The sequence below is a fragment of the Anopheles coustani genome, chromosome 2, assembly GCF_943734705.1.
Source record: "Anopheles coustani chromosome 2, idAnoCousDA_361_x.2, whole genome shotgun sequence".
Taxonomy (NCBI): domain Eukaryota; kingdom Metazoa; phylum Arthropoda; class Insecta; order Diptera; family Culicidae; genus Anopheles; species Anopheles coustani.
Window position 1 is genome coordinate 82014715 of NC_071289.1, and position 70113 is coordinate 82084827.

Here is a 70113-nt window from a genome sequence, read left to right on the forward strand (position 1 = left end):
AACGCTCGATGACACGCACAAAAGAGAGAAAGTGAACGAACGAAGGATAGTGCAAAGAAACGAAAGCGAAATATGATTGTCATTTAATATCGGCAACCAATTTAAACAAATTCAACCCAAACCCCCACTTATTTACAATTATTTTTCTTCGACAAAGTGAATCGGAAATTCAAATCGATGGATATCGGGTAAGCTAGGATAAGCAATGGTGCGTCAGAACGTGAAGGTTTGTTGCATGTTCAATGGAAGACTGCGCAATGCTAATATAGAATATTAATGAACGTGTGAATATTTATGGTACAAACACCGAACTGGGAGTTTCGCAATGCAATTCGTTTATAAATACCGACGGCTTTCGGGATGTTTCTACGTAGAATGATATCGTTTTAAATACAGGCAAAAGGAATTTTTTTACTATTACTTTTTGGAGTGAAAAATTGACAAGCCGATGAAAGTTGATTTTCCAGTGCAAGTACTCTTGTACTTGTAATAATAATAATAAATAATAAAACATTATTTGTCATAGCGCAGTTGAGAATAATCTTGAAATTATATATTCTTTTCTACCTAAAAGCAATTCATAAATAAAAACAAAAATAAAAATAATATGTTACAAACATTGAAAATAAACACACGTTGTTGTGTTTCATCTTTCCGAAAGATATTGATCTTCTATAATAGGAATAAAGTCTACGCCTAGGTAGGTTTATTTATATTATCATGAGAAAAGCTTCTGGAAATTTGCGTCTCACAACCAACGCATAATTTCAATCATCATCTATACTTTGCTCGAGCGCAAGACAGTCTATCAACTTTAATTATCTGCTTGAGACAACACGAAATGAACTGGTCCATAATCAATAAACAACTTTATTTTCTATTTGTATACATACAGCAAAGAAATAGCAAAAAAACACCTTCTCGTCGAACCGGTTTGATCCGTTTTTGCACGCCACAAGCACCACGGAGGCAGCTTTTTCTTGAGGTTTTTCCTCGGTCCGCTCACCCACAACCCGAGTATAGACCGAAAGGCGAACCGAAAGAAAACATCAAGCTGTCTGAGACTGGCACTAAGTAGGTTAATAGCGAGCAAGGAAAAAGCGAGCCGAGGAAAATGCCAAAGAGCGTGCCCGCATTTGGGCCCGCTTCGGAATGTGGCATCTGGGAATAAAAGCTCCATTAATCAACAGCAACCATGCGGTATCGTAACGAGTCCAGCCACCGGCATACCGCTGCCCTTCCTGCTTTGCCATTTTCCCGGAAGCTGCCCGTGAGCTCTCTCTTTATCTTTCGCCCTTTCGCTCCCGATCAAGCGCCTTCTTATTTTTTAATATGCACTGTCCGACGTTCACGCTGGTGAGGTGTTCGTCCCCTTTTTTTCCTGCATTTTCACTGCTGTTTTCCATCGATGGGGCAAGTTTCCAGCAGCCCGGTCGGTGGCCGCTTGTGAAAAACCATCGACATCGTGCGCCGTGCGGCCAATCGGTGGGGCAGGTTCATACACTCCCGGATTCCGGCGTTACTTCCGTTGCATTTTTTATAAGCAAGCACATAAAAGATATTACCCGATATAACTCTTTCTTTGCTTTGAGAGCAAGCGCCTTAAGTTTGCCTCGCTGCAACCACGGTCCCGGGCCTCCCTTTGCTTGTGGAATCTCCACAGAATGTAGACACGAGTGCCGTCCGCAATCCGATGTTCGTCTTGGTTGTTGGCCAGCTGAGCCAGCTAGCCAACCGTTTGGCCACAGTTAGCAGCATGTTTCCGCCAACGGCCGTTTAGCGGAGCTGGGTAAGATGCCGACCATAATTCACTTTTTGCCACTCCTCGCAGTGTGGCCGTGCGAGCTGAATTTATATTCAGTAGTAGTTTCCTTTTATTGCCTTCTTTAGTTTTTCTCGGAAGAAAACCTGGGAGGCTATGGGCAATGTTGCAGCACGATCACGACCATAACGGTAAAGGTAAATCGGCCAACGGAAGCATGTTTTCGGTGCTGGTTTTGTACGGCCATTTTAAACATCGACTCCAGGCCGAGCCCCCACCTCGGACTCCTTGGAGGCATCCACGCTTTCCCTGATTAACCTGTGCGAAAAGGATTCCACGCCCAGCTCGCTCGCTGCGGTAATGTTTTGTTTGTTTGCCGGTGTGTTGTGTGCTTTAGGCCCGAAGTTCGATGCCGAAGATGGAGCGAAGCACATTGAAAAAATGAGCGAAAAAGGGTTGCAGCTGCTCTGATGAATCGGTCCAGGTTCCTGGTTCGATGGATCACACATTTCACCCATCAATCAACCCTTAATACGGTTCGACCGTGGCTGCACATCCGAAAAGCTCGGCATCGAGTCCCGAAAAGCTGCCTCGGGGCCCAACGCGGGCCACTTATGCGGTACCATCTATCATATTTTACGATGCCGTAAAAGGCCGATATTCGGACGGGACAGGTTTACTTTTCTTAAAAAACGCGCATGAAAAGATCGATCAAAACTCACGTGTTTTGTTTAAAGAGGATTGTACCACATGTGCCCGCCGTTAGTTGAGTTGAAAATTAGCTTTTCGAAATGGCATGAGGCAAGCCCGATCGATCACTGTATCCCTAAAAAAAAAACTAGTTTCAAATGCCTATTTGCATGAAGGATCGGGTTTTGTGGTTGACAGGAGAGTTGAATCTGTCTTCGTTAGTGTAAGGGATTGTTTGTTTTGTATTGCTCAAGTCCATGTTGTAGAAAATAACAACAGAAATGTTATTCATCATCAAATGAATTTCTTGAAACGCTACATCGAATTGATGGATTATGCAAACATCGAATTTGTCAGTACTCGGCAGATGAAATTGGTAAAATAATACTCCAAATGGTATCTGATCGATTATCAAACCTATTGCATTTGTGATATGGTCTTATTTGAAAATTTACTCCATGTTTTCGAGGACGACGATCGTGCAATCATAAACTAATTTGACGAGTATACTCGAAAGTAAATTTTTGACACGATTAGATATTGCGATTATTGAAAACATTCAACATTCACATCTTATTTAAACTCATTTAAACACGACTCGCTACTTTCTCAAACAAAACAACACTATACTGTGGAGTAATTTATTGAAATTCAACTCCAATGCAATAAAATAATACCTTCAGTTCAACTCGAATGCAGTAAAACATAACCAAATATGATCAACGACAGGAAACTGCTGACAGGATTACAACGATAACTTTTACGAAAGATCTAAACAGGGTTGCTATACAAATTAGAGCAAACAAGCGCTGAGTTGAGGATCTTAGAGCATTTGACAGTTACTGTGATTTAAAATAGACTGTACACTCTGTTGGAATAAAATGTTTATTTTCTCATCCCTTAGTTGTCACCATAATTGTTTCTTTTTATTTGTTTCATTTTAATTTCTAAGCGAATAGTTCCCAAACAATAAGAAAACGTAACTTGCCAAACAGACTAAATCCGAGTACAAGTAAGTTGGATTAGTATTGCAGCTACGCAAACTGATGAAAACTTATTTTACCTGTACGCCCTCATAAGACCACCGGCCATCCTACTTTCCTTGCCTGGAATGGCTACTAATGCTGGGCGTTTGTTAACCTTTCGATTCCACCATCCAACCATGCAGCTGGGGGCGATCAACTGCAGCATAATGTTACAGCATCCTTTCCGGTGTGCAGTGAAAACGCAGCCCCCGAGCCCAACCCGATTGCGATGCAAATCGATGCATTTTGTTACAGCAATCGTGCTTGCATAATTGCATGATGCATAATCGATAGTGCAGTCGGCAGACGGGAAAATTTATTCACACCATCCGACACCACCAGCGGCGGCTCGAACACACGAAAACGCACTGGAATACTTGAACATGGACTACTTGGACATGCCGGGTCCGGGTGTGATTGGAAGTGTTTGCGTTTCTAATTGATTAAATGTGCCACTCTTGGTCAGTGTGGTGCGTGTGTGTGTGTGTTTTACATCGCCAACCTGTAATTGTGGTCATGGGGGATGGCAACAAACTACTTGGGCAACCCTCAATCGATTGAGCTCTCGAAAACGTGTTTCGAAAAGATAATGTGCTCGAATGTGCTTCATTTGCTTCGCAATATTGCAGGTCATATTGCGGTCAATGAAGGTCGGCCTGAAAGGATATAGTGTATTAATTTAACATCCATTGCTATTTGCTAATTATGACATTCCTGCGATACCGTGGCGCATTAATGGTTGTTGTTGTTTGATCTCTCTCGTTTATCAACTGATTCTGCTATGTTTACTGGATTTAAATAAAATAATATTTATTTCATTTTATAATTCTTAAAAACTCTGTGAGCATCCAATATATTTACACATTACTATGTGATATTTACACATGTTTGCATGTTTAGAACTCTGAAATAATGCTTTGTATTTCAAAGTTAAAAAACACTCTGGGATTTGTTACATTTTACAATACTAAAACTATATTTGGATTGAGCATTTTTTATTTTTTATTAAATAGAAGAAGTTAATGAGTTTATTCAAAATGACAAAGTGCCTTAAAGTGTTAATTAAACGGTGCAATTTATTAATGGAATGCTCTGGAACACAGAATTCGATCCAACCGTTATCGAGCTGATTTAGCACTCACGCTTAATGTTGGCACCGTGATTACTTTGATATTCCAATTTAAACGCACTTTATCAAACGCCGATGCCATTTGCAGTAAATTGAATCTGTTGCGATAGCGCCCTTCCACTGCCCACCCGCCCGACCCCTGCCATAAAGCGTGAAGACAGAAGAAAACTTTGCAGCAGCACCACTCACAACAAATGATTGTTTCTTGTTGTTTGTTGGCCTCGTTTGCTCAGGGCGTTCGCGGCACCAGCAGCAGCAGCATCATCGATTAACATAAATGAACACCGAAAGTAGCAAGTCGTGTAGCCGTCGCAAAGCGGAGTAATCATTTGCACACTGCTTCGGAAAAGCGTTCCCGCCCCCTTTGCTGAGAAGCGACTCGCATTTTAAACTCGGGTGGTTTTTGTTGTTTCGGTGCTGGATTTTCCTCGGCGCTGCACTAGCAACAAAAAAGCAATAAGTAGAAGCCAGTCCGCCAGTGTTGCCAGTGTGTCCAAGCACGACGCGGCCACTTCACTTTTCGCGCAAAGTCGGAATTGAAAAACAAAAAAAAACACTGGCTGGAAAAGCTCGATTTGCTGTGCCGCACCATAAATAAACTGCGCTTGTCGGGCTGGGCACCGAAATGAAAAATAAGCTTTTACTTTTTATTTTACCCACCCGAATTCGCCCACGAAACGTGCAAGCAGCTGCGGTTTATGCCGAGTGAATGGGTAGGAAAAGTGCCACCTGGAGTTTTCTGCAAGCGAGGGAAAGCCGAAAGGGGGCAAGAAATCGAGCAGAAGGTGAAAAAAAGTAATACAACTGTGGCAAGTGCAATTTTGAAGTTTTGCTTTGCGAATCTCACGATTGCAAATGTAAAAGGAAGTGGCCACCGTTGTGCACAGAAAGGGAGTTTGTGCAAGAGTGCTCGACATTTCATTTTTGGACCCCACCATTATTAGCATCGAGCATAAATTTGCCGCTATCATTATGCAGTCACGGTGGATTGTTTAGCTCCTTCTCGGGTGGCATTTCGGGCATCGGTTACGCCGCTCCTGGAAATATTCTATTTTCTTTTCCTAGCAGACGGGGGACCGGTTAAATTTTCCGCCAACTCCGAAATCGGTGTCGGTGAAATGTTTTACATAATGAGTAGGAAAAGTGTTTTCAGCCCGGCGGGTGTTGGTTCGCTAGCTTCTTCAGTGGAACGTTCTCAGGATTCGATAACTCACTCGATCGATTCAAGCGAACGAAACTGTATTGAGCTGCACTGGAGCGAGAAGGGATTTACTCCACTTTATCCGGTCAAAAAAAGGTTGCGTACTTCCTGGGAAAGCCGGGAAGACAAAACGTGCGCCAATCGTTTGGAACACCTTTCGCGCGCGGTAAACTTCGTCTCACGTTACCGTCGGCGGAAGAGTGGAATCGCCGGCTGAGCAGGAAAGACCTGGCAGTGAATTCGCCAAGAAACCGTAGGTGACACTCCCGGGGCTGACCTGAGCCACACCGTAGTCACGGGTGGGCTTAAAGTTTTGTCTTATTTTGCATAAGTCGACAGTAAGTCCACGCTGGCCGCGCCGGGAACGTCTGTATCGTGGTTCGGGTAGATAATATTCTTAGGAAAACTTTGCGAGTATGAATAATGGGGATGCTTGCAGATATTTCTTGCATATATTTAGCAACTGCCGGTGTATGCGCGAGTGTGTGTGTGAGTGAGTGCGGGTAGTTGCGAAAACATTACCATTTGGCGGGAGCGCAACTAATGCAGAAAAAGCAATTTGTAATAAGGCGCTTATTGTGCAAACTTTGCACTATTTAGAGTGATCTGATGCTGCTGTAGTAGTTTGGGCTAGAAAATATGTGTCGGTAAAAGTCAGCAAACTCTTTAAGTACGTACATTATGAAGGATATTGAAATAAATCAAAGGAAATGAGGTGTTTTGAAATGCTGTTTTATATGCAAGCGAAAACACTGAACCAGTGTTCAAGCACCACGCAGAAATGGGATTATAAAAACATGAGCGTATAAACACACTTTCATAGAAGTGCCAAGGACATCGACGAAGACACTCTTTTCGTCTAATGAAGTTTGAGTTGACTGATATATTTGTGAACCCTTTTTAATTGACCCCATCGCCGGGCAACGCCTCTCCAATGTCTTCACAACTTAGCCAAGCGTGACAGGCATCCTTTAATATAGACACACATACACACACCCACACAGAGCGGACAATCATCGCCAAAGTCCACATAATTGGCTCGACTTCCCCAACCATTTCCGGAGCGAGCAACAAGTCGATAAGTACCACAAAAATGTTCACCGTGCCGGTTGCAGGTTCGCCACCGTTTGGCTCAAGTCCAAGAATTTCGCTCGCATGTTTCATGGTCAACGCAGGACAAGACGAGCCGGAGCCTGAGCGCAGGCGAGCCGGAGAAGGTGTACACCGCAACGTTGCAAAGAATTCCCCGCCTGTTTTACCGACCAGCACGTCCGGTCACGGGAGTCCACCAACGAGTTTAAAGCGGAATGCTGGCGGACCGAGCAAACTATAAACGGACACCGCGTGCCAGTGGACAACAAGCCAGAAATTGACGACCAGCCGGAGGGATAGATAAACTTGTTAGACTAAAAAAAAACGTATAAAGCTCTGCTAAATGGTAAATGTGTGAAAATGTGTACAAATATAGTTTATTTTATGTTATCAGACATGTTGATAATGTTGAATTTAGAAGAATTTTGGCCAAACTCATACGAAAACTTTTGTAACTCTGCGATTCATTCTGCAAATAATTACTCGACACTTTCGTCCTAAGTTTATTCCTCCTACTGAACAAGATCGGTAATCAGATAGATCGCAGCAAACCATGCAACGAGGAAAAAACCCTGGGAAACCGAGGTCATACACCACATTTCGTTTGAGAGATTGTTGCGAAGATCTCCCACATAATCTATGTATGTTTCTAGACACTTTTTCAACTAACAGTCAAAACAATGGCGTAGCAAAATAGAGACGAATGACCGAAGAGGTCAAAGTCTCTAAAATTTAAAAAAAATGGCGGAGCAAAAAATAGCTTTGCACTGACTTCTCTTTTTACCGAATTTGGTTCTGAGTTATACACACTTTTAATAATTTTGCAAATTTAAATTAAAATCGTCCTTAAGGACGAAATTGACAAAGGAAGTTTATCTCTTACGGCAATATTGGTACAGAAAAGTGGATAATCATAGCTTTATAGCCGCATAGTTATGCGCAATGAAAAATAATTGTAGAATAACTGTTTTCATTACCTTGCACTAGCACCGTCCTGGGCGCAACATTATTGTGACGCATTGTTGTAAAAACGGATGTGACAAGTGGTAAGAAATTGCGCTAAAATTAACATCAAGTGCTACCCCAAAGTCCCACTTTGCCGGTACCTTGTACCTTTACTTCAAAAACATCCTCTTTCGGTTCTGTTTTTGTGCATTACCTTCATCCCCCTACTACAGTCTACTTTTCGTTTTATTTTTCATTCGCCCGCTCGGAGCGGGAAAAATTAAGAGAAATTAATTTAACAAAAATGAAAAAGCTCAACTGTCACATCCAGTTGACACCAGGTTTTTCGCTACCATCCCGGGGGAGAAGCGACTTCAGCTGCGACACAATAAATCCCGGGGGCAATCAATTAAGCATGTTTTCTTGCGTGTAATGATGCCGTTGTTGTTGAGTACCGGAAAAAGGAGTGAGCTAAGAAGGCTTCCGAGCGCTAGCTGGTGTCGATCGGTGAACGGTTTAACAAAGTAAGCGGTGCGATTCAGCTTGGTGGTGCGAAAAAAAGGGAAAATAAAAATTAACTGAAACGCTGTCACTTGCACGGTGCGGTGCTTCTCGAGATGACTGTAGGTAACAATTAATTCTCCGTCGATGCTGTTACTTCGTGGACAAGTTGGCAACCTTCTTCAATGTAACGAAACCGTGGGCAATCGTTTGCATCCAGCCCGTCATGGTAACAGGTGGTGTAGCAGCAATATGAAAAATAACCTATTGCCGCTATGGTTCTGGTGGAACTTGATAATTCCACGGTTTAGTATGGATTAGAGTAGTGTAATTTCGATTTTGATGCATGAATCTGAGTGATTCTTTGCATCGTCTTAGAGTTTCATGAACCTAGAAAGAGAGATTCATGAATCCTAGAGAATTAGTAATGTTAAAAGACCAGATAAGTGAAGGCCAAACAATTGGTAGAGAGAATTCCCTGTTTTTTCATCTCCCATATGAACGCCAATGAAAGAATCATGAATCATTCATTAAAGATTCATAAAGATTCATCAACGTTTGAAAATTCGAATTACAAAAGATTCATGAATTAGTCTGAATGACTCTCAAATGATTCATATCTATGAATCTCGCCTAAAGATTAATAAGTCACATCAATATTATGGTTACCACTAGTTTTACTATCTTTTTCAACGAACTAACATTTTCGATAATTTAAGAAATAATGAATTAGTTTGATTGGTGAAAGTAATATTTTGAATTCACTTTAACATAATTTTTCAACAATGTATCAAAACTAAGTTTTAAAGCTCTTTCCATTATTTTTGCTTGTCGTTTCAATCTTTTCGATGCACAAAAACACTTTAATATTGCTGACAATGCAGCAGTTCCAACATTGTCCTCGACAGTTTCTTCTCAACCAATCAACGATTAATTTTGTTTATCAATTGTGTATAACATCATCATTTGATCTTCAAAGATAGCATATTTATTTCTGATTCGTAAGATACGGCACGGTTATAAGATATCAATTTAATATTTGATTTGATTCAAACCTTACATTAAGCTTAATCTTACACAACTACCCTTTAGCTGACATCAATCATTCGAGCGTTGGGTCATGAATAACATCCCGTGCGTGCATCCAAGAATTACCCATTGCCAAACACCAATGAGTCTCCGTTCTAAATATATAAAAGTACCGAAGAAAAGGCGGCATCTTGCCTTTGTGTTCCATTGGTGTGCATTTTACACAGTAAAACTATGCGCGCCATCATATCGACCAAACCAACTACTCCCAGGCCAAAAAACGCATCAGTGGAGCGGCAAAAGAAGCGGGTAAAAAAGGGTAAAAATATAAATGCCATCCAAGATGGGAAATTGTTTTCTTACCAGCCACAACCAGACGGAACGGAACGCCGGTAAGGAGATTTTGGAAAAGTGAGCTGCATTATGCATTATGCATATGACGCCGCTCTGCCGGTTTGGTATCTTCAATGCACGCACACACTCAAACACAGCCATAGACGCACATGCAGGGCGATATAACCGCCGTAGAGTGCTGCAGTAAACTGTCACTCATGCTGGGCTGCATGCTTATGTCACTGACAGGGTTTGTTTGCCACTGTCTGCACCGTGATAAGAAAATGAGAAATGGGACGGAGGATTTTCTGTGAATACACAATTGATGTAATATTTCGGAGCTGGCCCCGGGGTAGGTCGGGAGGGCGAGTATCGCCAGTACAACATCGCTTCGATCCCGGCCCGCTCGGTGGTTGTCTCAAGGGAAAACGTGAGTGGTTCAAGCATTGATCGCTTTCGTGAGGATGCTTAATGCACTATTGTGCAAGCGAGTCGGTGCCGAGAAGCGCTGGAAAGTATTTAAATTCACTGGAGTTGAGCTAGACCGAAACAGCAATCATTTATGCGCTTTAATGTTGATAACTGATACATTGTAAAGTAACATTGAACATTTTAAAAAGTCAACTCTTTTCCTTGAGATAGTGCCTAAAACATACCGCGTTGGTTAAAAGGTCTTTCTAATACATTTCTTTTTGAGCTTTAAGTTTATAACAAACAATCTTTTTTTTTCTTTCTCGCAAACCCAAAGGATTAGCAAGCCGAAGGATGGCTTAAGGAAATAATTTTCTCATTTAACAATGGCAATAAATTTAATCCAAAGCCGACCCGTGCGTTTTACGGTCAAATGCAACATTAACGCAAATTAATCGCCAATCAGCAGTCCATCAAAAGCAAATTCAATCCGTGCCCGGGTCTCTTTTCCAACGCTCCGGGAATCTCGACCGCCTAACCTAATCAAAATCTAATTTTGCGATACGTTTGAAGTCCGGCTCCCCCGTACCGGACCCCATCCGGCCGACGCCGAGGGGGCGAATCGTCCCGCTGTTCGGTAGAATTCTTTCTTCCTTTTTTCCCGGGAGGATCGGTATTTCTTTTTTATTTCTTTCATTCCCAAACGTTTTTCCGGCAACCACATTCCTCACCTCGTGCCCCGGATATTTAGGACAGCTGTCAGCGTGAGCCTGACGAGCGTCTGATTGGTAGCAGCTGTTGCTTCTGTTATCATTCAAAGCTGTCATGTACGTGGAGATGGATAAGACGGTTGCCTGCCTCCCGCAGGAAAGAGGGCGCTCGTTTGGCAAATCTGGCGCTAGTAACGCTATAATCGAATCAATGCTAGAACCCACCCCCCCCAGCATCCACAGACCGTAATGGTGGACCCGGTTCGCAAAGAAGTGATAATTCTAGTTGATAACGGACCTAGTTCTTTCATGCGGTGTAGCAGCATCCACGTCGGCGTGTGTTAGCAAGCTGACAGACAACGTTGGTTATCATCGGCGCTGCAGGTACCATGGAAAATCCACGGTGATGGAATTTATGGCCTAGAAGGGGCTGAGGGGGTTGAACAAAAAAAAAAAAACAGGAACCACTTCCATGTGTGTTCTCTGCGTACACTGGATTATGGTTTCCGAACATATGTAACCGGGTCGTTGAGCTTATGTTTGGGAAATTGATTTCGATGAATAGGTAATGTGTTGGAATATAATTACTCGTCTGGTATGGAAATATGGGTAATACAAAAAAAAATCACTAAACAAAGTGGATGCAGTAATATTCAGTTCTATATTCAAACATAATGAATATGACACAAGTTGTTTGTGGTAGAGTTTTGCCTTATGAATCTTTTGGTGAGATTCATACAGAATGATTCATGAATCTTTAAGGATTCGCATCTCCAAACATTGAAGAATATTTTATGAATATTTGATCATACTGTAATGAATGTTTATTAATGTGCGACAAAAAAGGTGGTTCTACCTACCAATTGTAGTGACTTTTTGGAGTTCATTAGTCTGTTATTAAAAGGATACTGATCCTCAGGGATTCATGAATCTCTCATTCAGAGATCTCAAAATCGAAGCAAAGAGTCATTTGGGTTAATGAATCTGAATCTCTAGTTTGTTGCTGAAATCCTTGCTGAAAATTATATAAAAAAAGCATGTTATTTAAATCAAAACAAGTAGCCGAGTAAGTCCGGCATAAAGTTTACCAGTCATGAGAACATGCTTTGCGAAACAAAGGCATCTAAACATTAAAAGTACGGCAACGACGAATAAAGTACTCGAAACTATCTGGGCACTAACAATACGGCATACTCCCTTAATCCAAAATAAAAGGATATAGGATAAATGAACACTCAGTTCAATTTAACACTATTTAGTTCTAAATTTAAACTAACAACTGCTGTTGAATAACAACAAACATTTAACTCCTAGGAGTTAAAGAGAGTAAATTGCTACCAGTATTGATATTGTTAAAATTTCGCTTCATCCAAAAGGAAGAATATGTTCCCAAACTGGGCGCCGCGTTCCGTAGCCCGTTGTTAGCAACTGCCAAACTAGCTACAAGGAAAAAGCTACAGGTTAAATAAACGACTGCATACGTGGTCGACGCCACATCCTGAGTACTGGTACCCAGGACTGGACTTCCTGATTCAATTTTCGTGTTTGCATTGGTTTGCAGCACGAAAGCGTATGTACATATACGATTTTTTCTCCTTCTTTCTTGTCGTCTTTGCCGCCTTAGTCGAGGGAGTATTTCATCTTTTTTTTTTTTTTTGATTTCGATTATGCTACCGAGAATCATCATCTGTTTGCACACATGCACACAGCCCGTTCGGGAGGTCCCAGTCACGATCGTGCCCATTTCCATAGTGGCTCCGAAATTCAAACAGAAAGTTTTCATCCAATATATTGACACAAGAAATTGGCATTTTTTCTTCAGCGGTCGGAACCGTCTGGTAATCGACTGACCCAAATTTCTACCCCGATCGGTGAGACACGAGGTTCTCAAATAAGTCTTTGAATGATTCATCACGTTCGGATTAGCAGATCGTTGAAATGACAGAATTTAAATTCTGTGTAGCAATCTACTGGCACGAAGAATATTTTTCAAATAAGGCAATTTTAACATAAAATTGTTTATCGACAGTAGAGCTTTCTTATCACGACTTAAATCTCATTTTTACATGACTTAAGATATTTATGATAAGATTATTTTTCGATTTGGTTCAATATAATCAGAAATAACATTTCCGAAACACTTCAATTTAATTGATTGAATGAGATAAACAAAATTAAATCTAGTTATCGAACCCGTTCATATTAACGTCTACGTATGTTTGCCGTCAAAATAATCGGAACATTCCAGCTTATTTCTAACGTAAGCATTTAAATTCTTTTGTTTAATTTAATGTGCAGTTATTTATTTATGTTTCATTCAATTCTAAACATTTTAAGAATCATCATACCTTTTAACATTTTTCACTTTTTTCTCTTTGTTTCCTGTTGCACGCCATGAAAATCCAGCGAAGAATGGAAGCGTGATTTAAACTTTGTGGTTTTCTATCATCCACCCTTCAAACAACCCCTTCGTTACACTTTCCGCCAAGAACGCATTAGGTGTTGAAGCACCTTCCTTCACACACATTATTGACGAGACAATCTTCTGCCGTACGTTCGACGAAAGATTCGCCACCGCTCGAGAGGTCCCAGTCCCTGGCGTCGCCCGGAAGTGAAAAGGCTTTAAAAGTGATGTTTATTTTGCTCCCAAATCACCCTTTAAGCCCACCCTCGTCCATCCATACACACACGTGCACACGTGCTCTCTACGTACGTTTCTCTTATTCCCCTATACACGCATTCCGATAAGACACTCACCTTTCGAACTCGATCCCCAACTCTTCACGAAACACCCTAACGTGAAACAATTTCCTGCTTATCTTAACCTTCCCACCGCCACTGCCACCCGTTCTAAGGCTCCGATGGGGAGTGTGCCTGACGAAAGGATACGGTGGTAGGATCCTCTTCGCAGCCGGCGACCGTCGCATGACAATATCAAGACATCTAGAGGCCCATCATCAAGTGTTTGTTCCGGGTAAGGGATAACGAAAAAGAAAGAAATGAAACGGGGGAAAAACCTCACACAACAGCCGAGCGTATTTTCACAATGAAACCCACTTTTCTAGCATCCGCAATCGTTTTCCCCTTGCCGCACCGTGGGTTTTCCGATGCAGGATAATTTTGCATATTGCCAACGGAATGTCAAGTACTTTCCGACACCCGTTTCCCGCGACGGGAGAGGGAACGGAGGGAACGAGTTTAAATCACAATCATTCACCCAACTCAAAGGTTTACATTAGCCCTTCAGCAACGGTTTGACATCGTAATCGTGTTCGTATTTATCTAGTGGTGATTACTGACACATGATGAATCTGTTGATGTTGCGACCAATTGAAAGATATATGAAAGGACGGGAAAGGTACGTTTTGAACTGGGATCTTTTTTCTCAATTGGCTTGAAATTGGAAAAGTTTCCACGGCACTTGTTTAGGCAATGTACACGACAAAAACACCTCCATGTCGTGCAATCATTTCGCATAAAAAAGGAAACAGTGAGTCAATTCAACACAAGGTTAGAATGAAAATTTTCTTTCGAAAAAAATCTAGATGTCGAGTTGCATCAGTTTATTTGTAAATTTAATCTACACACACGTATAAATAAATCGAACGGATAACACAAGTTAAATTTACAACAGAAAACATGCATCAACCACACCTGAAATCAAACTATTCCAGAGTATTAGTTATATATATATTGCATATTAAAATAAACTTTGCAAAAATTAAGACCAAATTTCAAGATGTAGCAAACTGTTGAAATGTCTACACGGAATAAAAATAATCAATAACTATTACATAAGCCAAAACAAAATCCCAATCCATAGCTAGACAACGCTTTGAGTGAAAGTTAACCCTCGCATGTAACCCGTGTTTGTCCAGCATATAACATTACAACTCCTCCACTTAGGCGAGGCATAATTTAATTCTCAAACAGCTGCGCTTGCCAAGAAATTAAGATATTCTTCCCCGGCTAGATGCAAACAAAACGGGTGAAAAACCATCAGTGATTCCGCGTCGCGACGGGTCGGGGAGGTAATGCAGATATGCAAATGCTGAGGACACAGGGTTACAACAAGGGAAAAATAAGTACCATAACGCGACCGACTGAAACGATTACGCTTGCCACGAAGGAGCGCTGAGGAAAAGTGTAAAAAAATCTAAATATTTTCCACCCGATCGGGCCACGTTGGATTAAAATTTGCTTCAGACGTGTATTGGGAGTGGTGGCAGCATCTTAATTGAATTCAAGGTGAAATGAATGCTGTTTTTGCTATCTTAGAAATATCTCGAGATAAGATTGTTCTCTCCAATCTGAACCGAACGATGTAAAAACCTACGGGAACAGGAGCGTTCAAAAATATAAACATCGGGTGACTTACAAAGCAAAATTCAAGAAACATTATTTGAACGTTTCTATATTATAACTTTATAAACAGTTTACAATTTTGTATATAAATTAACTTTTCGCAAAACATAAACCCTAGCAAACATAGTTATGAACAGAAGTGTCCAAATTTTTCAACTTTAAGTAATATACGTGAAAAACTCTCTCGCTCCCAATCCTCCCAATGAAGGGCTTCTAGTAACGCAAAAGACGCTCATTGGCACGAAAGGTTTAAAAACGAAACCAAGCATAGTAAAGAGATTTTAATTAAAAGTTGAAGTTTCGTGTGAGCCATTTTGAGCCGAAGTATGCATGTAGAGCGAAGTCATGAAGGATAATTAATTCATGACTTGACGCATTCGGCGAGCAGGCTGAAGTTGACAGAGCGTAGTAGAAAACACAATAGTGCTAAGCATAAGTATTAATGCAGGTGGAAAATCAGTTTATCATACATTTGATATTTTCATTAAATTCTGGTTTTAATTCATTAAAAACGATATAAATGTATAACGCCTTACTCCTTACTTCTTATCATCATCTTTGAAGATTTCAATGCATAGTAGTGTCCACGAAATTCGTACCAAACCATACCAGAAGCATATTCTTTCGTTTCACCGCGCAAATATCGGCCATTAAGATTGCTGTAGGGCGATTAAAGACAAATTGCAATGAGATAAGTAATCAAGCTACGCAATAAATAAATAAAGATAGATAATATTTTGCTACACCAAACCTACCTACTATGGCACGCTGTATACCACCAGGCGCCTGTGAATTGAACCGCGCAGTTCTTGTACCAGGTATCATTATCCGAATCCAGGGTGGTAAATGGAACTCCTTTTATTCCACTCATAGCATTTCCTGCCGTGCCTGAATATCCATCTATGCTTGCCACCAAATACTTTTGAGCCTCGTCTCCAATCGAAAATCGCTCGTACCTTGCATAAGTCCGGTTGCCATCGAAGTCTTCCAGCAAAACCACCAACTCATTTGGCTTCGACGCGGTCAACTGATGGATGCGATCCAAGCCCAACCAGAACTCGCCTTCCAACGAACCAAAGCCGTTTTTATACTCCTGCCAGCCGCGATAGAAATCCACAGAACCGTCGAAACGTTGTTGAATCACTGTCCATCCTCCGGACTCGTACTCTTGATCGCGTAGCACGCTCATCGGTTGCTTGAAAGGTTTCTCCGGTTGAATCTTATATATACCACTCACATTGACCGGCAGCTTGCTACAGGAAGTAAAGTTGCTTCCGCGAAGCTCAGCAATCAGCGGCTGCGTAGTTTCAACTAGCTGAGTAATGGATTTCGCCATACGGTCCACGTTATACTCCAGCACTTGCAGCTTCGTCATAATGATCTCAAACGAAAAACCACCTGGATACGCACTGGAACTGTTCTGATCAGTCCTACTCCTACTCACTTCTTCACATCGCACAACTCCAACGATAAAGAAAGCTGCGAAAGTAATCAAATGGTTCGTGCGCGAATTAGCCATGTTGACCGTATGATGAGCGAAGCTAAACTGACTGAATTCAGTCAGCTTCTTGACTATTTATAGAAGCAAAATTACAGTACCATCTCATCTTTTCATTTTCTTGTAAAATCCTCTAATTGTCGAAAAAACATGGTTAAATAGCTTGCCTTTTTGAAATAAAAAAAGGTTCCGATTCGCAACAAATCATTCGTTAATTGTTATAGTTTGATGTACAGGGTAGGACAGAGAAACTCGACGCTTTGAAATGTTGTTATCATAAAAACCATGTCATGAAGTTCTCGACAGACCGGTAGTGAACGTTCACGGTGAAGCCTACATTTACAGGGGCGCCTTTTTTCATTGAGTGTGCTCGACCAAGTGCACTCCACCGATTTCGCTTCATGCGAAGTTTTTGTAAGGTTATCTCAAAACTGCCGTCTGCAAAAGACAAATTTCGGACTTAGAAAGAGCTGAAATCCAACGTGAGCCACATCATCGATAACATTCCTGGGTACATGTTTGAAAGAGTGCAGTTAAATGTTATATAAGCCATTAGCCGAGTTTCAATTTTAAAATTATATGAAAAAGGATTTCATACACGGAAAAAATAAGAAACAACATGATTTGTTTGTACTTTGTCTTTTAATGTCTTTTCAAATGCCAAGCTTCCCTGCCTCACCATGCACATACACTAAGCTAGTGGTCAGGGAATTTTTTTTTAAATTTCAATTCACACTATATTTGACCATTGATTGACAAATATACGCATTAAAACAAAATAAGTTCAAAGATCCTTGTTCCATATATTTAAGCTTATTTAAGAGTGTCTAAAATATTGAAAACAAAAAAATGATATGGAAATTGTGTGACAATGTGGAATTAGTCACCATAGACTTAGTTATGTAATACAATCATAATTTATTGAAGTTGATTCAGTTGAATAAAGATAATGGAGGTTGATTCCGACGACCGATCGGACAAACGCTTTGATTCAGCATGAAGCAACCGTAGCAAGCACGCTACCGGATGTTTACAAGAGTCGGGTGACGCTTCAACGGTAATATCTGCTTATGGGATCTTAGCTTTGGGTTTTATCATCATCTTTGACGACTTCAACGAATAATGATGTCCACGGAACGTATACCACACCATCCCGGACGCGTACTCTTTCGTCTCTCCTCGCAAATACTTTCCGTTCAGATTGCTAAGGAGGAGTCCACAAACGGTCGAAAAAAATGGTTTAAAACCATTCTAGCAATTAACGCATAACAATATTAAATTCTTACCTCTTGTGACAAGCCCCATACCACCAGGCCCCGAAGTAGGTAACGGCACAGCTATCACCCCAGGTGTCGTTGTCCGAGTCGAGCGTGGAGAACTTCATACCATTCAGCTCGCCCATCGAGTCTCCAGCCGTACCGGAGTATTCGCCGATTTTTGTAATCGCATACCTTTGCTGCTCATTTCCAATCTCGAACAGGTCGTACTTGGCATACGTGTTATTGCCATCGTAGTCCTCCAGCAGCACAACAAGCTCATGTGGCGTTGAACCGGTTAGTTGATAGATGCGATCCAAGCCCAACCAGAACTCGCCCTCCAGATGGCCGAATCCTTCTTTGTACTCGTTCCAGTCGCGGTAGAAGTTCACCGAACCGTCGAAGCGATGCTGAATCACTGTCCATCCGCCGGATTCGTACTCCTGGTCGCACAAAACCGTCATTGGTTGCTTGAAGGGTTTTTCCGGTTGAATCTGATATATGCCGGACACGTGAAAGGGCAAGTTGCTGCAAGAGGTGTATCTGCTTTCACGGTGCGTAACGATTTGTGATAGATTGTTTGTTTTACAACCAGCTTGCATTAAGTAGTCCCCAAACTGTCGGCTTGTGAGAAGCAGCTGCTGCTGCGCTATAACATCTTTAAGATCACGCTGGATGAAACTCAGGTTTTGACCAATAAGCTTGCCATTAAAACTCATTTGGTTGACTGTTTCTCCCGTCTGCTGGACAACCCAAGATAACTGTTCCACGGTTGTTACCAATTTACCCACATTCGATGATAACACGGTGATCCGTTCGTGAACTTCTATGTCATTGTTCATGAGCTGGTGCTCGAGCAGCTGCAGCTTTGTCAAGATCATCTCGAACGAAAATCCTCCTGCCATCGCACTGGAGCTATGCGGATGAGTCACATTTGAATCACACCAAACTGCTCCTATGACAAACCCTACTGCAATAGTCATCAACAAGATCAAGCGCATCTTCGCGATGTTGATCGTACGATCTTCAAACCAGAACTGGCTCAGTTCGATCACCCCGATGATCAATTCAAAAGGCTACGTTGGTGTTCGTTTCATTTTTGCCTTTTCTGCTATATAAAAACAAGGTTCCCATGAGAGTGTGGTTCACCTTGACCTGAGAATTTGTATCAATCAGGTCGGCTATGGAAACCAGTACTGCGATCGTATATTACTCCAATGTTTTATGTCGAACTCTTTTCTAATATTTTGCTACTTTTCGATTTATTTCACCGGAAGAAACTTAATATGATAAATTGACAGTTGTTTTATTAGACATCTGTGCAAATTTGTGCAATGTACTCATAGAACAGCTATTCACTAAGCTATTGGAAAGCGCTACCATGATGTCCCACCGTCTTTCGCATGCGCCTAAAAATGTACAATGGACATTGCATGGTTGTAGTGTTTAGAAATAATTCTTAATCAATTATTATTAATTATTAAATAATATGTTCAATAGTTTCATGCGAAATATTTCTAGTTTAGAAATGCGTAACTTATGCACTAAATTGCCACCCCAGTTTTACCGTCGTAAAAATATGAGGTTTCAGCTCAAACCCAGCTCACTATTTTTTCTGGAGGCACTTAAAACGACCAGTTTTATCTGGGGCATTGTTTTGTGTTTTCTTCTTCAAAAGCAAGAACTAGTCAAAAATTATCTACAGGAAGTATTAACAGCCACCGTATTTTGATGCCGAAAACTAAAACTTTATTTCCAATTACATGGAAGAATACAATTAGTTTTTCACATTGTTATTAGTTAGTTTTTTTATTGATTTATTTTATTTCGATGTACCAAAGCGTTGTGGAGATTGCTGGTAAAATTATACTCTTTAACGATTCGATGATAACGAAACAAAGTAGGTGATCAGATTGAATGTTTTATCCGCTTGATGGATTGTTTTATGGTATCGGTCGTACCATCATTTTTGAAAATTTCAACGGTTCGGGTTGTAGCCATATCATTCCGATTACTACGTTCGAATCCAAAATAGTCCCCGATTTGGGTATGTAGGCTCCGTTCAAGTTGCTATAGTTAAAGAAAGGGAGATGATCATAATTTTATCAACGATGTCTAAAAAAATGTGACACTCATACTACAGACCTCAAATCGCAGTTTTCATGCCACCAAGCTCCAGTGTACTCAACCGCGCAATTTATGGATACAGCGTCATAATCTTTGTCCAGTGTGGTGAAGTTCTGTCCTACGAGGTTTGTCAATTGATCACCAGCAGTACCAGAGTAAGCGCCCACAGGCTTCAAGACATAGCCTTGACTCTCGTCTCCAATCTCGAAGCGTTCGTACCTTGCGTACGTGCTGACGCCTAAGAGATCTACCAACAAAATCACCAACTCAAGTGGTTTGAAGGCGGTCAACTGAAAGATACGATCCAAGCCTAGCCAGAACTCGCCCTCTAAACTACCGAAACCGTTCTTGTACTCCTGCCAACCTCGGTAGAAGTTCACCGAACCGTCGAAGCGATATTGAATCACTGTCCATCCTCCGGACCCGTACTCTTGGTCGCACAGCACGTTCATCGGTTGCTTGAAGGGGTTTTCTGGTTGAATCTGGTATATTCCTGACCTCGTGCATATTATGTCACTGCAGTAGGAATAGTTAGATTCTGGAATTCTACATCCACATTGACATTTCGTTTCACCACATTCACAACAGGTAAGAGGTTTCGCACACTGTCGACGGGTAAGAAGAGTCCTCTGTTCCGCTAGCGAATACTTTAGTTGCTCTAATCCACTAAGATCACTGGCAATTTCTATTAAATCAAGTTTTAGGCTTTCCAACTGCTCCGCAATCTTTGCATTGCAGTTTTTTTCGTTTCTTTTGCACTGCACCACGATTGGGGCCCAAAGGGCACTTAAAATGACCAGTAACATTGCGTACACCTTAGAGGACCTCATCTTTTCTGCTCAGCTTCTAGACTGACTGAATAAAGCCCCCTTGAAACCCTTATATATCGTTGAATATTCATTGTTCTACGTGAAAAATGTGATCTTTTTCCTTCATTCTTCCGAGAACAATCGACAGTAGCACAAAGTATCGTCTATAACCTAGTTTGTTTTTCCTTTGAACTTAGAGCGATATCTGAAGGCGCGTGATGCAAAGGGTGGTACTGGTCAACCACCCGCCAACAGCGACAGGTAAGGTTTGTTTGTCGTTCTGCGACTCTGCCACTATCAGCATAACCAGTGTAACAAGCCTAGCAGGGTCGCTTCTAGTGATAGGTTTCCGGGGTTATACGTGACTCTCTCCATCAACCGATCTTGCCACGCGACCGTCTGGTTGCTTACAACTTCTTGTAACCTCCGCATTATAGCCATAACAGGAACGTCCCCTACCTTCGAAGCAACATCTTTATATAATTGGAGTACACTCCCAGCCTACTAGGGGACGTTGAACCTGGTTGACCACCGTAGCGCTTCTTGATCAAAAATACAAAAATCATGGTAAACGCATCTCATCGGTTAGTGCTGCTCTTGATACCAAATTTATTTATTTCCGTTTACGATTTCGCATATTCTAAATTTACACATAAAATAAATAATAAATTTTGCTACAAAAAAACTGTGCAAACACGTGTTAGTTTACAACATTGATAAAGCTGCCATCACACCGTATAGTGTGATTGACTGACAAACACGTTTTCACGCGCTTCACCACGATCAAATGTAATATTCTGGTCTCCATTAACCATGGTTTTTTTTTCATAAATCCCGTTAATTTGACGTCAGAAACTGTTGTAAACTTAGTGTTAAAGTATTCCACGTCACCATCAACGAATTTTTGTTTTTGTATAGCTTGAATCGATAATTGTGAAATTTGATTTACGAATAAACGTATGAAGGCCGTTGCTTTATTGTTATAATTCCCAAATGTACAGATTGACTTACCATACATTGCACGTTTTTTATCTTTTGTTACGCCGTTCGTTAGTTACGAAAGGAAGTTTCAAAAGTGATTGGTTTTCGTCACAGGTGAACTATTTTATTACATTTCCTTCGGTCGTATCATCATCTTCGATGATTTCAATGAATGATATAATCCCCGGAACGACTTCCACACCATTCCGGTCGCATATTGATCCGTGTCACCACGCAAATACTGGCCATTCAAATTGCTAAGAAAACAAATGGGAATAATTATAACTTAACAAACAATTCTCTCTCAAAATACCACACCGACGACTGACCTTTCATGACAAGCTGCATACCACCAGGCTCCAGTGAACTCAACAGCGCAGTTTTTCACCCATCTGTCGTTATCAGCGTCTAATGTGGTGAACTTCATTAGGTACGGTCACACGAGACGAACCCTGCTCGAATTTGGACGTTCGGCGAACCTTTTCTTGAATGTGTTAGTGAATCGAGCAGAGTTCGCGAACCTTTTTCGAGCAGAAAAGGTTCACCGATTTTGGTGGATAGCACGAACCTTTGCCGCGAACCTTTTTGACGTTCCGTTCGATTTCCTCATTTGTTTACAATGCTTACTTTGATTTATTCTTACCAACTATCAATGAAACTACCTCAAAGATTCGTTACGTGTGAACGCTAAAAGGTTCGGCGAACCTTTTTTTGACATTCGTTTGTAATAGTGTGCGAAAGGTTCGCCATCAAAGGTTCGTCTCGTGTGACCGTACCTATTCCCTTCTGTGCACCTAAAGAATCTCCAGCCGTACCGGAAAAGACGCCAAGTGTCTTTAAGGCATACTTTTGGCCCTCATCTCCAATCTCAAAGCGATCATAATTCGCGTATGTCTTGTTGCCATTGTAATCCTCCAGCAGTATCACCAGCTCGTGTGGCTTCGAGGCCGTCAACTGATGGATGCTATCCAACCCCAACCAGAACTCGCCCTCTAAACTACCGAACCCGTTCTTGTATTCCTGCCAGCCACGGTAGAAAATCACAGAACCCTCGAAACGATGCTGAATCACTGTCCATCCTCCAGAACTGTAGTCTTGATCACACAATACAGTTATTGGTTCCTTGAAAGGTTTCTCCGGTTGAATCTGGTATATTCCGGTTTTCTTAAATGGAATGGACCGGCAGGAAGTATAGTTGGATTCGCGAATCCCACCAGGATCTGGATGTTTAGTTGTATTGCATCCATGTTCGGTGATATATCTCTCAAACTGTTAGCTGGTGAGAAGATTCTTCTGCGCAGCTAGCAATTCCCTTATTTCACTTTGAACGGCACTAAGATTTTGGTTGATTTGCATTACTCCAAAGTCAAGATTATCTACCGTTTCACCAATTGGTTGAACAAGCTGTGTCTGGTTTTTAACTATGTTCGCCAGGTTGTCAACTTTGGTGGACAAAACTGTAATTCGTTCGTCCATTTTCACATCCGTCTTCAGAATGTGATACTCGAGCACTTGCAACTTGGTGATAATCATTTCGATAGAAAATCCGCTTTTTGAGACATCCAGGGTCGTTACGCACCGCACTATCGCTGGGCCACAAGAAGACCCCAAAACAAGCACCAAACTCGCATATAGTAGAAAGATCCTCATCTTCGCTGTCCAACTTCTTCTTCACTAACAACTTCACTAACTGAGTGCAGTCTCCCAGAAAACCCTTATATATCGTACACTGTCAACTTCAAATGTTTGAAGTATTTAACGAGTGTTTATCATGCCGTCACTGTGCAAACCGTGTTATAAATAAAATATTTATTTACGTTTATTATATTTGTACTATCATTAGCTTTGATTCAAACTCAGTTTGATAGCGAATACTGTTTTCTTGATTGTCTTATGTACCTATGAAAAAAATGTTATCTCTGCTAGGGGGTTTTCATGTGAAGATTTCTCGTGTATTTCCTGTATAGGAGACAGTGAGACGTCTCACTAAAGAAAACAAATTCACACTAAAGTTGATTCACTTTCAATTGCTTTATTTGTTAATTTGAGTATATATTCATGCACATTGACAGTACTTTATCTTTGTGAAATAGATATGTCAAGATATGACCAATTGGTTTTGATTTTACCCTTTACAATGTGATCGTTTACAATCCGATCGCGCTCCACTACTAACTCACCTGTGCTAGCGAAAAGGCTTCATGTTATAGATTTTTTTTTAATACAAAACACTGCACTCTTCTCGAAAGAAATTGAGATAAGCGCTATCAAATGTTCGTACAGCAACCACGTAAAAAAGAGGGGAGCGTAATTACTGACCGGGGTCAAGATGTGTATTTTCAAGCTCCATATTAGCACAAGCAAATTAAGCAACCGAGATGAAGTATTATTTTACATGCAAAAGAATGATCTGCATAATCAACTTCTAATTTTATTTGAATTTCTTTGCGAGCCTAGGTCTTTGCTCTTATCATCATCTTTGAAGTTTTCAATGAGTGATCATAACCGCGAAACGTCTGCCAAACCATTCCAGTTGCCGATTCCTTCGTAGCTCCACGCAAATATCTTCCATTCAGACCGCTGATGAATAGATGAAAAAGAGAAAAGGTGAGCAGAACATATCCAAACATGGCATTCGCTTGCAGTTCAAACCTCTTGTGGCAAGCATTGTACCACCATGCTCCAGTGTACTCAACCGCGCAGTTCTTTCCCCATGTGTCGTTATCAGCATCGAGTGTGGAGAATTTCATTCCACTTGTGTCACTAAAAGAATCTCCAGCCGTTCCGGAATAAGTGCCCAGCGCCTTTAAGACATACTGTTGACTCTCATCCCCAATCTCGAAGCGATCGTACTTTGCGTATGTTTTATTTCCATCGTAGTCCTCCAGCACAATCACTAATTAATGTGGTTTTGATGCGGTCAGCTGATGGATGCGATCCAAGCCCAACCAGAACTCGCCTTCTAGGCTACCGAATCCATTCTTATACTCCTGCCAGCCTCGGTAGAAGTTCACCGAACCGTCAAAGCGATGTTGAATCACTGTCCATCCTCCGGACTCGTACTCTTGATCACATAGCACGCTCATCGGTTCCTTGAAAGGCTTCTCCGGTTGAATCTGGTATATTCCAGATAAGTGGAATGGCACGTCTCTGCAGGATGTGTACCTGCTCTCACGTTTGAGCTGTGACATGTTGCTCATTTTACAACCGCCTTGGATTAAATATTCCCCAAACTGTTGGGTGCTTAGGAGCAGCCTCTGTTCCGCGATAACATCTCTGAGATCACGTTGGATGAGACTCAGATTGTGAGCAACCTGCTTGCCATTGAATCCAACCTGGTTGACAGTTTCTCCAGTCTGTTGGGCCACCCATGACAACTGCTCGACGGACTTAACCAAATTGGCCACATTCGAGGACAGTACAGTGATTCGTTGGTCCACTTGAAGATCTTTCTGCATGATGTGAAACTCGAGCTCTTGCAGCTTGGTCATAATCATCTCGAACGAAAATCCAGTTGGTGACGAACTTACATTTGATTCATTTGCACCACAATGAACCAGGGCAATTCCACAAAATACTAACAAAACAATGATCGAACGACACTTTGACATGGTAACCTCTATCAAATTTCGGCTCACACTGAGTTCAGTCGGTTTGAAGAACGTTTATATACCTGTGCGAGATGGTGAAAACACAATTTAACACTAGAATATCATGCTTGCCCGAATGATCTTTTGAACAATCTTTTACAAATGCTTTAACTTTATAGTCGTTTAAAATATGCAAATATATTTTAACGGTGTCTTAATGTATTTGTCATCAAGCTTACACTGTTTCTGAATTTAAATATGATACTTTGAAAAACTAAAAAATGAAAAAATGCTTATTCGATCTTTGTCTGCCTTAAACCGAGCTTTCGGAACGATGGAGAGGTCTATAAAAAAATTGAAAAACTCTTAAAAATTGCCAACAAACATACCAAAACGTGTCCGTTTATGGATTTGAAAATTAACAATATAGACGAACTTATAGCGAATTTAAAAGAACTTTCAAAACTACCGCTGAAAAGTATTTAGTCTGGCCTATATTAGGTTCATAGAACTGGTAGAATATAAAAATCTGGATTTATTTTTAGAAGTATCTTTGGATATTAAGAAAAATCTTTTTGTGTTGAAAAAAAATGCTGTAGCCTTTTTCCAGATTTTAAAATCGAAAACTGCACAGAGGTCAAAATTATGACTGTTTGGATTCTAGTGTAAACGCAAACCACAAAACCGCAGAGACTGCCTCGATTTTTGCTTTTTCTGTGTATTAGTCCAACAACGCAATGCGCTTGTATACATAGTTCTTTATTGCAATTCATGTTGGGTTTATCTTGTTATCCAAAGTTTTCTTTAGCATTTAAAAGATATATTTACTTTCAGTGTATTTGTTTCAGTATATATTCGTTGAGTTACTATTGTACTTATTTGAAATTCATTAAAGAGATACTATTTAACTTTACACCTGTTCTCTTTTGATGATTAAACGAGAGCATCTCTGTACAACAGGTTTGACAGGGAAAAGAGCTGTCTTAGTGCTATATACCCATCAAATTTATTTCAAAATATTAGAACAAAATGGATAAATTTGAATCAAACTAAGATACATTCGCGTTCAAGAATGCATTCCTTAATTTCCATTTACCACACATCATCTGGACTACATTTGCCTAATCATCATTTTTGAAGATTTCAACGAATAATCTTCACCACGGAACTTGTGCCAAACCATTCCAGCCCATGATTCCTTTGTAGCTCCGCTCAAATAACGTCCGTTGAGGTTACTGATGAAAATATAAAAAAGAAAAAGATGAGCGGAACACAATGGATTTTTAAATATTGTATCATTCATACCTGTGATGGCAAGCCGTATACCACCACGCTCCAGTATACTCAACCGCGCAGTTCTTTCCCCATGTGTCGTTATCAGCGTCGAGTGTGGAGAATTTCATACCATTGAGGTCTGAAAACGAATCTCCAGCCGTTCCCGAATAAGTGCCCAGGGTCTTCAAGACATACTTTTGACCCTCGTCTCCAATCTCAAAGCGATCGTACTTTGCGTATGTTTTATTTCCATCGTAGTCCTCCAGCACAATCAATAATTCATGTGGTTTTGATGCGGTCAGCTGATGGATGCGATCCAAGCCCAACCAGAACTCGCCTTCTAGGCTACCGAAACCATTCTTATACTCCTGCCATCCTCGAAAGAAGTTCACCGAACCGTCAAAGCGATGTTGAATCACTGTCCATCCTCCGGACTCGTACTCTTGATCACATAGCACGCTCATCGGTTCCTTGAAAGGTTTCTCCGGCTGAATCTGGTATATTCCAGACAAGCGGAAAGGCAAACTGCTGCAAGAAGTGTACCGACTCTCACGTTGCACACTGAACTGTGAGATATTATTAGTTGTACATCCACCTTGGATTAAATATTCCCCAAACTGTTGGGTGCTAAGAAGCAGCCTCTGTTCTGATGTAACCTCTTTAAGATCACGTTGGATGAGACTCAGATTGTGAGCAATCTGCTTGCCATTGAAACCAAGGTGGTTTACGGTTTCTGCCGTCTGTTGCACAATCCATGATAGTTGCTCGACGTCTCTCACTAGACTCTTCACATTGGACGCCAATACGGTGATTCGTTCGTCTGCTTGAAGATCCTTCTTAATGATGTGATACTCGAGCACTTGCAGCTTTGTCATGATCATCTCGAACGAAAATCCACTTGGAGCTGAAACCGAACTGGATTCGTTGCTAGCACACTGAACAAGCACAGTTTCTAAACAAACCATCAAACCAATAAGAACACTAAGTTTTAACATCTTGCTCTTCATTAGGATGATAATTTCGCGAATCGATCGCAACACGTACTGAGCTCCGTTGCGATTGAGAACGTTTATATAACGTTGTGCGATTACCATCAAAATGGTTGGCCTCAAAGTCAACCACAAAACCAAATAAATTTTGTCTGGTTTTGTATACTGCTGCATCCTGATAATTTGGATACATAAACAAACCTGATAGCTGCGGTATGTACGATCTTTATCGGAAACCGTAACTTCTTTTTCTGTACATTCTATACTAGTATAGTGGATGATTCGGAGATAAAATACTAATCTTGAAAGATTAAACACATATTTCTACAGTTATATGTTGTTCATCAACTTCATACCAACATACATGTAACGGAACACTCTTGTATATAAATTTCCCAGTTCTTGTAACAACGGACTCTTTGTAAACTTCTTATTGTTAAACTTGTTCTAGTACTAGTTGTGCTCCAATTTTTTTTACATCGTTCATCAGTTTAAAGTTTGTTGAAAGTTAAATATTATCTGACACTTTTTATTTATTACATCTAATCAATATTACAGCTAAAAATAACCATCTTCTCGAATGGGCCCATCATAGACTCAATGGTCTTACCATAATTTTCGATGTTTTCAGTGCATGATGATATCCACGAAACGTCTGCCAAACCATGCCTGTAGCAAACTCCTTCGTTTCTCCGCGCAAGTACTTTCCATTCAGATTGCTGGTACAATGATAACAAAAGTGAAAGTTCAGATAAGCCCGAAAGAAATTTCAAAATGACATGTGTTTGTTTCAATACCAACCTCTTGTGGCAGGCAGTGTACCACCACGCTCCAGTGAACTCAACAGCGCAGTTTTTATCCCATGTGTCGTTATCAGCATCGAGTGTGGTGAACTTCATCCCTACCAGTTCTGTTATTGAGTCACCCGCCGTACCGGAATAAGTGCCTACACTCTTCAAGACATACTTCTGACCCTCGTCTCCAATCTCAAAGCGATCGTACTTTGCGTATGTTTTATTTCCATCGTAGTCTTCCAGCAGCACCACTAGTTCGTGTGGTTTCGACGCGGTCAGCTGATGGATGCGATCCAAGCCTAACCAGAACTCGCCTTCTAGGCTACCGAAACCACTCTTATACTCCTGCCAGCCTCGGTAGAAGTTCACCGAACCGTCAAAGCGATGCTGAATTACTGTCCATCCTCCGGACTCGTACTCTTGATCGCACAGGACGCTCATCGGTTCCTTGAAAGGTTTCTCCGGTTGAATCTGGTATATTCCTGATAAGTGGAATGGCACGTCTCTGCAGGATGTGTACCTGCTCTCACGTTTGAACTGTGACATGTTGCTCGTTTTACAACCGCCTTGGATTAAATATTCCCCAAACTGTTGGGTGCTAAGGAGCAGCCTCTGTTCCGCGATAACATCTCTGAGATCACGTTGGATGAGACTCAGATTGTGAGCAACCTGCTTGCCATTGAATCCAACCTGGTTGACAGTTTCTCCAGTCTGTTGGGCCACCCACGACAACTGCTCGACGGACTTAACCAAATTGGCCACATTCGAGGACAGTACGGTGATTCGCTCGTCCACTTGAAGATCTTTCTGCATGATGTGAAACTCGAGCACTTGCAGCTTTGTCATGATCATCTCAAACGAGAAGCCACTACCATTTGTTTCACACTTTATCGATGCAATCCCAACGCAAAACACTGCTACAACAAGAAGCGACCATCTGAGCTGAGACATGTTGATCTCTTGTTGCTAATGGCAAAACTAACTTTAGTCGGTTCGTCTGGAGATCTTTTATATATCCAGTCATGCTGGCTCCAAATTTACTCCATGTTTCTAGAGGCACGGCTTACTGGTAATGATGGCCATCTCGCCCCACAAAATTGGCATCAAGAAACGAGCAAACTTTTCTCGTAATATGGCAGGGAAAGATGATCAACGTTACTGCATCCGGGGATTTTTATTTTCTGTTATGCTTCTTATCATTCTTCGGGGAATCACAAGCCAGTTCCCACGGGTTAAGTTGCAAACATTTCTTACTAGTATGGATAAAATACATGTTTTGCATTGGTGTATTCGACTCCGAAAAAATCAAACATTAATTTAACTGCATATAATGAAAAACAAGGTTTGAAATGTTAAGTTGGCTAAGATAAAACTCTTATTTTATTTGTTTGCATTTATTTATAAACAAACATAGAATGTAGTTGTTGTTTTCTAGTTTAAAAATCGTTAAAATAATCCCGATCACCTATCGCCGTAAAATTAAAAGGTCATAGAACAAGCAGTAAGAAAGTGGGTAACTGCTTAAGTGCACGAGCGAACGATAATGTATTTGTTGTGGAATATGTTGATGTAAATTTTAAACTAGATAAGCACATGTGATAAGTTATCTAACCTACATCAATAAACACTAATATTCCTTTTGAATCATCGAGTTGTTTCTTAATCTTTTATTTACAACGCTATGGTTCTTGTCAGCATCTTTGAATTCTCGCAAATATTCTGAAAAAAGATATTCCCACGCTCTAAACACGCCAAGGCCAAAGAAACGGAAGTGCTAAATTGAGCTATAAAAACAGATACGCCCCACGTTTTTATCAGAAACTGAGACATTTTCTTGTGCATTCTGTTTTTTTTCCTTTTAAACGCTATGTTTTGTTTTGGTATCAAACAGCCAAGTTATGACTCATTTTACTTCATTCCAAATAGGATTTCTTGCTGTTCTTTCAGAAATCACACCGAGTCGATAAAATAACTTACATAAATTGAAACATTAACTCGCATCTCATATATTTCGGATTGACGCATATTAATGAAAATGCGTGTTTAAACTATTAGATCAAATATATTTTAGATTGAAACACTCATCAATTTAACGGCCTGATCATCATTTTCGCTGTTTTCAGAGAATGATGATATCCACGAAAAGGCTGCCATACCATGCCCGTAGCGAACTCTTTTGTTTCTCCGCGTAAATATTTTCCATTGAGATTGCTGTTGGGATGGAAAAAATAATGAAATAAACATAAGGTAAATTCGAGGAACGCTGATAAGAAAACAAAGTTGGATAAAAACCCTACCTCCTATGGCAGTCTTTATACCACCATGCACCAGTGAATGAAACAGCGCAGTTCTTGTTCCACGCGTCGTTATCGGCATCAAGTGTTGTAAACTTCATTCCTACCAGATCGTTCATCGCATTACCAGCCGTTCCCAAATACCCTCCGAGCGACTTTAACACATACTTTTGGCTCTCGTCTCCAATCTCAAAGCGATCGTACTTTGCGTTTGTTTTATTTCCATCGTAGTCTTCCAGCAGCACCACTAGTTCGTGTGGTTTCGACGCGGTCAGCTGATGGATGCGATCCAAGCCCAACCAGAACTCGCCTTCTAAGGTACCGAAACCATTCTTATACTCCTGCCAGCCTCGGTAAAAATTCACCGACCCGTCGAACCGGTTTAGAATAACGGTCCATCCACCGGACTCGTACTTTTGATCGCACAACACGGTCATCGGCTCCTTGAACGGTTTCTCGGGCTGAATTTGATACACTCCAGAGTCGAGTAAAGGTCGCATTTTGCACGATGTGTAGTTACTTCCACGTATTCCACTGAGCAAAGGCTGTGCCAGTCCGGCGAGCAGTTCAACGGACTTTAACAAATTTGCTACATTCAACGATAGAGAATTGATCATCTCCTTGCTTTGTTGATCCTTTTGCATCATGTCGTACTCGAGGACTTGCAGCTTTGTCATGATAATTTCAAAAGAAAAACCACTTTGTAGCTTCTTGTCTGTCCTTAGATCAGTTTCATTAATTTTACACTGCATAGGAGTTATGAAGCATAATGCAACTAAAATCAAATTCCACCGTACACTGAACAACATCTTAAACGCCGTATCACGTGGATAAAATGAACTTCTTTTTCTGATCGTTGATCCTTTATATACGTGGTGTTCGCACATCGCTTGTTGGCATGTTAAAACAATAGGCAAATAAGGGGATTCACTTTTTAAGCTGACTCAACCACGAACACGTTTCTACCGGAAAACTTCAATCGTGTGCGTTGAAATGCAGTTCAAGTATGAATAACAGAGATTATCGTTTGCCAGCTGCTTGAGTGAGAATGCAACAAAAAAAGAAATAATGAACAAGAGCTTAAACACAATACAGCGGTTGTTTTACAAAAAAGGAGCTGATATTATGGAGTTTGTCTTCAATTTAAACTTAAATACCGAAAATGTACGAAACATGTGGAGGAGTGGTGAATAAAAATTTAAATTATCAGATTCGGTGGTGAACTCTTTAACTTATGGATATCAACGCGTCATTAAACAACCCATTTCTATTTTCAAATCCGGATTGACTTTGCATTAATTGAGATTTGAAACCGGATTGAAGTAAAATATTCAATCTGACATCCGCCGTAAGGTTTTATGTCAATTGAACTCAAGCGGTACAATATAAACGTAAAACCATTCAATCCAGCTTCGACCTTACATCACCAGTTCCCAACGAGTTGGAAAACGAGGTGTCAATTCTCGAAAATGTCTTTTTCAGCACAACTGTCCACGAGGTAAGTCGCGTTATTAGTTGTGTGAACCAATTTTATTCTAAATTCACACTATTTTCCTTGCGTTCATCAACCATTGTTAGTTCCTATCCATACCAAAATCAATATTATCGAAAACTAGTGGTCTGATAATTGCTTTCTTCTCATTTTAGGTTAGTATGATTCGTCTCATCTCATCAATCCCCCGGGCCTATGCCACACTACCGTGTTCCACCCTCGCGGTGGCGGTAGGATAGACCGATGATGTGACTTCTGATCAAAACTGATTGATTTCGTTGCTAGGGTCTATCCTCAAACGTAATAAACCATGGGGGCATACAGATACGTCCAGGAGCTGTACCGCAAGAAGCAGAGCGATGTGATGCGCTATCTGTTGCGCGTCCGCGTCTGGCAGTACCGCCAGATGACCAAGTTCCACCGTGCCCCGCGTCCGTCTCGCCCGGACAAGGCTCGCCGTCTGGGATACCGTGCAAAGCAGGGCTATTCAATCTTCCGCATCCGCGTACGTCGCGGTGGCCGTAAACGCCCAGTCCCCAAGGGTTGCACGTACGGCAAGCCCAAGAGCCACGGTGTCAACGAGCTGAAGCCAACCCGCTGTCTGCAGTCCGTCGCCGAGGTAAGTTTAGTATACTTGGTAGAATGTCAAACAGTCCCAGGTTGCTGTATTGATGAAAACAACTTGTTTCACGATGGCCAAAAGACCATATGAATTATATTCCACTTTTACCTTCCTTGGATGTCTGAAAGCAACAACCTAACCTCAAACACAATGTGTTTACACGTTTGACGTTTCCGCACGTGTTTACGTTCAGCTTCGGTTTACGTTCCTAACCTATTTGTTTGCCTGTATGACTTATTTTGCCGACGCTAACCCGTTTTAGGAACGTGTCGGTCGCCGCGTCGGAGGTCTTCGCGTGTTGAACTCGTACTGGGTTTCCCAAGATGCATCCCATAAGTACTACGAGGTCATCATGGTTGATACCTCCCATAACGCAATCCGCCGTGACCCGAAGGCGAACTGGATTTGCAACGCCGTACACAAGCACCGTGAGCTTCGTGGTCTTACGTCGGCTGGAAAGAAATCCCGCGGTCTGGGCAAGGGCTACCGCTACTCCCAGACTATTGGCGGATCTCGTCGTGCCTGCTGGCGTCGTCGCAACCGTCTGCATATGCGCCGTTACCGTTAAGTTACGGTGGTAACAGCAGCAGCCAGCAACACGTGTTGGGGTGGTATGTACGTACGGTTGTTTTGGGAATTATGAATCAGAACACTGTGAAATGCTACGCATACAATAAACCGTCAATGAGACTAATTTTGCTCTGGTCATTACTTCACCGATTCAGAAAGAAACAGCTTAAAGAACCATAGGGAGGTATTTAAAGTATCAATTTAAACACACTTGCTAGATGAATGGAACAGGATCAATGTGCATCATCACTGAACTATTTACTTTGCTGAAAATACTCTTGTAGGTTCTTGTTACTGACCTGTTGAAAAGAATAAAAATATTTCAAATTAAGCAAGCAAAACTAAACTAATGATAGTTTTTAGTCTTATCACTACTGATTGCATTATAACCGCTTCATCATAATTGAATAACAGTGCTATTTTATTAATTTTAAATTAGAAAATCTTTTCGGTTCCTTCGAGGTTATTCGATTCAAATGTTTTAATTCCTTTTTCAAATGTTTTGTCCTTGCTTCTAACGAGATATTAGCGCTAGTTTAATGAATGGTGTTCGTTTGACTGCTAATTATATTTTTACAACCCCACACGAAAGCATAAGATAAAAGTGAGGGGAATGTAGAAATTCGTGTATAGCATAACTCTTACTTGCTTTACAGGTGTGAAACACAGTAATTATGTTGTTAAGCGTGGCGCCATCCCGGCGTCGTGGGTTCGAATCCCCACCGATCCCGCAACATTGCCTGTACCAGAGAATTAACTACTCACGTTTGCATAGGGAAGAAGTATAGTAAGCTCTTAGTGGGAAAGCATGGCCGAAGACGGTCGTTATGCCCACAGACAAGGAAATAATTTGTGTAAGTTAATCTTTTGTCGGTGTCCGCGACAGCCAAGCGGTAGCGCCGGTTAGAAAATCGGCCCATGAGCGCCGGGACTCACCACACCTCGACGGCGTAGGTCCGAATCCCAACCGAGACCGGACCCTCCCCTGTACGAGAGGACGTATTCTATCCACGTACAACAGGAAAACAAGTCTCGTAAGCCCTTAACGGGCAGGCATGACCAACAAGGTCGTTACGCCAAGAAGAAGAAGAATCGTATTTAATGTTTTTTTTTTCTTTGTTAGTAATTTCAGTATGTTTTAAATTCTTCAAAGACTGGAGATATGGTGCCTATTTTAAAAATATTTGTTTAAAGGAAGATGATTCCAGTGCTGGTTGTATCTAGTTTCTCAGTATTAATTTTAAAATTTTCTTTTAGCCCGTGTATTTACAATTCCTAAACAGCAGACTGCAATGAAAATCGGATGAACAAACTAGACTGGAAAGGTTCACTTTGAAGAAGCTATTGTAACTTGTTTCTCCAGGCATTCCGGCTGCATTCACCATCGGTAACAATCGGTAACTCAAATGGGGAAGTAACCGTTTTCCCTGTGCGCATGACTTACGGATGCTGCGAAACTTTCCAAGGGGAGGAAAGAACGGTCGGGTCCACGCGAATCGTTACCGACCGAACCGGTTTATCGGTGACTCGGCGTGTCTGGCCAGCTGTGCCGACCTCGGGCCGGGTCGATCGGGAATTCCTCCTCCGACGGTGCATAAAAAGGTGCAGTGTGTCAGGTTTAGAGTCAGTCTGCCACCAACGTTTGGGGGTAGGTTTTTGGATAGCTGCAACGTCTACACTTTATTTATTGACTGAGGATTGAGTTGGTCACATGCGTTCGGTTTTACCTAAAAAAATGTTGTAAAAATGATCATGTTCATGAATGGGCGGCATGAAAACCCCAATTATGCACAGCGACAACCTTGTTCTACGCATGCATTTTTTACCAGATGACCCATAGTGATCCCTGTTGACTCAATAACTCTTCCCTGTTTTAATTAGCATGTTTCAGTCCCTGCCAATGAAGAGGAGTTTTATTTTCTCGTTTGAAATATCCTTTTCCCCAATGATGCTTCCTTTTACTAACATCCCACCCGGCTTTAATTAAATGTGTGAAGGACTGAAACTCCACTAATCGAGTAGAACGACGGGATTTCAGCGCAGCGGCGGGTTGGTTAAAACTACCATGTTCACAATCGGACCTCCAACCGTATCGGAAGCAAGCCAACAGAACCAACTAACAGGTGCAAAGTGAAACGAGCATTTTCAGGGTTCGTTTACTTCTAATGAAAGCTCGCCGGCTACCGACCACTTCACCAATGGGTAATGTGAATAATCCGAATGGAAGGATTCCCTCCGCTGCCGGCAGATGGGGTGCCCGGATGCAACGTTTTCCCATGTCCCATGTGCTTCGGCCGCGTGCTGCTGCTGCAGTATGTTGGTCAAGTCTTTTATTTTATTTTTCATTTTTCTGTCGAGTTCTCGTTACGAGTCTTCGTTTCGCATTTGGCCACGGTAACAACGGTGCAACGGTTTCTCTGTGTCGCTGTGTCTTTTTCCTCAACGGTGCCCTGCTCGATGCGAACGAACAACAATACGAAATGGGAGTGGGTTCCGCGGTGTAGGGCAAAAGCTATCCTGATGTCTGTCTCATGTAATGCAAAATAATTTAATTGGAGCGAAATCGCTGCACTTTAATTAAATGCAAACAAGTCTGTGATTGCTTCGCAGATAGGATCATCGATTTCGTGCTGGTGAGGTTGGGAGTTGGGAATGCCAAGAAATGACTTCAAACTTTTTGGAGAAAATAAAAAAGCAGATCTTGTCCTGTGAAATGAATGAATAGAACAATTTACAAAAAATGTTATGTACGATGAAAGAAAAAAATTACCAAGATCGAAATAGTTTCACCAGCACAAGAAGTGAGAAAATTTCATTCAACAGTCTTCTCATCCATTTCGGCAGCTACATTCCAATTTAGCAAGTAAGCGAAACATTAGAAACTCCGCGTTCCCTAGCCCCACTACAGCTGGGGGGCCCCCTTATTGAACCGTAATGACCGCAAGCAGTAAAACTGCGCCAGCTGACGTTGAGGGAAAATCGTTTTTCAATAGCTGCTGGTGACGTTGATGAGGATAAAATCATATCCCCCTCATCCTCACGCAAAGAGGGAACAAATAAACAAACTCTCCGGTCGCTGGTTGGTTCCGTGGCTTTACCTTAAGGCCGAACACCATCTCCGGCAGATGAGAGATTTTAATGAAGGGTCATTAATCATATGATGACCGGTTAAACACACCGCTCGTGTCGTAAACGGTCAATGGGACGACCGGAGCTTGCGAGAAGTAGTGGATATTAGTCACTATTTAAGCTGTATATTCTACTTCATGGACACATTTTACTTTTTCAGGACACAGAACAGTTCCACAACATCCCATTTAACGTTGATAATTCCATGTAATACATTGCTTTGTGTCAAACAAAATTCCATTGTTTCTAATTTTAGTTTTTTTTTACGGTTATTTCATTCAATAAGCATCAAAACCACCTTGCAAAACGAAACGAACCCACCTTTACTTCCATTTAAGACTTTGATTCAAACGGATGCTTCAACAAAAACGTTACAGAACACAGACGGTAAGAAAAAGCCCGGGTTCGCGAATTCAAAATTATCACGCCGCAACAGCTTTGAAGTCGAAAATACCTTGAGGACAATTAATTAGGCAAGTACTAACGACAAGCCTGGGCTGCAACGACCTGGTGTCCGTTTGGCCCGTGGGGGGTTTTTCCGGGCACACTGATCCCAATCCTAGCATTTTTGAAGGTATAATTGTCCCTTTAGTTTCCCTGTGTCGCTTTTATCAAGTACTTTTTCTTCGTTCCATTCGTGGAGTTGTGTTACTGGCTATAATTATGGGGAATTTGTTTGAAGTCTCTATTTACGTTCCAGTTAAAGGGTACTTGAAAATGGGTAAGTCCGTATAATTGCACAACATGGTTTTTATAACGTTTTGTTAGTTCATGCTTCCCTTAATAGCAAAGAAAGATAGTTAAATAGTTAAATTATCAAGTGTAGCGTTATGATGTACGGAAATGTATCTTTTAAAGGCAGAGAGGAAAGCTTTTCAAATTAATTATGCTCCCTGCGATAAGCAACTCTTCATAACATTTATACACCAAAGCGTACTTCCCTTTGATCCCCGTTACAAAATCATCCACTCAAGCATAAACAAACATTTCCCGGCCGCAAATTGCATTACTCACGCGGAACCGTACCGTCGATATCGAATCGACGCAAATCATTCCACAAATGTGATAATCACTTTCTAGTTTCCTAGCTTCTCCCAGGAAAGCTTATCCTTCGAGTGCACTCATGCAGGCACGATGCACGTCCAATCAATTGCATTCTTGTCGTTTCGAGCGTAAAAATTCTCCACCGATTATAACTCAAATCTAATTAGCAACACGTGGCCGTTTCGGTTCGGTGCTAATTGTCAAGGTGACTAGGGCACTTGATCATCTAGGCATTCCAGTTCCAAATGTTTCTTCCAAGGCGTATTGACGGCGAAAGGGGACACAGTTTTGCCATTGTTTGACATCGACAGAATTGTTGGCCCCATTAACAATCCCTCACCACTGCACTTTCCTTTAAACATTCATCAAACAAACTCTAATCAATTATAACTGACAACTGCCCACGAAAGTGTGAATTGGGATGATTAGACGCGTGCAACGAATCGGTCAGAGACGGTACCTGCTGCGCCGTGCCTGATTATCGTTACTGCTTCGATCTGTTTCGATAATTGGAATAATCGATCGGCGAACGGGCAAAGCGCTCGCCAAATGAGGGCAATTTACGTTCGCCAGGGATGTTTCTTGGAACCGATCCAACGAGGCCGCCCATAATGTCCTATTTATCGTTGGAGTAATGACCATCAATCAGGCTGCAGTCCGTTAAGGGAGCACTGCAGTAATGCAAGTAACTATAGTGTGTCAAGTACAACTATCCTAAATGCCGTTGGGAGTTTTTCCGATTGAAATAGTAATCGATATTGTTAGCGGTTGTTTATTTATCTCTTATGGTATCTTTTCTATTTACTGTTTCTAAACACTCTATCTAAACTGTTCTTTTCCGTGAGCACAGGCTGTGAGTTAATAATTTTCATTTTCCACTGGGACACAAAGTTACGTATCTCACAAATCCTGTCAAGAACTACCCAACCTAACCTTTGTGGTATTTTGGAAAACAAGATTCCTATTAAAAGCTTTACTTTTATCATTTAAACCTCTTGCTCAATGTGGAGAAGTTAAAGCAACAATTTAATTAATGGGATGATTGGATACAAATGAACGAAAATGGCTACATAAATTTTTAATCTAAATTTTTTTACTGAAATGACAATGCGTATAAAGTTTTCCAATTCTATTCAAACACATTTCATATGCTTTAAAATCTCAGATGCTAACAAACATATTCACGAATACCATATTGGCGCGTGTATAACACCAGCTTTTTCATCCAGGATTATTATATTGAAAACCACGAATAGTGTTTAGAATAGTGAATGGAACGCAGACATTTATTTCACGTTTGTTATAAATTTTTTTGTTCTTATAAGTTAAAACTCTTCTTGCAGGGTTTCTTTTGTTCCAATATAGCTGTTAGTCATTTTCAAATTAAAGTTAAGGCGAAAGCATCGAAACTCAATCGATTTTGCAGCAAGTAGTGATAGTAGTGGTGAAAAATAAACATTTTCTTCAATCAAATCAGTTTGTTCATTTAACTAATCAACTACATGTAATTATTATTGGAAAATGAGATTAGTACACAAACAATTTTTATTTAAAAAATGGATCATTACCACCACGGTTATTTGGGATAAAAAAGATTGTACGTTCAAAGCTCGTTTTATGTCTTATCTTACTGAATGTATCTCAATTGCACCAGGATATAATTTTCAATATAATAATACATGTTCAACAAGAGCATTTAATAAACTGTTCAACGTTTTGTGTAAGACGCTCAGGGGCATGACTAGGTTTAGTTTACGTCAGATAAAATCAGCAAAAGGGCCGCATCCGTGAGAAAATTACCAATTACAACCATGCTGGTATCTTTCATGTTAAGCGTGGCTTCCTGACGGCCTTCACGCGTACATGTTGCGCATCCTTTTCCGTGAGTCTACGAAAGAACTCCGTTGGTACCGAATTGTACCACCAATACGACAGGCCCCCATTTTCCAGCCAGACCGCGTTTCCATTTGTTCCCAATCTCCAATCGCTATCAACGGTCCCAGTGCGCGCCAGAACGCCACGGCTCGGCTTATTTCCCGATGGCTAGGATAGGCTTTTAGGCGGCATAATTCGGTGCTGCCCAGCGAGCCAAACACTCGGGAACGGGAAGTGCAATCTTGCGTTTTATCATGAATTAATTAGTTTCAGTACCAGCGCGTTTCCAGCGGCCGGTCTTTTCGGTGCCTTTAGTTCCGGGACGTTCGGTGGGTGCGAGGGATGTTATTCGAATGTGGCGCACTCAACATCGAGCAACAATTTAGCCGGCTTTCCCGGCAGCTCGTCCACCCGGTCAATAGATGGCCGATATAAATAGGCATTTATATGCAAGTTTTCAAAGATTGCAGTCGTGCAGTCGGAAAATTAATGCGAACGACTTCGGCCGGGTGCGATTGTTTTGTGTGCTCCACCCCAAACCCGAGCCGGTTTGCTTGGCATCGCTTGGCCGCGGAAGAAGCGTGCGAAATTTTGCGCCAAAAGCCCCAATCCCGGGCGATCGAGGCGAAGTCATTTCCATCATCAGTTGATCTGCTTTTAATTATATCACTACCACACCGAATCCAGGTCGCGACAGAATACCGTTCGCATTCCTGACGAGCTCAGCTGAAATAACCAAATAACCGTCCGGCCTGGTGCAGCTGACCGACTCGGGAACCGTAAGCACTTGTCAAGGGCTTGGCGAGGACGAGGAAGCGTACAATGAGCCACGTACAATGTATCTTTCTAATCGACAATCTGTGACAATTGTGAGGCCCGTGGGCATTTTCGTCTGTCCCATTTTCCCATCCGAAAGCCATCCATTTTCTGAAGTGAATTTCCTATTCGAATGTTATTCCATTGAAACACAGTTTGGAAAGTTTATTAACGATTAGATTATGATGGCCCCATCTAGATCGCTGGCTATGGCACAGGTTCAAACCGTTTTCAAAGCTCCAATCGGTTTTATTTTCCCGTCTCAGGGCGTAAGACAGCAATCTCCAGTCACTTCAAGCCATTGAATTGGGTGCCCCCTTGCAATACCCTTTTCCTCGGGCCCAACGATCCGTTTTGTTGAGTTGCCTCAATCAACGCAAATTAATCGCTTATCAGCTGGTCAATCACGGGCGAATGGTTCCGCGAACGGTTCCGGCTTCGTCGTGCCGAAATGTACTCGAAAATTTAATTTTGAACCCATCCGACTCCATCCGGGCAAGTGAGCTGTAAGTGGACAGCGGCTGACAGCCGAAGAATGGTTGGCTTCGAAGACGGTTGGCGTTTTTGGGCCCGACCCCCGCCCCCGGGCCCGCAACGGAACGATACGAAAAGTGAAGGAAAATTAATGTTTTGGGTGCGCAGCTGTTTGATGTCGTTATCGCGTCTCCCTCCGAACTACGTCGTCCGACGGCTGGGACCGGGGTTTCGGTACGTCTCAATTATCCGGTTGTCAAGCTTGTCACGGGGTTGATCATCGCCGTGATGGATCCGTTTCACGAAACGTTCTCTTGGGAAATAAAATTCACTGGAAAAAGATTAGAAAAAATGATACAAAAAAGGCGTTTACGTTCAACCTAATATTCAGAATCCTTTCAAACATTCGGCCAAACAATTACATTTTTCCAACCGGTTGTAAACTGGGATTCGATTCACAACTTGGGATTCGAAACACAACTTGGGATTCGAATCTCTATGGCGACTAGTGACTCTTTTACCCACTCGTTCATTCTTTTGGGATTCGAATCCCAGTTAAGGTTTCAAATCACCTCGAAGGTTAATAAATCATTTTACACGTTTTAAATCACAAAAGGGTGACTTAAAGATTCGAATCATCGTTATGATTATTCACTCTGATTCAAATCTCTAAAAAGAGTTGTTATTCTCATCACTACCACATAAGCCGGTACATATTGCCCTCTGCTGAGGAGTTTTTATATTTTCGGTTCAATTTGATTAACATAGTTTTCGTACATTTTGACATGATTTCTACAATGCTATTGATCGATATAATTAACTTTATACTCATGAAAGTAAGGGTAATAGAATAATGAATAAAGTTTAAAAATCGTTCCATGCAGACAACAACTTCTCTCTTGAACAATTTTTCTTTTGAACTTTGTGGCAGCGTAAAGATTTACTGAAATTTCTCATATTCATTTCCAAAGATTTGTTTGTCCCGTTCACAGTACAGATGGATACAGATAGCTTACTGTTCGGAATGTTGCTTGAACTATCAGTAAAAACTCAGTACGGTTCCGTCAAAGATGCGCCGTCACCGAGTTCGAAAAAAGCACATCAAAGCAGGCAGTGCGCCTTTTGCGTCAATCGAATGGCAACGTCCCCGATGGCGAAGTAAGCCAACCACCTAAAAATTACCGGATGCCGAATGGAAAAGATGGAAGCACGCGCAGCAGATTGTACGCGAAAACATTTGAATATTATGAAGCCCGGGCACAAATAAATCAAAACATTTGCAGATTTATGGTGCCACCCGAGGCCAGCTGGGGCGGCCGTAATGTCGAAAGACTTTCCTTTCGAATGGCGCACACCTCACGCCCTCAAAGAAGACGGCGCCCGAGCTCCTTTCAGCGAGAAAAGAATGTAACTGAAAGGCATTGGAAATCTATCGGGAATTTCAAAGCCGGGTACGTTTGCGAGTTGTCAATTTTCGGAAGGATTATTTTCGCTCCATCCTTCCCGGTTCTGCGTTCCGGTGCGGGAGAAAATGCATTGTTCGTGACTGCCGAAGTGCTGAAACCCATCTCAAGCCCCACCCGGTCGCCGGAAACGCCGGTGGGTCAGCAGCATCCGTTTTGTGCTGGATCTAGGGGCCGCAAAATGATCCGGTTAATGCTACTTTTGTCGTGCGCTCAAGATCGCTTGCGTTGCGGTTCATCTGGCGGCACAATGCTACCCGGAAGTGGTCTGGGATTAAAAAAGAACTGGTGAAAAGATTGAGTTTTTCCTTCTTTCTTCGGAAACCATTGGAGGATTTATCTCCTAAGGAAAAATAAACAAAATCTTATTGACTGTACAACAAATTAGTTCTAGATGGTACAAATGTTTTGTAATGCAGAAAATTCATGAACGCGTGGCTTCGTTCCTAAAGTTCAAAAAAAGAAAAAAAATAAAAGCTTATATATAAAATGTATAAAATCAGTTTACAATTGAACTAAACTCTAAAATCATAGGAATTTATAGGAATTTGTCGACTTAAGAATTTCTCGAGTATCTAAAGATGAAAATCCAGATTTACAAAATGTTTGCCCAAACCGTGAAATATGATGAAACAACTGCTGTTTTACATTTTATTCTTTAGAAAAAAAGTTTTCCTTAATTTCATCATAAAAGATTTTTTTTCAGGTTGACAAAATCTTGCTTAAGCTTATTGTTATATTTTCGTTTATATTTTCTAATATTTGAAGAATTTATGAATTTATTCGTAACGTTGTATCCTTGGTATGAGGCTAATGTAATTTTTACTTATTTAGATTGAAATTTCCCTTTTGTAGTTTGAAATGGGAAAGTTTACTACATAATGCGCTAGTCTGCTCAGCTTAAGCATTTATGATACATTGTCAATAGTTTATGCTGATCGCTTCGAATCACGGGATCACATTCGTCGGCCGTAATGAGACCCAATTGGACACGAACGTCACCCCTCGCGCGTATCACTAAATAGACATAACAATCGAAACCGGGACACGCACCATAACCGTTTGGCTTTCATTGTGGCGCAATTATCGTTAGCAGTGCCGGGAAACAACAATATCTTTCCGCAGGTAATCCCACCCCGGACATAGCCTCTTGCAGCACCGGGCGAAGCGACGGGTCCGTGCCGCGTGCCTGGCCGTTCTAAATCCGTGGCCGCGATTTTGATTGTTTGCGCGTGATTGGATGGCAATTGAAACACGATCGTCACCGCGGTTGGCCGGACTTCCTTTCCACGTTGTGCCGCACAACGGCGGTAAACCCCGTGGAAACACTTCCCGAGCGTGGCCGCCCGTGTCGGAACGATTCGAAATCGTTTTTCCAACTTTACCGAACAACCACCAGTTCATGTGGCTGCCATTAATCGGGGGGGCAAAACAAAAGACAAAAAAGAAACGCACAAACTGACGGTGAAAGTGTCCTCGGAGAGGCCATTTCAGGCCAATATTTCCCCTTAGGTAGGCAGGCCGGACCGGTTGGGACGGGCCGGTGATCAGATGGGACATCCCGTTCGAATGCCACCTGACGGTTACGCACGCTCGTGGGAAGGAAAATTCCCATAATCGCCGAACGTGCTTCGCATGCACTCGGGATGCTCGGATGGTCTCTTCGGTCCCGGAACGCACACCCCGGCACTCAGCGATGCTCTGCAGTGTCGTGCACTGTCAGCATTTTGTCAGCGGCCCCTTAAGTGACGCATTTTTGCCTGCCTTCGATGGGGTTTGCTTATCGGATCAACTTAACCTCAAACGCCCAAGAGGGTGGAAAGGACCAACCTTTTTCTTGTGACACTCATATCCGGGGAGGTGTGTTGCAGGTGGAACCACCCAAAACGATTGGGCACCGATTCTTCTTTTTCCATCTCACCAACCAATCGATTTATCGTTTCTCTTGAAGAAAAACTATGATACAAATTTGGTTGTACTCAAGAAAACCGTTGTGATGAGTTGTTTTAGTTATTTCACATATTTTAATTATTTTTTTAAAATAAAATTGGCATAGCATATGAATATGATATCTCTTATGCAATTTGTAGTTGAATCTAAAAAAATTCACTCATTATTTTAGACTGCTTCATAAATTTGCTTTGCCAATGAATGAATTTCGGATATCCGATCGAATCGAGCTATCTATTTTTATACATATCACGCCGGAGATTCGGTTCCTTTGACGCGGTATTTATGAAAACCGACGGCTCGCTTCATATGATTGAAGTCCGTGCTGAGCCTATATGATTCTATGAGGGTGTGATTTGAGCAATTGCAATGATAAATGTGCGATTTAAAAATTTAAACAAGGACTGTAAAATAATTTGATTTGAAATTTGATTTGATAGTCATAGCAGCACTAGTCGATGCGATGGGTTTACCATAATTTTTGTACTTTTGATCAAGGAGCGTTACTGCGGTCAACCATTCTCATCGTCCCCTAGTAAGGTGGGAGTGTACTCCAATTATATATAGATAACGCTCCAAAGCCAGAGGGACGTTCCTGTTATGGCTATAATGTGGAGGTTACATGAAGTTGTAAGCAACCAGACAGTCGCGTGGCAAGATCGGCTGATGAAGAAAGTCACGTATAATCCCGGAATCCTATCACTAGAAGCGACCCTGCTAGGCTTGTTACACTGGTTATGCTGATAGTGCCAGAGTCGCAGAACGACAAACAAATCTTACCTGTCGCTGTTGGCGGGTTGTTAACCAGTACCACCCTTTGCATCACGCGCCTTCAGATATCGCTCTAAGTTCAAAGGCAAAAACAAACTCAAATGATTTTATCCGGCCCGTAAGAATATTTAAGTGCTTCATACTAAAAACCCATCCCAATTTTTATCGGATTTGTTCACGATGTCAGGTTTATTTTCTTCCCAAAAATGAAGATGATAATTGTTTAACGAGGTGTTCCAGTTACATGTTTATCGATAACATTTTAAATATTTTATCTTTTACCACTTTTTATGCAACTTTGCTATTTAGAAAGTTCCACTCTCCATTACAAAGGGTATTACTTTGAAAACATTGAAGCATCGTTTAAAGTATCCGGCCCGCGCATTCGGTTTCTTTTTAATCATCTGGCCCTTTTTGAAAAACGTGTGCCGATCCCTGCTATAGACGATACTTTGCGCTAAACTGTCGATTGCTTGCGGAAGAATGAAGGAAATAGATCACATTTTTCACGTACTACAATGAATATTCAACGATATATAAGGGTTTCAAGGTACCAGTCAAGAGTACCAGCGCATACATCGTGAGTCAGCATTATGCAAGTCAGCATTCGTCGATCATCGCGACTTGGCCCCGGATCATCACGACGCCCACCACATTATGCTGCGTTGCAGCTTCCCATAGCGACGCGGACCACTCGTATTATGCAGAGTTGCAGTTTTTACAACGAGCAACGATCCAGACCGTAAACCGATCACCAGTTGGTATTCAGCATTGGCATTCAACTTGGCTTTATTCAGTCAGTCTAGAAGCTGAACAGAAAAGATGAGGTCTTCTAAAGAGTCCGCAATGTTATTTGTCGTTTTAAGTGCCATTTGGGCCCCAATCGTAGTGCAGTGCAAAAGAAACGAAAAAAAATATAATGCAAAGATTGCGGAGCAGTTACAAAGTCTAAAACTTGATTTAATACAAATTGCCAGCGATCTTAGAGGATTAGAGCAACTAAAGTATTTGCTAGCGGAACAGACGTCTCTTCTTACCAGCCGACAGGGTGTGGAACCTCTCACCGGTTGTGGTTGTTGTGAAACGAAATGTCAATGTGGGTGTAGAATTCCAGAAACTAACTATTCCTACTGCAGTGAAATTAAATGCAGTACCTCCGGAATTTACCAGATTCAACCCGAAAACCCCTTCAAGCAACCGATGAACGTGCTGTGCGACCAAGAGTACGGGTCCGGTGGATGGACAGTGATTCAATATCGCTTCGACGGTTCGGTAAACTTCTACCGTGGTTGGCAGGAGTACAAGAATGGTTTCGGCAGTTTAGAGAGCGAGTTCTGGTTGGGCTTGGATCGTATCTTTCAGTTGACCGCTTCGAAACCACTTGAGTTGGTGGTTTTGGTGGTAGATGTCAATGGCGTCAGTACGTTCGCAAAGTACGATCACTTCGAGATTGGAGACGATAGTCAAGGCTATGTCTTGAAGTCTGTGGGCGCTTACTCCGGTACGGCTGGCGATGAATTGACAGACCTCGTAGGACAGAAATTCACCACACTGGACATTGATAGTGAAATATTCGAAATTTGTGCGTACACTGGAGGTTGGTGGCATAAAGACTGCTTTATGAGGTCTGTAGCATGTTGATCATATTTTTCGAGACATCGTTGATAAAAATATGATTACATTCATGTGGGAGTAGGGTACGAGAAAGAGAGAAATTGAATAATTAGCGAGCAAGCGGTGGGATATAAAAGGCCGCGAATAGCCTGTGCAAAAGTAGTCGCAAATCGAAGTGGAATGTGTACAGTCGCAACGTTGTGAAGAGAAACGATAATAAAGAAGAATTGACCTTTGAACCTTTCATATTTGCCTACATGGGGGCTCGTCCGGGATAGGATAGGAGGTGAACGGCGAAAAGGTTAAAGTTGTGAAGAGTTTAAGTTGTAAAACCTCCCATTTTGGTGAAGCTTAAGTTGTCAAGTGTGTGAAGTTGAAAAGTTGTGAAGTGGTGAGGTTTTAAAGTTGGACAGTTGCAGTAAGACAAGAGAGTAAAAGTAGGAAAATGACAGAGGAAGAGAAAGTGTTGCAGCTCGTGGAGGACCACACACGATCGGGATTATCAAAAATGTGCGTCGCGCGCGGATTACCGACCTCGGGTACCAAGGAGGAGATGGCACAGCGAATAGTGAGCCAAGACATGCGCGACCGAGACCTAAATGGAACTGTCGGAAGTGCTTATCAAGACGCGGTGGAGCCGGAGGCGACGGCAGGTGAAGACAGTGATGTGATCAGTGTTTGTACAGGCGTACAGAAGGTCCACCAAGTCTTCACGTTCCGCGACGTGGAAGACGGAATCGACACGTATGGTGCAGATCCCGATGCCGACGTCAGGGTATGGTTCCAGCACTTTGAAGACGTAGCGGATATGGCCGGCTGGAATTCGGAGCAGCGACGAGTAATGTGCCGTAAAAAGGTGATAGGAGCGGCTCGAAGCTTCATAAACACGTTGCGCGGTAACATATCATATCAAAAAATAAAAGCGGAACTGATAAACGAATTCGGACCGATGGTGCGAGCATCCGACATCCATCGTAAGCTCACGAACCGACGGAAGATGAAGCACGAGTCCGTGTTGGAATACGTGTACGCCGTGCAGAAAATTGCTAAGTATTCTGATATGGACGAACAAAGCATTTGTGAATATATCGTGGACGGTGTAACAGAAGACACCGCAAGACGAGTAATGTTGTACGAAGCAAAAACAGTAGCGGAATTGAAGCAAAAATTGATTTGCATGGAACGCGTCCACAGCAAGAGAGGGAGTACCCGCGAGACCGGGGGAAACGAAAAAAAAAACTGTTTCAACTGTGGAAGTGCGGAACACCAGCTTGCCCACTGTCCCATAAAAAACAACGGCCCGAAGTGTTTCAAGTGCAACGCGCACGGTCACCGTGCAAAAGAATGCACAAAACAAAATCGTGGAAGTGACCTGCTTCAAGTGAAATGCTTCAAGTGTGGTGAAGCCGGACACATAGCACCTCGTTGTCCAATGGCAGTGTCGCGACCAGCCAAAGTTAATTTCATCAGAACTCGCTGTCCGACCGTCGACGTGGAGTTGGGTAATGTGCGCACGCAAGCCATGGTCGACACGGGAAGTGATGTTTCGCTGATACGGCAGGACTTCTGTGAAAAGCTGGAACCAAGCGTGCAACACAAGGTAACGAATAGCAGACAAATGGTTCGTGGATATGGTGGACAGCGCGAGCAAGTGAACGGCGAATTAAGCTGTGAGGTGGTCATCGGCAAAACTACGCGATTAGTCAGATTCCTAGTAGTACCCAAATCGGCAATCGATAGCCCGGTGTTAATCGGGATCGATACGCTCGAACGGGTAAACTATAGGATCACTAATGGACAGGTCGAAATAATGGAAGACAATGCAAATGTGGAAACAAATAGCGAAAAAGACTTGTGGATACATCACATAGTGTGTGACGAACTAAATGCGGAATTGAACGTTCCTCCGAAGTATCGCCAGAAAGTGGAAGAAATTGTGGCGAGTTACGGTGTTAACAGTCAAGAGAACAATGGATGTGAAGTCGAAGAAATCGTAAACGAAATGAAGATTAATTTGACGGACAACGAAATCGTATGTACGCAACCCCGCCGATTGGCTCCGTTGGAGAAGCAAATCGTGAAGGAGCAAGTGAGTGAGTGGATGCGGGATGGAATTGTTAGGCCATCGTTCAGCCCGTATTCTAGCGCGGTCGTCGTGGTCCCGAAGAAAGACGGATCCTATCGGGTATGCATCGACTATCGCGCGATAAATAAAAAAATAATTCGTGATCAATACCCGATGCCGAATTTGGAAGACCAAGTGGATCAATTAGCGGATGCGCGCGTATACACAACACTCGATCTAAAAAATTCATATTTCCATGTGAAAGTAGCCGAAGAAAGTCGTCAATACACAGCCTTCGTCACAGCGGATGGACAGTACGAGTTCACACGAGCACCGTTTGGCTTATGCGTGAGCGGGAGTGCATTCTGCCGTTTCATCGGGGAGGCGTTGCGCAGTTTGGTGCAGGAAGGCGTAATGCTCATGTTCGTGGATGACATCATTATACCGTCGAGTGATAAAGAAGAAGGATTGCTACGTTTGCAAAAAGTGTTAAGAGCCACGGAAAAAGCAGGATTGGAAATCAATTGGAAGAAGTGTACATTTCTTCAACGAAGAGTAGAATATTTGGGACTTACGATTTACAATGGGCGGATTGAACCATCACCGCAGAAAGTAGAAAAGATGAAGAAATTCCCAGTCCCTAGAACGGTTAAGCAGGTGCAAAGGTTTTATGGTTTGGCCAGTTACTTCAGGAAGTTCATTCCTAACTTTTCAAAAATTATGCGACCAGTGTCGCTACTGTTAAAGAAGGAGGCAGCATTCAAGTTTGACAAAGAGGCGCTCCAAGCATTTGACATGATTAAGGCCAAGTTGACGGAATATCCAGTGTTACTCATTTTCAAAGCTGGGCGTAGCACAGAAGTGCATACTGATGCGTGTAAAGAAGGAATAGCAGGAATGTTGATGCAATACGAGGAAGGAGATAGTAAACCACATCCATGTTACTATTATAGTAGATTAACAAATCAAGCCGAAAAGAATTATCATTCCTTCGAGTTGGAATCATTGGCGGTAGTAGAGTCTGTTAAAAAGTTTCGATGTTATTTGCTAGGTAACAAATTCAAGATTATCACTGATTGTATCGCATTCAAACAATCTATAGCAGCAAAGACGATCAATGCTAGAACGGCTAGATGGCTGGTAACATTGTCCGAGTATGAATATGAGATAGAACATCGACCTGCAGAACAGATGAAGCATGTAGACGCGCTATCTCGAACGAATGTCCTGAGAATATCAGTCGCAGTATCCGAGAGGATTGTTAAGGCGCAGGAAAAGGATGATGAAATAATGAAAATTAGGGAGTCCATAGAGCGAGGAGATAAGTCTGAATCTTTCCGTCTATCCAATGGAATACTCTACAAAGAACAAGAAGGGAAGATGAAACTGGTAGTACCGAAGGCGATTCAAATGTCTATTATAAGAGAAGCACACGAACAGGGGCACTTTGGGATAAAAAAGACGAAGGAACGATTGGATTCAGAATATCATATTCCAAGCATGGAAGAGAAGATCAAGGAGTGCATAGAGAATTGCGTCAGGTGTATAGTGAATGAACGGAAGCGAGGGAAACGCGAGGGTGAGCTTCATCCCATTCCGAAGGGTGAGGTCCCACTTGACACATTTCATATTGATCATTTAGGCCCTATGCCGTCGACACGTAAAGCGTACAATTATATACTCACGGTGATTGATGCATTCACAAAGTATGTTTGGTTGTTCCCGACAAAAACAACAAATGCAGAAGAAGTGATCAAAAAACTTACGGCGGTGTCCGATCTTTTTGGTGACCCGCGCAGAATTATTTGCGATCGTGGCGCAGCGTTCACTTCAGGAGTGTTTGAGAAATATTGCAGCGAACGAAACATAGAGATACACAGGATCGTAACAGGGGTTCCTCGAGGAAATGGGCAGGTGGAAAGAATTCACCGTGTAATCATTCCAGCGTTAGCAAAGTTGTCGGTTGAGAATCCAGAAACGTGGTTTAAATTTGTCAATGAGGTCCAGATAGCAATCAATAATAGTTGGCAGCGCGCCATTCGGATGACACCGTTCGAATTATTAACGGGAGTCAAAATGAGATCGAAAGGAGATATTGTAGTACGCGAAATTTTACAAGAGGAATTACAGGATGATTTTGTAAAAGAACGATCGGAGTTGCGCAAAGCAGCTTGCCAAGGTATAGAGGCTATACAGCAGGAAAATCGCATCGCATACAATTTGCGGCGTAAACCAAATCGGAAATACAAGGTAGGAGATGTCGTAGCGATACCAGTCACCCAATTCGGTGTTGGTAGGAAGGTTAAAGGAAAGTTCCTAGGACCCTATAAGATTACGAAGATCATGATGAACGATCGATGTGAGGTAACGAAGTTGAATCATGAAAATGAAGGGCCGATAAGAACTACTACGGCGTTCGATATGATTAAGCCATGGGCCAATCCAGGGGGATTGTAATGTCAGGAGGGCCGTGTGGGAGTAGGGTACGAGAAAGAGAGAAATTGAATAATTAGCGAGCAAGCGGTGGGATATAAAAGGCCGCGAATAGCCTGTGCAAAAGTAGTCGCAAATCGAAGTGGAATGTGTACAGTCGCAACGTTGTGAAGAGAAACGATAATAAAGAAGAATTGACCTTTGAACCTTTCATATTTGCCTACATTCATTTCTTTTATTTTAGCAACTTGAACGGGCAGTACGTTGCTGAATACAGGCTAACTCTTCTTCTGGGAGCGATAACGACCGGAATGGTGTGGACACAACCCGACGCGTTGAAATTTTCAAAAATGATGGTACGACCCAAGCAATAAAACAAACCAAAATTCATATAAAACTTTAAATCTTATAACCAACTTTCCTTTGTCATCATCGAATCGTTAAAGAGTAGAATTTTAACCGCAACTCCCACATCGTTTTTTTACATAAAAACAAAATAATAAAAATAATTCGATTCAAAAAATTTACTAACAACAAAGTGAATGAGATATTTTATACTTAATCCTTGTTTTTGAATAAGGAAACGAAATACTTCCGCAGATAAAACCTTAGCTCGAGAAATATTAGGGAGCAGGGTTTGAGCTAAACGCTCATGTTTTTACGACAAAAATTGGCATGGCAATATAATGCCAAAGTTGCGCATTTCTAAACTTTCCATATTTTGCATGAAACTATTCAGCATAAAAGAATTATTTTCTATCTGTAATGTGTTTAAATGATTTCCTTTTTTATGCTACCTTCAAATCCATACAATACAAAAAAAAAAATATTTCGACAATGCATCAATGATCGTTACTTTTTAACGTAGGAAGAATTTTCATAACAATGGAAAGAGGCGTTCAATTGTGGGTTTTCCCTTTTTCTGTAAGTGACAGGTTGCTGAAAATTCTAGATCAACACTCTAGAATGTTGGACTCAAAGTGTCTCACAACATCTCGTTCGATATAAATTTTCGCCCTGACAATTTCAATTAAATACTACTATCATTTGCTTATTCTAGATCCTTGATCGGATGTTGTAGAGTGGCCAATTGACCGATTCGATATTTTTTTTAAAAATTCTGATCGATTCATAAGGCAAACCAAACCAACAGCCTCTTCAAGATCTCTTATACATCAAAAAAAGACTTCAGCGCAAATTTACCGTACCACTTTTGGAAAGTTTGACGATTTGAACGAACCTTTTCGATTTTAAACGGGTAATTTTGAAATTTTGTTTTTAACTTAAATATGTTTCACGGAACAATGTGTATCTATAAAAACCAACTGACACATTTTTACCTTATACAAAAGAAAATCTATCCTTGAATATATTTGTAAAATACATTTTAAATAGGTCTCTAGAAAAGTATGTATGTATCAAAAATAAAAGTTGTTACCATTACCACTGGTTATTATCGGGGCGCATAAACAAAACATTTGTTGATTCATCTTATTAGGTTTCTTCCAGTAAAGTAAAACGTAAAGTTGCAGTTCATTAGAAAATAATTCGACAAAAAAGATTGAAGTTCCAAGGCTTCCATTGGCGACAAATTCTCAGGTCAAGGTGAACCACACTCTCATGGGAGGTTCGTTGTTTTATAGCAGAAAAGGCAAAAACGAAATAAGCCAGTTCTGGTTCGAAGATCGTACGATCAACATCGCGAAGATACGCGTGATCTTGTTGATCACTATTGCAGTTGGATTTTTCATCGAAGCAGTTTGGTGTGATTCAAATGTGACTCATCGGGAAAGCTCCAGAGCAATGGCAGGAGAATTTTCGTTCGAGATGATCTTGGCAAAACTGAAGGAGCTCGAGCACCAACTCATACAGATGGGCTTGAGAAGGGTAGTTGACGAACGGATCACCCTGTTATGATCGAATGTGGTGAAATTGGTTATTATATGGTTTCATACCTAAAAATACAATAAAGACTAAGAGATGAAATTAGAAAATTTGAATACATAAACATCTCGACGTTCGCGCGATCTAATGTCGAGCGCACAGTTAAAGAAATCCATGGTTAAAGGCGACAAGAGTGTTACATTTGACAATGGGGGAGCGCGTGAAAACGTAGTGTTTGACAGTCAATCACACCATACGGTGTGATGGTAGCTTTATCAATGTTGTAAACTAGCACCTGTTTGCACAGTTTTTGTAGCAAAGTTTATTATTCAATTTATATGAAAATTTAGAATATGCAATTAAAAAAAGGAAATAAATTTTTCTTAACACGTTAACCGCCCAGCCTATTTTATGACACTTTCCGTTTACGCCACTCGGTCTGCAATTTCGTTCGATGTTAGTCACTGGCACGATAAGCACCGGTGAAATGAAACGAAGAGAGTTCATGAATATGAAGCACCCTAACGGACTGACCTGGTGGACTGATCGACAAGCGCGACTCATGAATTCGTCAGTCTCTAGGGGCCGACGTGGCGTGAACGGAAGCTTCGCCGTCAGTCCCCAGGGACTGACATGGCGGTAAACGTGTTAAACATAAACTTTTTTTTTTTAAATAACAAATAAATAAATTTGGTATCAAGAGCAGCACTAGCCGATGAGATGCGTTTAACAAGATTTTTGTATTTTTATCAAGAAGCGCTACGGTGGTCAACCAGGCTCAACGTCCCCTAGTAAGGTGGGAGTGTACTCCAATTATATAAAGATGTCGCTCCGAAGGTTGCGGACGTTCCTGTTATGGCTATAATGTGGATGATACAAGAAGTTGTAAGCTACCACACGGTCGCGTGGCTGATGAAGTGAGTCACGTATAACCCCGGAAAACTATCATGAGAAGCGACCCTGCTAGGCTTGTTATACTTGTTATGCTGATAGTGGCAGAGTCGCAGAACGACAAACAAACCTTACCGGTCGCTGTTGGCGGGTGGTTAACCAGTACCACCCTTTGCATCACGCGCCTTCAGATATCGCTCTAAGTTCAAAGGCAAAAACAAACTAGGTTATAGACGATACTTTGTGCTAAACTGTCGATCGCTCGCGGAAGAATGATGGGAAAAGGTCACATTTTTCACGTAAAACGATGAATATTCAACTATATATAAGGGTTCCAAGGTGGCTTTGTTCAGTCAGTCTAGAAGCTGAACAGAAAAGATGAGGTCCTCTAAGGTGTACGCAATGTTACTGGTCGTTTTAAGTGCCATTTGGGCCCCAATCGTGGTGCAGTGCAAAAGAAACGAAAAAAACTGCAATGCAAAGATTGCGGAGCAGTTGGAAAGTCTAAAACTTGATTTAATACAAATTGCCAGTGATCTTAGTGGATTAGAGCAACTAAAGTATTTGCTAGCGGAACAGAGGTCTCTTCTTACCCGTAGACAGTGTGAGGAACCTCTTACCAGTTGTGAATGTTGTGAAACGAAATGCCAATGTGGATATAGGATTCCAGTAACTAACTATTCCTACTGCAGTGAAATAAAATGTAGGCCCTCTGGAATATACCAGATTCAACCTGAAACCCCCTTCAAGCAACCGATGACGGTTGTGTGCGATCAGGATTACGACTTCGGAGGATGGACAGTGATTCAATATCGCTTCGACGGTTCGGTGAACTTCTACCGCGGTTGGCAGGAGTATAAGAATGGTTTTGGCAGTTTAGAGGGCGAGTTCTGGCTGGGCTTGGATCGCATCCATCAGTTGACCGCCTCAAAACTACATGAGCTGGTGGTTTTGGTGGTAGATATCAATGGCGTCAGCACGTACGCAAGGTACGAACGCTTCGAGATTGGAGACGAGAGCCAAAAATATGTCTTGAAGCCCGTGGGCGCTTACTCCGGTACGGCTGGCGATGAAATGAGAGACCTCGTCGGAATTGAATTCTCCACACTGGACAACGATAATGACGTTAGACCCGGCAATTGCGCGGTTGACTACACTGGAGCCTGGTGGCATAAGAACTGCTATTTGAGGTGTGTAGTATGAGTATTATATTTTTCAAGACATCGTTGATTAAATAATGATTATCTCTATTTCTTTAATTATAGCAACTTGAACGGGCAGTACGTTGCTCAATCGAGGAATGTATTGGGTTTTGGAGATGTAAAAGTCGGAATGGTATGGATCCAACCCGACCCGTTGAAATTTTCAAAAATGATGATACGACCCAAACAATAAACCAAATCAAAATACAATGTCTGATAATACTTTTAATCAATAACTAGTTGATGTAGCCGATTTTATCCGGGAAGAAAACATTTTCAGACGAAAGAATGTTTTCACGCAGTATCTTGAGTTTAGCACTTTTGGATTTTGCCGTTTTTAAAATGCACAAAAAAAGTTTCTTATTATCGTGGGGATGGCAAGACGGACATGTTCGTCTAGACGCCAGGTGCACCGATACCCGCATATCATGGCATTATTATAGCATTTACTTTTTTCGATCGTTTTGTCGTTACCGTTACGATCGTTTGTTACCGATTTTTATCGGCGTTATTTTTCTTTGTAATGCTCGTGGCAAAAACACTAACGTGAATCCATACATGCATACTTACTTATACTACTTCTATATCGCCAGTTCAAAACGGTATCGCGGCTGATTGATGTTTTTGGTAGAAAGGACCCGTCAACAAAGTGTTAAGTAAACAGCAAATCATTTTTACATACACTTTGAACAAAATTATCCTACTGTGATTCCTTCATGGTGCCCTTATTTTAAATAAATAAATATTTGCTTCAGTATGAGAACCTGGACAGCATACTAATATAAACTTCAGTTTCAATTTATAATTTTATGTTTTTTCTTTCTTATTTTCTGTTCCCCAAAGCGTGCTTTAGTGCTAAACTAACTACTTATCGAATAATATTATAATATTGCATAATTTGCTCAGACAAATACAGATATTACATAAAAACAGACTACGCTGACTTTTATTTACAAATATAAATAGAAAATAGATCGATATTGTAATACAATTTCCCTACTATGTAACTTATTATTCAGCTGTCCTACAGTAAGAGACGGTTTTGCTGTTGCTTAACGGTTGATCTATCTCAAGATGCCGTAAACGATCCTTCTTTCGTACGCTACCAAGTTCACCAAGAGCTAGGAAAATTCATTTTTGATTATTTAATTTGCACTTGAAACAATTTCGCCATCCCCTTCGCTCAGCTGCACTTCAGCTGCACATAGGTTCAAACCAAATAGTTGCAAAACGAAGAAAGAAAAATCAGTATACGGTATTGCATTAGCGCATTCGCTATACTGGCCCACAGCCGTTCGTGCTGCACGTGCTGCTTTGTTTCACCCTCATTCTTTCCTTGTGGCTAACGGATTTTCCTCGAATGGATACAGATTAACTTTGGTGCTAGAAACAATGTCGACAGGAGTAGATTCCAAAACACACCGAAGGGAAAAAAAAGCAAACGAAAGGAACCACCCCGTGGCGTTGAGTATATCCTACGCATAAGCCGGAAAAACTGCCCGAGTGTTTTGTTTTCCTCCCCTTCCCGTTGGTCTGCCGGACGAACGTAAAGTGGTTGCCGGAAAAAGTAAAAAGAAGAAGCAAATCAGCAGAGTAAATCTTTCCCGGAAAAGCTGTAGAATTGAAAACTGGCAGCGCTCGTTAAAATTCCTTTTTAGACTCTCGAATTTCATTGTCTAGCGGGATTAAGTACCGACTCTCGCACCGCACCAGCAACACCGGTATTATTTGACATAATGGATTCGTTTCACTTTTTCCTCCCGTTCCCAACGCGCGTGCTCCATTCCCATTTCCGCCCGTCCCGGGAGTAGGGCAAACCTGTGGGAAATGCTAAACTCCTCGGCAAAAACCGGCACCAAACCGCACTGACCTACGCGAAGCCCGGACGCGCAACGACAACGACTACGGGAAAGTTCAAACCCCACGAGCTTTGAGCCACCAACCAGTCAGCCGGCCCGGTATCGGATATCGTGGAGCAAAGATCTTAACAGCCAATAAATTTATTTCCTGGGTCGGTTTCGCCGCTTCCTTTTGTGCTCCGGTCGCTTCGGTTCCGCTTTCTGTACTTCCCTGGTGAATTTTCTCAGCTTCCTTACCTTCCACTTTCCACTATCGCTGTACTCGCCCCGTCAGCGCTCCTTTTCGGGTTGCTTGTTTTAGCTCCAGCCACCGGGGCTCCTCTGCCCGCTCCACCAGGTGACGGAGGATTTTCCCGGTGGAAACTTTCGGTTGCGCAAAGTTTCGCCGGCGTATTTCGTATCCAAATCGGGACCGGCTTGTTCGTACGATGGTAGGGTCTAATTATGCCTTAGCTCGTAATGAGCTTACTTTTTTTTTTTGGTAGTTTAAAGTCACAAAGCGGCAAACCTTAAAGCCGGCCGGGCCATGAGCCGGTTAGACAAATGGGGCCGGACACATTCCGGCCCCGTGAATTCCCCCGGTAGCCGAGGTTGCGGGAGTCGAATGCGAGGCGTGTTTGTAGATAAAACTGTTTAAAAAGGTACTCAGTACCATTTGATGCCAAATCAAAGCATAATGTGTGCAATTAGTATTAACTGTTAGAAGGTCAGAGTTCGTATTCCGTGGATCTTAACCTTCACAGGATCAACTAAACGTTCAGAAATTTTTGATTATAAGAAAACAATTGAATTGTATCGAAAGGATTTAAACAATATTTTTAAATATAACATGCTTTGTACGCTAGGAAAAACAATCGCGAAACAGTTATAGAAGGACCATAATTAGTTTAAACTTAACAAAACAGATTTATAGATTCAAAATGATGATTCAAAATTTAATTAAATTAGCCGCAAACATCATATCGATTTTTTAGAAATTGCTTTTTATTCAGAGCAACTTAAGAATACTGATAACTAACGTTCATATTTATTGTACCGAACTCAGATCGAATATTAAAACTACAAAATTTTATTTTAAATCACTTGCACGTCACGTGCAATACGAAAAACACAGACTTTATTCTCCCTTACATCAGTGGTAAAAAAAAGCTTTCCTCCGCCCGCTTGAATACATTAATTAACTAATCATATCTGTTCTTTTCTTCTTTCCTATTCATTTTAGGCTATAACGTTGGAACAACTTAAAATTGGATGCAATTTATAAGCTTGGAACAATTTAAAAAAAGGGGTCCGCGACAGCCGAGCGGTAGCGCCGGTTAGAAAATCGGCCCATGAGCGCCGGGGCTCACCACCTCGACGGCGTGGGTTCGAATCCCAACCGAGACCGGACCTTCCCCTGTACGAGAGGACTGACTATCCACGTACAACAGGGAAACAAGTCTCGTAAGCCCTTAACGGGCAGGCATGACCAAGAGGTCGTTACGCCAAGAAGAAGAAGAATTTAAAAAAAACATTCTCTTGATCATAATTAAGATTTCGATTAAAGGTTGCTGATTATTTAAGCGTATACACTTCTACAAATCTGTAATTTCGATTCGAAAGCTGTTGTAGTTCATAAGATTTATTCGCTTGGTTCGAAAAATCTACTTAAAACCCTTGCTCTTGAAACTCACTGTTCGTGAAACCTAGTTCACAGCAAATTTTTGCCACTCAAATTACTCAAGTACTTGGAAATGACTGAATATATTTTGACTGTGACTTATTTTTGAAGCAAATTTCAAACAGAATGGCCAAAATACTCATAGGCCAATGCATTGTCTTGGTCATAGAGCAATGCGTTGGCCTCATAGACCTCTTGCAAACCAATGCATTTTGCAACGATTTATAGCCTTAAGGAAATCATGGCATACCTGATAAATTCTTCACAAATCCAGCATATTAGTACAACTTGTTGAGAAAATATTAATTTTGGAGCATTGATTTACTACGAAATGAGAAGGTTCATCTTTTGAACACTCCGCAGAAGATCAAAGAACATGTCATAGAAGAACAAATATCTCAATTGGATTTATTTCGTCGTAGAGCTGGAATTTTGTTCTACTATAACCACTATTGGTACTAGCACCACTATAGGAGCACATACCCTACATACTGTTTTATTGACTAGCAAGTTGTGTTTTCTCACTTTCTATTCGTATAGCATGAAAACATTTCCAAGTTGTAATCAGTTACCAATAATAATTTTATAACAATTTACATAGATTTTCTTAAACCAAAGCTTTGTACAAATGCATTTCGAAAAAAATTAAGATCATTTTTGATATTCTTGCGTGTACGTCGAATGCTGGTAACAATAAATTCACTTCCGCAACTACGGTTTCTATATGTTTCGCTCAAACAAGTAAGTTGTTTCAAATAGTTTCCTTATACTATAATTATAAGGGTCACTCGTTCAAAAACGATTTTTCATAAAGTAGAAAGTGGTACAAACATTTCCAATTAATATCAATACTAAGGTACTTATTTCACCGTACATTTCTCATCCATTTGGTTTGAGATTTTTTTCAATTCAAACTTTCAACACAAAGATACTAATGTAATGATAAAATGGGGCTGCATCACGTCGTAATGTTTTTTACAGTGATGATTTGCAACTAGGAGAAGAGAAACAATCACAAAACCGCTTACTTCGGGCGTGCAGGTCAAGTTGACTGCAAAAGCCAACAGTCTCTGGTTTCGGGTTAATTCTTTTATTCCCATCTGGGTGGTGGATGGTTCCGATTCACTTCTCCTTGAGCTGTACAAACCACGACACTCCCTCTTAGCATACACCCATACACATGCCGAGGGAAGGTCACCCGAAGAAGAAGGTAACGAATCGTTGAGATTGAATTGCCAACTTCACCGTATGTAGCAACGCGTACCGCCGCCCTTCGCCCGATTCGGAATTGACAAACGATGTGAGTTTTCCGAACTGCATGTATAAATATACTCGTTGACATCTATAGAGGGTGCACTATGGCAAAATACGATGGAGGCGCCTGGTCGTTCTTTCCGGTTCGATCGTGTGGAATGGAGGCGCCTGGTGTTTCATGCCGTTTTGCGTTGTAGGGTTCGCGGTTAAATGTTGAAAAGCCAAAAAAAAATTCAAGAATACCGAATCAATGCATAGCACGTTGCCTTGACCAGGAGGATCGATTCCTTTCGCCGGGTTTGCTCACCGTGCGGCAGTAACTTCGTCATTCGCATGGTGTTTCGTAGTTTCGTGGTGGAATCGTTTCATGACGCTGCTGCCGAAATCATTAGCAATGCATTAAATTTTATCAAAGTATTACGATCGTCTAACGAAGTTGGTGATAAGTTTGGTGGTTTTGTTACAGTGCACCGCTCGAATGTAGTGCCCGCGTTCGTGCTGCTTCTGCACCGAAGTCATTTGTTGAGGACGATGCGACACCCGACCCCCGGGTCCTGCCTTTGCGCAAACACACCGAAAACAACCAAGGGCCAAGGTAGACCTGGCACGCTTCACACGGTGGGCCGAAGATGGAAAGAGTTTTGATTTTATTATGTTGCTCTCCAAATTGCTGTGCAACTTCGTGCCGAAAGTTCCCTGAAGTTCGTACCGTAGTGGGTGCACGTGCGGTTCGACATTGTCGATTGGAGAAAGATCGCATCGAGAGGAGCGGCAGAAAAGTTACAACAAACATCATTGCTCGGTGGTCCATTCTTCGAGCTTCGATTATGCCCGACATAGTGTGGGAAAGATTGCTTTTTGCTAACTCACTTGAAAGAAAAGTGCAATTTTAATTAAACACCCTACAATATTGCTAATAAGCAACAAACGAGCGCCGTTTTTCCAAGGAAATGGAATGCAAAAAACGAAACGAAGCCCTTTTAAACCATAAACATTTTCACATGTGTCTCGTTGCTAACTTAATTATGCAATGTAATTACCCTACCGCTTTCCAGGAACGTCGGCAATTATTCTACTCGAGACTATCCGGGGCGCCACACTTTCTCCCGGCACAGTTCGCAACTTTCAGCCCCGGACGGTTCGGAAATCTTCAGCAAAGTGCCGACACTCTAGCTGCCTTTGAAGCCCCGGGGTCGGCAAGTAAAGTAACTTCCTGTGTTTTATTTTATTAACGTGCATACAGCCTCGCGTACGGGCCTGGGAAAGCCTTCCAGAAGCCACCCATCAGAAGCCGTACACGGTGGCCGGGCTAGCTTTGCAGCATTCATCATTTATGCAAGACGTGATTGCTTCGCAAACGATGTTTTTGGGCAGCTTTAAAACGCTACACTCAAACCGCCTTGTTTAAGCCGCCGGATGGGAAATAATTTTTAATAACTTTTCGGTTGCCTATACGGGAGGTTTAGCTAAAATGTAAAGCCATTCGGTTCACTTTGAGAGCACGGGTTTAAATTTCCACGCCCTGACCCTTGGATCGGAAGAAAATTTCCATTAAAGCATCCTTGGGTGTATAAAAAAACGGTTGAAAAAGAAAAAAAAAACAGAAAGCAATCAACATTGATGTCCACCGGGAACGAAAAAACGATCGCACGTCAAGTGAAACAAAATTGTAAAGTATGTGCAGGGTGCTCAATTGATTGATTATTCGACCCAAAAAATTGCAAATATTTGTTCTAACATTGTTTCTTGTAATGCCCACCAACCGTCTAAAAAACATAATACCCCTATAAAAGCCCATCGTCGAGTTTATCAAGCGAAACAATGCTCAACATGGGTGCTGAGAAGGGAGGGAGAAAGAAAGTCTTGCTACTTCTTTACAACTCATAATCCCTGTGGCTCGGCTTCGGCAGGGACGGGGGCTGGAAAGGCTTGTGAATGCACAAGAACAAGTAGAAGGAGTGAAGTAATAAGAGAAAGGGTAGCAAAACTCACCCAAAGACGGTCGAATGATGGTCAGTGAAGCAAAATTTAATATTCAAGGGTTATTAATTTTCCAATCCTTCTGTCCATCACCGTTGAGGCGTAATTTGTCATACAGTTTTACAGCGCCGCCATCCTGTCCCCGATCGCGGAAAAGGGGTAGGTTCTCGCTAGCGAAGGGAAAATTAACCCGGGGGTTGCGGGTGGAGTTATTGGAATAGAAGTAACATTGATTGATTATTACATCCCGGCTGTCACAATGTGGACAAAATGCTAAAGAGCATTGGAGTATGTAAAGCCGGAGCCATTTTACTCCGGATGATGTTCATCGTCGTGAAATGCCCTGCACTTCGAGCACGACTAGGGAAGAAACCAAGCAGCTGAGTTGACCGCATTTACGATGGCCACTATCTCCCGATAGATGACGTCAAACATATTCATAATGTCTTACCATTCGTCGTCCAACGCTGTCGTTCTCGTCTTAGCATGGAACAAAGCATAAAACCTCAGTACTTCAGCACTTCAAAGCAGCATTTCTGGGAAAAGTCATAATGAAACGTTCCACTAAAAGCTTCACTTGAACAAATGAAAACCAACGAATGGCTCCAGCTCCGATCCGGGCGTACCGGTCTGAGGAAATCGCAAATCCGAAACAATATCCCGCGAATATTGCTTTATGATAATCTCGAGTGCAAACGAACGAACGACGGCTCCACGGAAGGAAAAACAATGGCACCGAACGGGATTCCCGGAGGAATGTTTCTTCTTCGCTTCGTCGTTTCGAAAGTCAGAATTCCAATTCCGTTTTTACCGGTGCTTCTCCGTTCCGTTGGCCCGGAATGTGCCCGTAGCACTTGACCGCACTGCTTTGGTATGGGCTGCATCTCTGTCCACGTTCCACGGTTGGGCAGCGTACCACATTGCGTAAGCTTTTCTTTTATTTTGGATACTTCAGATTGGGTTCTTGAAAGATGGAAGATATCGTTCTCCATTAGTAGAAGAAATCCTTATGATTTTTATTAATATCTCCTTCCTTCCTCCCAAGTGCTGCCCGGGTGAAAGGTAAGTGCTCAAGCTACATTTCATAGGACTCCATTTTGTCCCCAGTACTGCTGCCCTCCCTCCTCTGGCAGGTAAGGGGAAAAGAAAACTGAGACAGCGTGAATGCCACGCATTACAAATCCAAAGAAAGCAATGCAAAAGGACCCTCAATTTGCGTAGGGCAGCGTAGGGTGAGGCACTGGAACGTAAACATATTTGCGTACCGTACCGCTGGCCGTGATTCGCCTGGCGTGACCGAGCGAAGGTTACATTGCTGTCATTTTGCTGCTTCGCTCGCCCCAAAAAAAAGCCAGAGATTCCGGTCCGCTGTCTTGCTGTCAAATCGTCGCCGGATTATGCTTCATTATCCACCGATTAGGAGGAGTTGTTAGGGGGATGGATCGGTTGTTTTGTTTGCCTCCTCGCTTCCCTTAAAGTGTGCAACGAAAGAGCCCATTCTACCTCACTTTTTCTCACTTCCTTCCCTTCGGCTCGGGCATTTCCGAGCGGGGAAAAAAAGGCATCCGAACGTGTGTGCTCTGCTGCCCTAATCAACTTGTTTTGGGTTCACCATTTTTTGTCTTGGTTTGTGTGGGAGTGCGTATGTACGTGTATGTGTGTGGGTGTGTATGTGGCAGTTAATAATTTCATCTTTTGGCCCTACTCTCCGAAGGTCACTGCGGGAGAAGGACACTCGGGAGATGCCTCCTTCGATGGCTTCTTCTCTCGGGCTCGGGGGGAAATCACCTGCGCCTTCGCCTCGGACCGAAGGGAAACGCCGCTCGGACACCAGATGTGCCGGTTTATGTGTCCGTTTTGCGGTAAGCTTCGTCCCTGTCCCGGGTTGTGATAAATGTGTGTTTTGCCCAGTTTCGGGCGCCCGGCACGAGGAACCAATTCCATTTGAATACCTCACGGGGTTGCGATGATTCATGGTAAAAGGACCCATGCCCAATGCCAGTCCACCAGAGGGGCGGTGGAGAGGCACATCCCCGGACCAATACCTCCCCTCGTGTGTGAGTGTGTGTGTCCAGCCCAGACCGTCCGGCCAGTACGGCATATTTCACTTCGTACCTTTTTATGTCATCCTCGGGATTATTGGAAAACGTTTTATGACAAAGGAATCCCCCAATCTAATTTATATCCGACGGTGCACACATGTGCCACCAGAGCCGCCCCGGTTTTGGCCCCACAAAACCGGCTGACAGAAGCAATAAGCGACCGTTCGGTTCGTCGTCCCGCGTCACCTTCGGGGTCGGTCACTTTTGGGGTGGGGGACGAACGAGGACGTGCACGAAAACGAAACACGACACAAACGGAAGGAGTATCGCAAAAGGAATGGAAACCCCACAACAAAGATACAACGTTCGGGTGACCGTTTTCCATCGATTAGGATGATTAAGACGCAAGCGAGGCACACACGCATACACACACATACCACATGCTTGTTTACGGGTTTGGGGCTGTAACGGCATTACGGGGCAGATTTGCGGCTGATGTCTACGTTAATGCTAATTTGTTTTCGGTCAGGAAAGCTTGATCGTTGGAAATCTCAAAAGATTCAACGTCGTTTTGCAGCACTAGGAAAGGTTGAGATTTGATTTGAATGACTATAAAAACCTTTGATTTTTAAATATTATCGATCGAGTTCAATCACTATTTAACAATGTTTTCAAAACTCTGTTAAAATTAAGAATTATAGAAGTAGTATATGCAATATACTACTGTGGTCGTTTCTGGTTTTCTTATTTGTGTATTTTATTGTCACAACTTCTTTCACTGGCAAGGATACAAAGCAATTGAACGACTTTAAAACTTATCACATTAACTGAATTAATATTGAATTAGTGTGAATCTCTTTATTTATGTCCAAAGATCTAAGAAACTTCCAGCGCGGGTTACAGTTTAAAAGAATCGATTTCTCTAAGCTTTTATGCTTTCTTAACATTATGGCAGTTTTCCAACCACTTTCATTTAAAAGAAGATCTTTTCTACACACCAGGTAACTCAGTATTTGGATTGATTATCTCTGGCTATTGTTGATTTATGCAGTTTTGTTGGCCGTTGCGAACCTTTACGGCCGAAAATCATCGACAATTTGGTGGATTTGAAGAAATATATCCTTACTAGAAATATACAAGACAAGATATTAAAAACATATTATTTCTTCGAGATATTAGAATTCATTTTCAATAAACGTGAATAAAACAATAAACCACTTTTTAGATCTGGCCAATATATTTATCGCTATCAAAAAGAGATAGAAAGCTAATCTTTAAAAACTTATAAATTTCAGCTTAATTCTTTTTGAGTTAATTCATAGAGAAGAGAGTGTATGAAACAATTTTTTAATAAGTGTAACTTTGTTTTTTTGTAGCGAGAAAACCGTACAAAAACCGGAAGTCAAAACAATAACTAAAATGACTCTTTATCTGTTACATCATAGAAAGAACTGGTTTAAAGTGCAATGATATCAAAAGTAACGAGATGTTCGCTGTAAAATCTACAAATAATAGGACACCAACTCCGACCCTCCAGGAAGAGATAAAGACTCCCCCGCAATAGAAACTGACAAGCATTCGCTTAACAAGATACTTGATCGCATTCTTCACACGTTATTTACATTGCTCACGTGGTCGGGCATTCCCGCCAGCTACTACTTAAGCCTCGAGCCATCAATTCTAAGCTCATTTAAGTTTCCACAAGACTTTAAGGCACTCCGGCAGCACTCGGCGCCTCCCCTACGGGTCGGGGTCGAATCCCCGGCACTGCTTACACTGCATTATCACGCCTAATGCCGCAGAAGAGATATGCCAAGACCGTCGTGAAAACCGCCCGCCCACCCGATAAGATCTTCCTGTGCTCCTCCCCCTCCTGCAGGGAACATAAACAAGCCGTAAAACGGTAGTCCGGAACCGGATTGGAAGGGAGCACACCCGTCGCACGTTACTGAATGCACCAGTCGCTTCCGCCCGATCGTTCGTCGTCTTCCCGCCTCCCGCAAGGAATGTGTTGTGGTGTTTCCGGTGTTGTTTCTTTTTTTTGTATTTTCGATACGACTTTCACCACTCATCCGCCCATCATCCGGAGGAAAGCCAAAGCACCCGGATTTGATGAGCGCGTTACATCTTCCGTTTTCGTCCGTTATCGGCGATGATGATGATGATGGCGGCGGCGGCGGCGGTGGTGATGCCACTGTCTGCCACGTCAAACGCACACCCACACACACACCCATTGACTTGCTAAATCTTTGCCAAACTTCTTAAATGAGCAGCAGAAAGGGCCGCCACCCTCAAACCGGTCGGAATGAGCTAGCCGGGTTCATAAAATCTAATCGAAACACGCCGGAAGGGCAGGAAAGGTGGTGCAATGCAGACACGCTCCCAAATGGGACGCCGGAAGGAATCGGCGATTCGAGAGGCGTCTTAAATCGACATCCACTCGGCTGCGGCGGGAAAGTTATTCTCGCTGCCGAAACCACAGCGAACAGTTTTCCGCTTATCCAATTTTCAACGCCAACGAGGGCGAGGTAACAGCTTGCCGGCGCCGAAATCATCATTTTTTCGTTAAGCCCCCAATAGCTGTCGACATGATAATGGAAGTGCGTAGCCTATGATGTCGGGGGAAGCGTGCGCCTTCCACCTTCTCGATGGCTCAGAAGAACGCCAGAAACTTTATCTTTCGCACCATTTCGCCGGCGTCGGTGGAGTTTTTCCCGCACTCGTCCAGTGTCCGAGAGTGACGGGAGGCAATAATCAATTACGGTCATGATTTATAACGTCATACCGGTTCGGTTGGGAGGAATGTTCTCGGCCACGAGGCGAACCACTTTGGACAACACCTCCCCGAACGGACGCTTCTTCTCTAATTGATGTTGTTTGAAAAATGGCTCCGCAGGATTTCCGAATCGATCGGGCGAATGAACTAAAAACAATCATTTCTTGACTTGCCGAGCTTAACTTGGCCCCGATAGGTCACGTAAGAGACAGGGACAGGATACTGGGGAAGCCGGCTGGTTGAACCTGAAAGAGATGAAATCAAAACGTACGGCTCATAAATCACATTTTGCGGGTCGGAAATTTATTCGTCCCATTCTACCGAGACCCCGACGTTCCGGAGTTACCTGAGCCCTGGCGATCGCAAGAAACCCCCACGCCCCCCACACACACACACACCCACCCGCCCATCCTCACGGGACAGTGAATGTGGCAACATAATTCATGCGAAATGGCTTTTCGTGGGTAGAATTGATTTTACTTTCCCAAGCCGAGCAACGTTGTAAACATGAACTCATGCATGTTACGTCGAATAAAGTGGCGTAGGGCAGCCGTTGAGCTTGAGTTGCTGCGTAATGGGAATTATTATTAATTTCCACCGGGGAATAATCATTTCGGTATTATTAAAAAAAAACGGATTCGTTCGACGGAAACATAACGTTCCACGTGTGGAAAATAATGTCACGTTGGCGAAACAGATGGGGTTTGAGGTTGGAAAAAAAAACCTTTGCCGGTTGGGAAGGAAACGTTTGTAGCCCTTTGATTGACCATTTATGTGATGTATTGTCGGTTTTCGGTTTATTTCATATATTTTATTTCTAACCATAAAATGTTAATTTCAATATCTGACAGAATATACAGTGCTTATGCTAAAATTTGCTTTGGCGAAAAGAAAAGATCGCAAGTCAAAGAAGTAAACCCTTTGCAGTATATCAAAAATGGTGCGTTCAACAGCGACAACCATTTCGTTTTTCTTAAAAGTTGGCAAAGACAGATACATTTCTAATAAAATAAATCCCATATCTCTCTATCGAAGCATGATTCAGTCCGAAATAAATAATAAATTCACTTCGAAGACGAAATACACACTTAATAATGTTGAATTGTTTCAACAGAGCTTTATGCTTTTGTAATTAAATGTGCAAATCGAAAGGATTGAGTTTTGCACATATTTAATTTTTCCCAATATGGTTTGACCGCATCCAATCATTTTGTTTCTTTGAATTGCAATTGATCATCCATTTATGATTGATTTCAATTTGATTAACTACAAAAGTAACGAAAGAATGAATGACCACAAATTAAGGAAATGCTTCGCTGGGTTAAGTGAATATTTATTTCCAATCGATTCAACTTCGTCAAGAAAAGATGAAAAGCGGTTGAGCAATTACGTCTTCAAAACCGTTTGATGCTAAAGATGAGCAGAAGGTACATAGGTTTTTCATGGAAATAATAAAGGCACCTCTCCTCTATATTTTCAAATAGACAAAAGTATTTTCCGTTACAACCGTATGCCTTATTAAAATCCTTCCTCCTCTCAACGAAACTTGCTCGCCGAAAGCATCATCCGTGTTTTACCACATTTGATTTTTCGTTGCAAAACATGTTACACAAAATTACAAGCATTTCTTAGCAAACAACTATCCTTTCAGAAATCTTACCCGGATTTTCTGCTCCGGTGAAATCCGTTTACCATATGTACTAAGAATCCGCTTACAAGCTCCTCTGCCCCATGTTGTGGAAAACGACCGTGGTAAAACATGTACCATTTTCGATTTCGATCCTTGCTGGAGGAAAACAACACAACACAAAATATGAACATTCTAATGCCGGTAGGAAAGCAAAAAAAAACAACGAAGACAAAAACATCCGGTTCAGAAACCTCCGATGCGCTGATGCGCCAACCCGAACTCCTTCCTTTTCTCATTCAAATAAGCTTCGGGTGGCATTAGCGACTCTCTTTATTCGCGACTTTCGTTCCTACAAGCCCAACCTTACGCCCCGTCGGCGGCCGCAGAGGGAAAACGGTCCCGTGGGGGGTTTCCCTGCCCACAGCCGAGTTTTCCCCGAGGTGGGTAACGCACTTGCCCCGCTTTGAGTGTTTGTTGACGGAAGTGTCAAAGGTACCCGGTGAACCGGCGCTCCGTTGCTCGCTTGCCATAAATGAGCGCTGCTTCCGGAACATGTAACTTCATTTCGAAACCGGCGTCCTTTGGGTGCGAGGGCTCCAAGGCTTTTTTCTTTCCCTTTCCCCCGGCGGCACCCACCCGTTGCAGTGCGGCACATATTCACCTCATGATTGTGCCTCATTTATGGTGCTTTCACTGACGTTCGTTCACCGGCGCACGCTTCCTTCGCAGCGCCATCTTCCGTATCTTTATCGGTTCGCGGAAGGTAGGGCTGATATGGTCGCATAAAAGTAAACGATGGAAAGAGGGCTTAACCGTTCCACTCTAGACACACTCTAGAACGCGCACAGGGCACGGGGAGCGCTGAATTGCCCCCTCGGGGCTGGATGGCCTCTCGTTCGCCGGGGCAACATTTCGCCGGAGGCGGCAGCCACGTTGCAAAAGAAAAACGGCAAATGTTTATTCTGTTCCCAAGGCAAACATGTACACACACACACACGCGCGCACGCCGTTTCATACACCTACCTACCTCCTTAGTGCGTTCATTTTCCCACCAGAACAGCGGAGGTTCTTTATCGTACCGTGCGAACTTCTTCCAGCAACAGCTATATGCTTATTGAGACGCGTGCTTACTGCAGGCGCAATGTATGTTTGCCTTCATTTTTTCTCCATCATCCTTTTACACGATTCGCTTTCCTTTTTTTGTGTGCGTGCGTGTGTGTATGTTCCTTATGGTTGCCCGATGTTCTTGCAGATATTTACCCACCCCGGCCCTGTTCCGGTGTTCCGGTGGTACGATCCAGCGCAACATAAAAGCCCAAGCCTTTGCGGTGTAATCCGGTAGGCTCTGCCCTCCATTCTCGGAAGGAGCTCAGAAGAAATAACAAATATGGAAATTCACCTACGACCTAGCGTGAGGGTGACTGGTTCGTCGTGCCACGCGCTTTGAACGGTTCCAATTTCCTTCCTTTGGCCCACCGGAGCAGCGCTGGAAAGCCTTCCATCTTCCTCCCAACCACCGCATGTTGGGCGGAAGTCAGACCGAAATCATCATCTAAATCTAATTCAAAGTTTACATTATCTCCCACTTCACCGACGCATTACGGCAAACCATCATCATCACGGTACGATTTATGTTTATCATGTGGTGATTTTTGCGACGTGATGAATATGTTTGCAAGGATTTAGGCACGGCCGTCGTGGCTCGGAACGAACGAATACCGTCACGGTACGCTGGCAAACGATGGCAACGATGAACGCATGCCACCTTCACCTCGCGACCTTTTGTTTCGAAATCGACAAGATGTCTGTGC

General features: G+C 42.2%; 10 protein-coding genes across 10 annotated transcripts; 2 read left to right on the forward strand and 8 right to left on the reverse strand.

The window, feature by feature from the left end:
- Positions 1-15725: 15725 nt before the first annotated feature.
- Positions 15726-16712, reverse strand: LOC131265163 (microfibril-associated glycoprotein 4-like). Its single transcript, XM_058267424.1, has 2 exons — positions 15949-16712; positions 15726-15852 (listed from the first exon to the last, which is right to left on the reverse strand). Exons 1-2 carry the CDS (start codon positions 16710-16712, stop codon positions 15726-15728), a joined length of 891 nt encoding a protein of 296 aa, XP_058123407.1.
- Positions 16713-17553: 841 nt separating this feature from the next.
- LOC131263263 (ficolin-2-like) lies at positions 17554-19146 on the reverse strand. Its single transcript, XM_058265433.1, has 2 exons — positions 17978-19146; positions 17554-17895 (listed from the first exon to the last, which is right to left on the reverse strand). The coding sequence occupies exons 1-2, from the start codon at positions 18946-18948 to the stop codon at positions 17760-17762; spliced, it is 1107 nt and encodes a 368-aa protein (XP_058121416.1). The 5' UTR covers positions 18949-19146; the 3' UTR covers positions 17554-17759.
- A 933-nt stretch (positions 19147-20079) lies between these two features.
- On the reverse strand, positions 20080-20904 carry LOC131265164 (ficolin-1-like). The gene has a single exon (XM_058267425.1). The coding sequence runs from the start codon at positions 20902-20904 to the stop codon at positions 20080-20082; it is 825 nt and encodes a 274-aa protein (XP_058123408.1).
- Positions 20905-21710: 806 nt separating this feature from the next.
- Positions 21711-23514, reverse strand: LOC131265165 (ficolin-2-like). The gene is made up of 4 exons (XM_058267426.1): positions 23333-23514; positions 22646-23068; positions 22194-22292; positions 21711-22121 (listed from the first exon to the last, which is right to left on the reverse strand). Exons 1-4 carry the CDS (start codon positions 23512-23514, stop codon positions 21992-21994), a joined length of 834 nt encoding a protein of 277 aa, XP_058123409.1. The 3' UTR covers positions 21711-21991.
- An 803-nt stretch (positions 23515-24317) lies between these two features.
- LOC131265166 (ficolin-2-like) lies at positions 24318-25475 on the reverse strand. The gene is given in 2 exon segments (XM_058267427.1): positions 24318-24444; positions 24517-25475. Coding segments are annotated over 2 exon segments (1086 nt in total).
- A 968-nt stretch (positions 25476-26443) lies between these two features.
- Positions 26444-27724, reverse strand: LOC131265167 (techylectin-5B-like). The gene is made up of 2 exons (XM_058267428.1): positions 26760-27724; positions 26444-26689 (listed from the first exon to the last, which is right to left on the reverse strand). The coding sequence occupies exons 1-2, from the start codon at positions 27722-27724 to the stop codon at positions 26566-26568; spliced, it is 1089 nt and encodes a 362-aa protein (XP_058123411.1). The 3' UTR covers positions 26444-26565.
- A 583-nt stretch (positions 27725-28307) lies between these two features.
- LOC131263752 (ficolin-2-like) lies at positions 28308-29463 on the reverse strand. The gene is made up of 2 exons (XM_058266008.1): positions 28520-29463; positions 28308-28437 (listed from the first exon to the last, which is right to left on the reverse strand). Exons 1-2 carry the CDS (start codon positions 29461-29463, stop codon positions 28308-28310), a joined length of 1074 nt encoding a protein of 357 aa, XP_058121991.1.
- Positions 29464-30596: 1133 nt separating this feature from the next.
- LOC131265169 (ficolin-2-like) lies at positions 30597-31558 on the reverse strand. Its single transcript, XM_058267429.1, has 2 exons — positions 30810-31558; positions 30597-30723 (listed from the first exon to the last, which is right to left on the reverse strand). The coding sequence occupies exons 1-2, from the start codon at positions 31556-31558 to the stop codon at positions 30597-30599; spliced, it is 876 nt and encodes a 291-aa protein (XP_058123412.1).
- A 694-nt stretch (positions 31559-32252) lies between these two features.
- Positions 32253-33614, forward strand: LOC131267603 (large ribosomal subunit protein eL15). The gene is made up of 3 exons (XM_058270521.1): positions 32253-32304; positions 32584-32917; positions 33183-33614. Exons 2-3 carry the CDS (start codon positions 32609-32611, stop codon positions 33486-33488), a joined length of 615 nt encoding a protein of 204 aa, XP_058126504.1. The 5' UTR covers positions 32253-32304; positions 32584-32608; the 3' UTR covers positions 33489-33614.
- A 3722-nt stretch (positions 33615-37336) lies between these two features.
- LOC131265170 (angiopoietin-related protein 2-like) lies at positions 37337-46653 on the forward strand. The gene is made up of 3 exons (XM_058267430.1): positions 37337-37340; positions 41821-41986; positions 46164-46653. Exons 1-3 carry the CDS (start codon positions 37337-37339, stop codon positions 46651-46653), a joined length of 660 nt encoding a protein of 219 aa, XP_058123413.1.
- The last annotated feature ends 23460 nt before the right edge of the window (positions 46654-70113 follow it).

What these genes read in the sequence shown, in the direction of transcription:
- LOC131265163 (XM_058267424.1), bottom strand. Translation starts at nt 16,712, where the DNA reads ATGGCTAATTCGCGCACGAACCATTTGATTACTTTCGCAGCTTTCTTT. An exon ending in TATACAGCGTGCCATAGTAG is followed by an intron (nt 15,853 to 15,948) that starts GTAGGTTTGGTG and finishes ATCGCCCTACAG; the next exon opens with CAATCTTAATGGCCGATATT.
- LOC131263263 (XM_058265433.1), bottom strand. Translation starts at nt 18,948, where the DNA reads ATGCGCTTGATCTTGTTGATGACTATTGCAGTAGGGTTTGTCATAGGA. An exon ending in TATGGGGCTTGTCACAAGAG is followed by an intron (nt 17,896 to 17,977) that starts GTAAGAATTTAA and finishes ACTCCTCCTTAG; the next exon opens with CAATCTGAACGGAAAGTATT.
- LOC131265164 (XM_058267425.1), bottom strand. Translation starts at nt 20,904, where the DNA reads ATGAGGTCCTCTAAGGTGTACGCAATGTTACTGGTCATTTTAAGTGCC.
- LOC131265165 (XM_058267426.1), bottom strand. Translation starts at nt 23,514, where the DNA reads ATGAGGATCTTTCTACTATATGCGAGTTTGGTGCTTGTTTTGGGGTCT. An exon ending in ACGGATGTGAAAATGGACGA is followed by an intron (nt 23,069 to 23,332) that starts ACGAATTACAGT and finishes TGGTGGGATTCG; the next exon opens with CGAATCCAACTATACTTCCT. An exon ending in TATGCAGCTTGTCATGAAAG is followed by an intron (nt 22,122 to 22,193) that starts GTCAGTCGTCGG and finishes TTGTTTTCTTAG; the next exon opens with CAATTTGAATGGCCAGTATT.
- LOC131265167 (XM_058267428.1), bottom strand. Translation starts at nt 27,724, where the DNA reads ATGTTAAAACTTAGTGTTCTTATTGGTTTGATGGTTTGTTTAGAAACT. An exon ending in TATACGGCTTGCCATCACAG is followed by an intron (nt 26,690 to 26,759) that starts GTATGAATGATA and finishes TATTTTCATCAG; the next exon opens with TAACCTCAACGGACGTTATT.
- LOC131263752 (XM_058266008.1), bottom strand. Translation starts at nt 29,463, where the DNA reads ATGTCTCAGCTCAGATGGTCGCTTCTTGTTGTAGCAGTGTTTTGCGTT. An exon ending in TACACTGCCTGCCACAAGAG is followed by an intron (nt 28,438 to 28,519) that starts GTTGGTATTGAA and finishes TCATTGTACCAG; the next exon opens with CAATCTGAATGGAAAGTACT.
- LOC131265169 (XM_058267429.1), bottom strand. Translation starts at nt 31,558, where the DNA reads ATGCAGTGTAAAATTAATGAAACTGATCTAAGGACAGACAAGAAGCTA. An exon ending in TATAAAGACTGCCATAGGAG is followed by an intron (nt 30,724 to 30,809) that starts GTAGGGTTTTTA and finishes CCATCCCAACAG; the next exon opens with CAATCTCAATGGAAAATATT.
- LOC131267603 (XM_058270521.1), top strand. Translation starts at nt 32,609, where the DNA reads ATGGGGGCATACAGATACGTCCAGGAGCTGTACCGCAAGAAGCAGAGC. An exon ending in GTCTGCAGTCCGTCGCCGAG is followed by an intron (nt 32,918 to 33,182) that starts GTAAGTTTAGTA and finishes AACCCGTTTTAG; the next exon opens with GAACGTGTCGGTCGCCGCGT.
- LOC131265170 (XM_058267430.1), top strand. An exon ending in GCAACGTCCCCGATGGCGAA is followed by an intron (nt 41,987 to 46,163) that starts GTAAGCCAACCA and finishes AATTAAATGCAG; the next exon opens with TACCTCCGGAATTTACCAGA.